General features: G+C 41.5%; 1 protein-coding gene across 1 annotated transcript; it reads left to right on the top strand.

The window, feature by feature from the left end:
• The first annotated feature begins 48917 nt into the window (after positions 1–48917).
• LOC147429496 (uncharacterized) lies at positions 48918–56222 on the top strand. Its single transcript, XM_086495027.1, has 2 exons — positions 48918–49116; positions 54253–56222. The coding sequence occupies exons 1-2, from the start codon at positions 48918–48920 to the stop codon at positions 55545–55547; spliced, it is 1494 nt and encodes a 497-aa protein (XP_086351153.1). The 3' UTR covers positions 55548–56222.
• The last annotated feature ends 15867 nt before the right edge of the window (positions 56223–72089 follow it).

Below are 72089 nucleotides of genomic sequence, written 5' to 3'. Positions count from 1 at the left end.
ATGGTCTATGAACTTTATGAATAGTGGAATTAAGAGAATTAGAGTGAGCACTTTTGTGAGATTACTTTGAGAACATATAGGGTGAACTTAATTGATGGTAAACATAGTAATTAATTAACTTGGCATGAACAATACCTTTACAAGAGAGAGTATTAGAGAACATGAAAATAGTTGAGGATTGGATTTACTTGGAGCCGGTCCTCCCCAAAGGCGTTTGTATTATAGATTCTCTTATCAAGAGGGACTTGGTACAATACAATCTTTGTGTTCCTTGTGACCTAGGTGATGCAATGAAGATGAAAAGCTTCATACATCACGAGCATAACATAAAATTTGCAAAAAGCACTAAGTATCCCAAGCCTCAGTCCCAAGGCCTCAAACACTTCGAAGATGGAGAGAGCTAGCGGGGAATGAGGGTAGGGAAGCGGAAGAAGAATCATTCATAGGAGGAAAAAATAGTTCCTCGCTTATCGTCACTCTTCTTGCTTAGCATAGCATAATAGAATAGTAATAATGAAGATAAAGCAGATGACAAGCTTAAGCATTGAAACATGGCTCTTGGTTGGATTTGCATTCCATAGCCAAGAGTGTTGGTGTAGGCTCTCCACTTCTCAACAAGCTTGGAGAAGGAGATGGAGCACTTGCACTTTGCACTTCACACAGTGAGAGTGTGTGTGTGAGAGTATACCCCCTCTCATGCTTGGTCCACACCCCCCCCCCCCCTCCTCTCTCTCTCTCTCTCTCTCTCTCTCTCTCTCTTGTATTATTTAATTATATCATTTGGACATGTGTCCTCTTTTCTCTCTTTGAGAGAAAGAATTTAATTATTTATTTTTATGGATCTAAATTCTCATTGGACCCCTTTAAAGCATATCCAATAGCATTTAAGCACATCATGAGGGGAAAATAGGGAGGATCTTGACATGTGTGTTTTATGCTTCTTAAGATATCATGTTTGAATTGAACACTTCAAGCACCTTAGTCATTTAAGCATGAAAATCGTTTATGCCTCTAGAGAGATCATGTTTGAATTGAACACTTCAAGAAACTTATTCATTTAAGCATGATAAGCACCTCAATCTTGGGCAAGGTTCCCACAAACACCTTAAGCATCTTAGTTAGCAAGCACGACAAGCACCTCGTGCTTGGGTAGGATTCCCACCTAAAGGTTAGCCCTAGCTTGCCTAAGGTCAAAAAAGACTTTCTAACACTGACCGTTGGAGGTCTGTAATGAAGCTAAACCTAAGGTCTTTAAGCTCCATTAGGTAGCATTGCTCTTTAACAGACCATCTCTCACTTGTATCCCTTTAACCTTGGCCCCGTGTTGAGACAAATCTTACCATGTCGTAGTACCTTGTCTTCATGCCAAAGGGTAGCTTTGGGTTGTAGCACCTCTTCTTGGTCTTTGATTTCTAGAGGGTCTTCAATAATTGGTTTTTTTGGTTATTGTTAGCCATGCTAATTATACTTATGTGTTTAATTAGTGTATTCTTTGGTAATTCAAAACCTTAGTTGCTACTCCTCTTAGCCTTTGAAAATCAGCACTTAAGTATCTACACCCATGGCTCAAGTTGGTTAATTATAGAGAGTAGTGGAGTGGGTCTAATATTACAATTTCCAAGGGCTAGCTCCTTTCAGACTTCTTATGGCTCAATAATGATAAAACCGTAGGCAAGTCTAAAAAGACCCCATTATTAAGACCAAAGCTCCTAACGTGTGCACCATATCCCACATAGTGGGCTCAAAAAAATTGATAATAGATCCCATTCCCACTTACCTTAATATAATTAACAAAATCAACCATTAATAGGCTACTTAAGGACCTCTCTTCTTAAGCAAGAAAAGAGAAACCAAATTCTCTAATACCAATGTAATGGAAATGGCCTATGAACTTTGAAAATAGCGAAACTAAGAGAATTAGAGTGAGCATTTTTGTGAGATTACTCTGAGAACATAGAGAGTAAACTGAATTGATGGTAGCAACATAAACATAGTACTTAATTAACTTGGCATGAACTATAGTTTTGGGAGAGAGAGTAGTAGAGAACATGACAATAGTTGAGGACGGGATTTACTTGGAACCGGCAGTCCCCCCTCCAAAAGGCATTTGTATTATAGACTCTCCCATCAAGAGAGACTTGGTACAATACAGTCTTTGTGCTCCTTGTGACCTAGGTGATGCAATGAAGATGGAAAGGTTCATGCATCACGATCATAACATAAAATTTGCAAAAAGCATTAACTATCCCATGCCTCAGTCCCAAGGCCTAAAACACCTTCAAAGGTGGAGAGAGCTAGTGGGGAATGATGGTAGGGAAGAGGAAGAAGAATAATTCATAGAGAAAGAAATAGTTCCTCACTTATCACCACTCTTCTTGCTAAGCATATCATAATAGCATAGTAATGAAGATGAAGAAGATGGCTAGATTAAGCATTGAAGCATGGCTCTTGGTTGGATTTGCATTCCATAACCAAGAGTGTTGGTGTGTGCTCTTAACTTCTCAACAAGCTTGGAGAAGGAGACGGAGCTCTTGCACTTTTCACTTCACACAATGAGAGAGAGAGTGTGTGTGTGTGGAAGAGTATACCCCACCTCATGCTTGGTCCCCCCCCCCCTCTCTCTCTCTCTCTCGTATTATTTAAGTGTATCAATTGGACATGTGTCCTCTTTTTCCTCTTTGAGAGAAAGAACTTAATTATTTATTTTTATGCATCTAAATTCTCATTGGACTCGTTTATATGATTCAAGCATATCATGAGGGCCAAATGGGGAGGATCTTGACATGTGTCTTTAATGCTTCTTAAGATATCATGTTTGAATTGAACACTTCAAGCACCTTAGTCAGTTAAGCATGAAAATCGTTTATGCCCCTTGAGAGATCATGTTTGAATTGAACACTTCAAGAACCTTAGTCATTTAAGCATGAAAAGCACCTCAAGCTTGGCCAAGGTTCCCACAAACACGTTAAGCACCTTGTTAGCAACCATGACAAGCACATCATGCTTGGGTAGGATTTCCACCTCAAGGTCAGCCCTAGCTTGCCTAGGGTCAAAGGACTTTTTAACACTAACTTTTGGAGGTCCTTAATGAAGCTAACCCTAAGGTCTTTAAGCTCCATCAAGTAGCATTTCTGTTTAACATACCATCTCTCATTTGTACCCCTTTAACCTTGGCCCCGTGTTGAGACAGATCCATAAGCACATATCTATATTCTAACCCTTGTTCCCGTTTATTCTCCCACATTAAATGATCAATTTAATATGAGAAAATCATTTGGATTGGTTAGATATTAGATTTTATGACATTACCTCTCTCTTGAAATCATAGTCATCCTCGACTATGAGGTAGAAGAGATAAAGTCTTAGTCATTAGTCTACCTCTCTTAGCGGGTAGAGGATCCCTTTTCACCCTACCACATCATTCCAGAATGGATGAAAAGTCCATTTTGTGCTTGGAAGATGTAGCTGCCGCAAGCATATCTGCTCTTTAGTCCATATCATACTCACAAAGTAGAGTGACAAATTCTACTTGGTATTTGAGTGACGTCGTCATCACAAACATGATTCTAAGTATGCATACTATTTAAATTTGTGCACAAAATAGCATTAGTATAATAAGACAAAACATTGTTCATTTAGAAAGCATTTATATTGGCTTAGTCTAGTGTAGCATTGTAAGCATTGACAAAGTTCATACTATCCTTAAGCTGTATTCCTTGTATCCGTCTAGCATCTTCAAAAGGATAATTTTTGAACTTAATAAGATGCCGTCAGATAATCTTACCATGTCGTAGTACCTTGTCTCCATGCCGAAGGATAGCTTCGGGTTGTAGCACCTCTTCTTGGTCTTCGATTTTTGGAGGGTCTTCAATAATTGGTTCTCTTGGTTATTGTCAACCATGCTAATTATACTTATGTGTTTACTTAATGTATTTTTGGTAATTCAAAACCTTAGTTGCTATTTCTTTTAGCCTTTGAAAATTAGCACTTAAGTATCTACACGCACCACTCAAATTGATTTATTATAGAGAGTAGTGGAGTGGGTCTAATATTGCAATTTCCAAGGGCTAGCTCATTTCGGATTTCTTATGGTGGTCAATAATGGTAAAGCCGTGGGAAAGTCTAAAAAGACCCCATTATTGAGACCAAAGCTCCCGAGGTGTGCACCATATCCCACATAGCGGGCTCAACAATATTCTTGTATACCTTTGATCAACTCGTCAAAAACAGGCTCCTCTAATTTTTGTTTCCCAAAGGCTGACTTTTCCTTAATATTCTCATCTGTTGTGAGCAGGCATTAGGAATCATAATCACTATACTACATGACAATTATGTACACTTTATTGATCATTGTGAAACCTCATTATCTGCATGGGAAGCACTAGAAAATAACTTTGGAGCTAGGAAAAAGAAAAGCGAAGTAAAGCTTAAAGAAAGATTTATACAAATTGCAAATGGAACATAACGAAGATATTGCAAGCTTGGGAAATCGCCTCAAAAGAATGACCACACAACTAGATTATGTAAAGAGTGCAGTACCAGAGGAGGACAACATTGTGGTTCTTCTAGTAGCTTTACTACCTAGCTTTGACCAGATCATGACCATCATTGAAGACAAGGATCCACCACCAGATTTTCAAGATGTCATCAACTCTTTAAAGTCCAAGGAGAAGAAGCAAGGGAGGAATGCTTCTTCAAGGGGAGGAGCTTTTGTAGTTGACACTAACAACAAAACTTGTTTCAAGTGTGGCAAAGAAGGGCACATAGCAAAGGACTATCTATCATCGAAGACTTGCAGCATTTGCGGGAAGAAGGGTCACCTTCCTTCCAAGTGTTTCAAAAGGAACAAAGGTAGCACCATAAGAAATCCAAGGCCCAAAGTGTATTTGGTAGAAGAAGACAAAGATGAAGATGAAGAAGAAGGCGACACTAGCCTTCTAGTCTACGACGACATTATCTAGATTTTTTGTTTTGCATTTCCCTATCAATTGTATTTGTTTTGGAGATAGCTTGCACTAGCTTAGTCTCAATTTTATATATCTGTTTGAGGGGAGGTGTTTGAGATCTCTTGGATTAGAGATGGTTTGTCTCCTAGATTGGGAATGGTCTCCTAGATTGGAGATGGTCTTTTGCTCCTGGATTGGAGTGTGCCAGAGATGTCAGTTTTTCTTCAGTTTCTTCCTAGTCCAAACCTCAAGGGGAGAATTGTAAAGTGTGAGATTTGTCCTAGAATGTGAGTCGAGTGAAGAGAAGGAATTATCCCACATGTAGTGGTGCAAGGTTGTAGAGCTACATAAAGCTCATTCCATGTATGAATAAACACAAGTATATTTTGCATTGCATCTCCCTTGTTTATGGTGATCTTGTGATGGCTTAGCAAATACTCAAGATTGTGTTTATGAGTCCAAGCTAATTGATCTTGGAACCTAATTTGCTTGAGTGATAATCTAGCCACACACACTCACTTGTGTGCATGATGTTTCTCTTTAATCCACCGTAGCTAGCACAATCCCATTCCCATCACATTTTGTATCTCCTCAATTAGAGCCCTAAGAGCTGGCACGACAATCAAGTGAAAACCTTCAATTGCTTCATGATCATCAATCCCATTATCCTCCATGGATTGCTCATAAACTTGGCAACATTTTGAAACATCTCGACCTTCAAACTGCTGTAATTTCTTTGTTAATGCTTGCTGAGATTTTTGTATACAAACTGCTACATCATTTGTTGCATGACCGCCTCTTGCTGTGTAGTCATATTTCTCTACAAAATTTTGCCACCCCGGCTCAGTTTTGCATCGGGTTCACCAAAGATGTCAGGGATAATGGTTTTACAAGGTGAGCCGTGGGCTACTGACTGTGGGAAATTAGAGAGATAAGATTCATGGCACAAAGAAAAAGACTCTGACGACATCTTAAATGCTTAAAATTGACAACTTGAATGCTTTAAGCTGCTAATGATTAGCTGAAGTGGAATTCAATTACAATGTTTGCCATTAATGACATTGATAGAGTTAAGAGAGTTTAATGCTCCCTAATTTGACCAAGACGAAAAATTTTCCACTTATGATTGCCATTAGAGCTTTTCGAAGCTAATTAGGAAGGAAGTATCTGGCAAAAATTCCTTGCCTGATGCCCTTGTATCTCACAAATACGGTACATAGAGGTTATCCTCTCTCCTTCTTGCCTTACTGCTCCTCATGCCATAAAACACCTCTTCCCTTTGCTATTTACCCTCATGTTGACATGCCCTTGTTCCTTCCTTATCTACCAAAGTCAAAAAGAGGGATCGTGCTTGTTTGAAACCGTCAAGGTAGAGAGAGATTTTTCCATGCCATGGTTCCTTGCTGAGCTTGTTGACCTTTTCTTGCTTCACTAAGTCGACAAAGAGAGATCTTCCTCGGCTTATTCTTTGCGTACTTGTCCATTCCCCTTATTTCTTATGTAAAAAAAACCACTGGATTTCCTTTTCCCTTGAATACGTAGTTGAGGTCAAGGTTGAGAGAGAGAGAGAGAGAGAGAGAGAGAGAGAGAGAGAGAGAGAGAGAGAGAGAGAGAGAGAGAGAGAGAGAGAGAGAGAGAGAGAGAGAGAGAGAGAGAGAGAGAGAGAGAGAGAGAGAGAGAGAGAGAGAGAGAGATGAGTTCCTTCTTTGACAACATCCTAAGCTGAGACAGTGGCTTCACCTTTTGATTCTTATTTTGAGCTCCAACTCCCCTCCCATTCCCCTTATGGATTGAATACCCTTCCTTTCGTTCATGCCCTACCCTCTTGCTCGGTGCCCTACCCTCTTGCTCACCGAGGTCTAGAGAGATATTGTGAGAGAGAGCTCTTTAGAGATTGCCCGTGCTCTCGAGCTCCTTCTTCTTCCAGAGCTCTGACTCCCCTATGTCCCCCCTTATCTTCCTCGCTACACCTTATCTCACTCCCCTTCTATTTCTTTTTTATTAACCACCCCTCTTCCCCCTAAGCAATGACGGCACCGTTGTTTCCAGGTGGGAAGGCTTACTTGGACATGGCAATCCATTTTTTGGACATCACAAAAACCAGCGGGAGCAATGCCAAAAAGGGGTGCCAAGCTATGCTTGTTAGCGTTTTCTTCATAGCCAACAACGTCCGAGCCCTGTATGGCACAACACAATGTTGGAATTAGGGTTGTAGGAAAACACACACAACTTGGAGAAGATGAAGGAAGCTAAAGGCACACAAGAGAGAGTGTATTACTTAGTGTGCAATGGAAAGATAGATAGACCTAGAATGATGGTCGTATATACAATGCGTGGGGGGAAAAACCTCCTAGTGAGGGAAAAAATGCCCCGGTGGTCCTAAGTGTGACATAACTACCATGTGTATATGGTAACAAATTCCCCCTAGATTGATGCAGTGAATGAGAGCTGGCACATGAGTAAAGGGAAGTGCCATGCCATGAGGACATGATCAATCCACAAAGGGGAGTAAGCCCAAAGCTTTGCTGAAAGCTTCGAGCTTCTCACACGAGACAATGCCTTTCTGAAAAATCTGCAAGGTTGTCCTATGTTGGCTCATAAGCCAAGTTGATCTCTCCTACTGAGGGCCTCTCCCTGACATAGTGGTAATGCACCTCAATGTGCTTTGTGCGAGCATGAAAAACTGGGTTCCTCATAACTGCCAATGTGCTTTGATCATTGTAGATAGTGTTGGCAGTGTCCTGTCCAACACCCAAATAAGCCATAAGGCGTCTGAGCCATACACATTCAATTGTAGGTGTGAAGACTGCCCTGTACTCAGCCTCACAACTAGAAGTGGCCACAGTAGGTTGCTTCTTGCTCAACCATGATATACATGAACTGCCAAGCATGAAACAAAAACCACTTGTGGACACTCATGTGTCAAAACAACCAGCCCAATTTGAGTCCCAAAAAGCATGTAAGTCTGGCGGCAATGATCCCCCCTTGGGATACAAAAATCCAAGATGTAAAGTGCCACTCAAGTAGCAAAAAATCCTCTTGACAGCGTGCCAATGCTTAGACCCTCGTCTATGCATAAATCTGCTGACCTGTGAGACTGTAAATTGAATATCTGGCCTCCTGTTGCATACGTAAATGAGGCATCTGTAGTTTGGTAAATGGTGACATTTGCAGGATCACCAACATCATGAAGACTCAATTTCAAACTTGTTTCCATCAATCCTCAAGTCCAAACTTACATAGCAATGTCTCTATGTAACTTTTTTGACATAAGGCAATACCACCATCATACTGCTTAAAAATTGTATACCCAAGTAATGATGCAACAGCCCCAAATCTTTCATCTTGAAAGTAGCATTCAAATAAGCCTTAAATTTAGCAATATGTCTCTCATTTGGTCCAATGATCAGAAAATCATCTACGTAAAGAACCACAATGAGAAGTATATCACCCTCACACTTTACATACAATGTGCTTTCTGTTGGATTGTTATACGAAAGCCTTGTTTCAGCAAATGAGTGTCAGCCTTCTCATACCGAGCACGAGGATATTGCTTGAACCCATACAAAGCTTTGCTACATTTTCACACCTTATCCTCTTGTCCTTTTGACAAAACCGCGAGGTTGCGTTACATAAACTTCCTCAAATATGTCACCATTCAAGAAAGCAATAACAATGTATGACTGATGTACATCCCAACCAAAATGAGTTGCGAATGCACCTAGAAAACACACAGTAGTCATACGACAAGTGGGAGCAAAAGTCTCTTTATAATCTATGCCTTTTTGATGTGCATAACCCTTTGCAACAAGTCGAGCCTTATAGAGATCAATCTCGCTATCTGGCTTGTGTTTCAACTTATAAACCCACTTCATACCAATGGCCTTTTTGCCAGGAGACAAATCACAAGTCCATTTGTCATTATCTATAAGTGCATCATATTTTGATTGCATGGCACCCATCCAATTTTTTGAATTCCGTGCTTCATCAAAAGACAGAGGTTCCTCAACATCATGTGAGCTAGATACAACCGAAGCATAACAATCCGATGCATAAGATGCATGGCCAGAACCTGAATGAGTACGACTAGACAAAGGTGCATCCAATTTACTGTCTCACAAAGTATGCACCAACCATTCAGGCATACCTCTAGCCTGCTCATTTTCAACCCTTTCCTCATCAAGTACATCCTGTACATCTACATTAGTAATAGGGTGATCTGTAACATTTTTAGAAACCCCCATAGGTCGTACATTTGCCTCATTGGAATTTACATTTGTACTTCCACCACAAAAAAGGCAACAAAGTGTCATAAATGTCCTGTGAGCTTACATTACCATCTCTAGTACATGACAACAAGGGCTGAATAGAATCTTCCACAAACAGAACATCCTGTGAAACCAGAATACATTGTCGCGCTGTGACACGTACATATTGGGAACGCATGCTACAAGATCTATCTTGTAACTTTTTAGATACATAATTATATTTTCTATAATGTACATATGCATATCTAAGTTTAATGATAAGCTTTCTATCACATTCTATTATTTATCTCAAGGGTAACATATTCTTACTTTACCATAAAAAAGTACTATGGGAAAAGCGTCAATAGCTCCGCCTCTTTAACTTGGGGCAAAAAACATTAATTCTTTCTTTCTACTATCTCATTATTATCTCACACCCTAGCTATATCCTATATTTAAGTTAGCTTCCAATATATATATATTCTATGTAATTTTTATATATTTTTTATATTTATTTTAAATAGCTACAAGGAAGGAATCAAATCCTACTGGGACACTAGGTGGCATGATTTTCAAAGATACACCTATTTAATGCATTATTTCAAAAATTTGTCAAGGAGCAATTTCATGCTTTCATATGGCATGAGGTGTCCATTGGAATCAAATAAAAGTCTAGGCTAAGGGGACCACAAGAAGACTTTTGCTGCTAAAACTCTACCCAATTTTGATGATTTTTTTACACAAGGTTCCAATCCGAATTGGAAAAAGTATGAAAATTGGGAGTCGTAGCTAATGAGCTGAATTTTCTGCCCATATTTTTACTTTTTTATTAGGAGCCACAATTGAGGAGATATGATCAAAATACTGGACCCCAATTTGCCCACATCATGCAGGGACAACTCATTTCAAACTTTGCTAGTTCCTGTTCACACTGGCTATTCTTCTTCTTGTGTAAACCCTTGGGGGGTTCCCTTCACCTATAAAATGGGACCTCTTCTTTCTTGAAAACCATTCAAAAAATTCATGAGATGATCCATGAGTGAGTGAGAGGATTGTTGCTTAATTGTACTTAGCCATTGACATAAGCCTAAGCCTACACTTGCTCCTAGAGAAAAACTAGCCATACTTGTAAGCTATCCTTGGAAGATCAGCTCTAATCAAAGAAGGTCTTGAACTTGGTGGATCAATCAAAGTTGAAGTCTCCCCTCTTCTTCTCTCTCCATCATAATGGTGAGCAACTCCCGAAGAGTTTGTCAAGTAAGATGTGTTTTACTTTGATATTTTGTTGCACTCTCTCACTAAAGGAATGAAAGGCTCTCCCTTTCGTAAGTAAAAGAAACCTTGAGCACAATTCGGAGCACTCATCTTGAGCAAAGTTCAACATTCACATCCACTGCACTTTACAAAATGAGGGTAGGGAAGAGAAAGAAGAATCATTCAAGGAGAAATAAATAGTTCCTTACTTATCATCACTCTTCTTGCTTAGCATAGCATAATAGCTTAGTAATGAAGATGAAGAAGATGGCAAGCTTAAACATTGAAGCATGGCTCTTGGTTGGATTTGCATTCCATAGCCTAGAGTGTTGGTGTAGGCTCTCAACTGCTCAACAAGCTTGGAGAGGAGATGGAGCTCTTGCGCTTTGCACTTCACACAATGAGTGTGTGTGTGTGTGTGTGGGAGAGTATACCCCCTCTCATGCTTGGTCCACCCTCTCTCTCTCTCTCTCTCTCTCTTGTATTATTTTATTATATAATTTATACATGTGTCCTCTTTTTCCTCTTTGACAGAAAGAACTTAATTATTTATTTTTATGCATCTAAATTCTCATTGAACCCCTTTAAAGCCTATCCAATAAGATTCAAGCACATCATGAGGGCCAAATGTGAAGAATCTTGACATGTGTCTTTCATGCTTCTTAAGATATCATGTTTGAATTGAACACTTCAAGAACCTTAGTTATTTAAGCATGAAAATTTTTTATGCCTCTTGGGAGACCATGTTTGAATTGAACACTTCAAGGAACTTAGCCATTTAGGCAAGAGAAGCACCTTAAGCTTGCACAAGACTCCCTACATTGTGGGAGTTTGAACGAAAACAAAGGTAATGAATGATGGTTCAACATATGCCAGGATACGCAACAAAGATTGTAAACGTGTTGTCCAATTTCTCACAGTTTGTGTAAACCATGAAAGAAATTGTGACAACCTCAGAGAACATCCTCTACCAAAGGTGAGCAAAGAGTTTCACGATCATAGGGAAATAATGGGTTTTGGCCAAGTATCATTGTAAAGCAGGATTGCAGTGGTACAGAAAGAAAAAGGGTCTCGCGTGATCCAAAAATAGGTAAAACTTTCTCAACGGGCTCCTTGGTAATAAGGAATGGATCAGTATGTTTTACAAAACTTGAAGATTTGAAGAGATGTGAGAGACAATATGTACATAATGTAAAAATATGCATGAAAGAGAGTGGGTTGCTAGAGCCTACTGAAAATGTTTTGGGTTTGTGTGAACAAGTTTCTTTTGTAGATACTATGGGTGAGCTTGATGCTATAATGGAGTCTAGTTTACATCTTGAGAATGAAGTTGTGGAAGTTTTCTCTATGGAAATGTATCAAGTAATAGAAGCCTTTAAAGAAAACCAAACAGTTGGCCCATAAGTTCATGTTGAAACTAAATACAAGAGTGTAGCGAAGAAGGTGAAACTAGTAGCTTCACCCTTACCGCCCAACAATAGGGAAAAGATTGAGCAAGCTTCTTTGCAAACAAGTTTAAGGAATCCTAAAAAGATCGGGCATACCTTCACAAAGGAGTCTTTTGAAGAGTTGCAGATTGGTTGCAACGAGGAGTTTCTAACACAGGAGGAGACAAAGTGCTTCAAAGAAATGCTTTCAAAGCATGGTAAGGCTTTTGCATTTGAGCCACATGCAATAGGATGTGTTGATCCTTCTATTGTAGCTCCTATGGTAATTTTCACAATACCTCATGTGCCTTGGAATCTGCGGCCTATTCCGGTTCGAAAGGCTCATTTTGCCAAAGTTAGTAGAGCTACTAAATGAGAAAATCAAAATGGGAATCTTGGAGCCTTCTTGTGCTCCATACTCAAACAGGTGGTTCACAGTTCCAAAGAAGAATGGTGCTCTGCGCTTCATCCAAGATATGAAACCAGTGAACAAGGTGACAATTAGAAATGTAGGTACAAGACTGATCGTGGATGAGTTTGCAGAGGTGTTTGGAGGGAGGGCAATCTACTCAATGGGGGATCTCTACTTAGGGTATGATCAATTTCAGCTTGCAATTGAAAGCAGAGACTTGACAACCATGAGGATACCTTTGGGTTTGTTAAGGATGTGTCCTTGCCACAGGGAGCAACCAACTCGGTTGCACATATGATGAATGGGATGAATAAGGTCTTACGTGACTTTATTCCTCAAATCACAATGCCTTTCATTGATGATTTGCCTATCAAAGGATGTGAAGAAAGTCACAAAGATGAAGCTTTGGATCTCAGGGGATGTCACATGTTTGTGGTAAATCACATAAATGATTGTCATAAAATTTTGTCTAGGTTGGAATAAGTGAATCTTACCTTGTCAGGGAAAAAGTCTATGTTTGGTGTCAATGAAGTGCTCATTGTGGGGCACATGTGCGGGCCATATGGTAGGAAACCTTGTCCAAAAAAGGTAGATGCCATTCAAAGAATGAAAGAAACATGCACTAGCATCACTGAGGTTAGAAGGTTTTTGGGAGTATGTGCCTTTTATGTTATTTGGATTCCACATTATGCACATATAGCTAATCCTCTTTATCAATTACTTAGAAAGAATCAAAAGTTTAAATGGACAGAAGCACATGTAAAAGCCATGAAAAAGCTAAAGGAATTTCTCTAATCAGCACCAACTTTGAAAAAGGTAGACTATGGGTGTCAAAGGCCAATAATTGTGACAATTGACACCAGTCCTACAGGGATTGGTTGGGCAATAGGAAAAGATGGAGAAGAAGGACACAGGTATGTGGTGAGATTTGGAGTAAAGGTACTAAGTGTTTGCCAAAGAAACTATCCACAGATAAAGAGAGAGTTATGGGGTATGGTTACAGCCTTGAAAAATGGGAAAGAATACCTAATTGGTGCATGTTGGTTGTCTACCACTTCTTGGGATGATTACAAGCTGTTCAACGACAGACATTGCTATGTTGCAGTGGATTGCTTACATTAAGTCATTAAATCCTGAGTTTAAGCGCATTGCAAGTAAAGACAATACAGTGGTAGATATTCTATCAAGGGCAAGGTATGAAGATGAGTCACAGATGGTTGACGAGGGAGGTGATGTAGGCACAAAGTTCTATTCTATCTCTCATGTCAAAGGTAACAATGTCTGCATGATTAATCCACTTGAATTGTTTTTGAAAGAGCTTTATGAAGGTGATTGGCTTCTTATTGGAAGCTACTTGAGTACTCTAACAAAACAAGATGATTGGCCTATACAAGAATTCAGGAGGATATGTAGGAAAGCGTATGGGTACTTTTGGAGGGATGGTTACTTGTGGAAGCATCCTAAACAAAAGGGTGCTACACCACAAAGGGTTATATGTAAAAAAGAGACTCAAGTAAAGCTCATGCAAGAGTTTCATGAGAGTCTATGGGCTCGACACAAGGGTGTGTGGGCAACCTTCTCCAAGTTGAAAGAAAAATACTAGTGGAAGGATATGTATAAAGATGTATCTCAATTTGTAGAGTCATGTGTAACTTGTCAAATGTATTCAAATGTCCGATATCGTGATGGATTGCACCCTACATATCCACTAGCCATGCACTATAAATGGGTTGTGGATCTAGTTATAATGCCTTTAGGACTTTGGCAGATGAGATACTTGTTTCTTGCACAAGAGGACCTAACTAACCAGGTTGAAGGAAGAGCATTAAGAGCTAAAACCACAGAAGCTATGTGCAAAATCCTTCTTGATAAGGTGATTTGCCTTCATGGTTGCGTGGGGAGGATCACTGCAGATAGAGGTAAGATGGATGCCGAGGAAGCAAGGGAGTTCTTTTCTAGATTAGGAATCAAGATTTCTCCCACTACAGCTTACAACCCTGAAGGCAATGGAAAGAGTGAAAGAGGCCAGGGCATCCTCCTATCATCAAAGCTTTGGCCAAGGCTTGCGAAGGAAGAGTTGGTGCGTGGCCAAAACTGTTACCATATGCTTTATGGGCTGATCGTACAGCACATAGCTCAGTAACTGGCTATATGCCTACGGAGCTAATGTATGGTCAAAAGCCAGTGATGCCGATTGAAGATACAATTCCCACATGGAATGTACTACCTTGGCAAGAGGGGCTTAGCAGGGAAGGTCTCCTTGCATTGTGCATAAGGCAACTAGAGAGAAGACCTAGAGACATTGAGGCTACAAAAGAACGACTCAAAAATACAAGGTTGAAAAACAAGGACTACTTTGATAAGCGACATCGGCGTAGGAGCAAAGCAATTGACAAAGGTGTCTGGGTTGTAGTGTATGATAGTAGCCTTGATAACCAGCACACAGTCATGCGTAAGTTCTCAAAAAGATTGTTTGGAATGTATGCTGTAAAGCATGTGCATGGAAATGCTACTTACAGCTTGTCTGAACTAGATGGTACAGAAGTAAAGATTCCAATTGCAGGAAAAAGGATCAAAATGTTTAAGAGAAGAGGAGACAATGATCTAGAAGATGTTGATGAGGAGGAAGAGCAAAACACAGATGAAGATCAAAGTGAAGATGAAGATTTAGAATCATCCAGTAAAGAAGAAATCAAGGAAAATATACAAGAGGGCTGATCTCACAAAGAGAGAATGTGGCAAATACCGGAGGATGTGCAGGTTTAGAGGGGGTGGATGTTGTGCTATGACACGTACATATTGGGAATGCATGCTACAAGATCTATCTTGTAACTTTTTAGATACATAATTATATTTCCTATAATATACATATGCATATCTAAGTATAATAATGAGCTTTCTATCTCATCCTATTATTTATCTCAAGGGTAACATATTCTTACTTTACCTTTAAAAAGTACTATGGAAAAAACGTCAATAGCTTCGCGTCTTTAACTTGGGGCAAAAAACATTAATTGTTTCTTTCTACTATCTCATTATTATCTCACACCGCAGTTAGATCCTATGTCTAAGTTAACTTCCAATACATATATATTCTATGTATTTTTCATATTTTTCTTATATTTCTTTTAAATAGCTATTAGGAAGGAATCAAATCCTATTGGGACCGTAGGTGGCATGATTTTCAAAGATACATATATTTTAATGCATTATTGTAAGCATGATTACAAAACTTTGTCAAGGAGCAATGTCATGCTTTCATATGGCATGAGGTGTCCATTGGAATCAATAAAAGTCTAGGCTAAGGGGACCACAAGAAGACTTTTGCTGCCAAAACTCTACCCAATTTTGATGATTTTTTAACACAAGGTTCCAATCCGAATTTGAAAAAGTATATAAAATGGGAGTCGTAGTTAATGAGCTGAATTTTTTTCCCATATTTTTAATTTTTTATTTGGAGCCACGGTTGAGGAGATATGATCAAAATACTGGACCCCAATTTGTCCACATCATGCAAAGATAACTCATTTCAAACTTTGCTAGTTCCTGTTCACACTGGCTCTTCTCCTTCTTGTGTAAACCCTTGGGGGGTTCCCTTTACCTATAAAATGGGACCTCTCCTTCCTTGAAAACCATTCAAGCAATTCATGAGATGATCCATGAGTGAGTGAGAGGATTGTTGCTTAATTGTACTTAACCATTAACATAAGCCTAAGCCTACACTTGATCCTAGAGGAAAACTAGCCATACTTGTAAGCTATCCTTGGAAGATCAACTCTAATCAAAGAAGGTCTTGAACTTGGTGCATCAATCAAAGTTTAAGTCTCCCCTCTTCTTCTCTCTCCATCATAATGGTGAACAACTCCCGAAGAGTTTCTGTAAGATGTGTTTTACTTTGATATTTTGTTGATTTTCTTGTTGTTTTCTTTTTCATCTCTAATCCAACTTATATCTCTAATCCAACATATATTTATAATTTTATCTCCCTCTCTAACCAAACCTATCTCTCTTAGTCTAGAAATTCATTCTCTCTACAAATTCTAGGTTTTCCTTGCTACAGGTACATCTCTCCCCGCAGTATCCTTATTGCCTACGGGCAAGAATAGGGCTGGGGAGGGAAACTTCTTATCTCTTCATTTCTCTCATATCTACATTTCTCACATACTATCCTAAATGAATAATCCAAATGATGTGAATTTCTATCACTTCATTCTGTGTGATCTATTAGAATTAACGTATGGATTAGCCGTAAAATACACTTTCAACAACGAATAGTGTTTTTCTTTGGCCCAGAAAGGCTCAATGAAATACTTCTTTCACTAGATCCCATCATACTACCTCTTATAGACTATAATTTTTCTTTTGACCTAAGTGTAGTTATCTTGCTATGAACCAAGAGGATTTGTACACACAATGAATCCCAATCACTAGACAAAACATATATATTATGGTAAGCACAAACTCACAATTCCAAAGAACAATTGGTAGCCTATTTGGTCGGCAAAGATTGAATTCCATTAACTCATCTATTAACCCTTTCATATTACCCATGATACGATACGACCATAGCCTTGATGTTTTCATCTTTGTGTTGTTTTGATATTCTTTTTTGTGTTCTTTCTTTGTGTGTGTGAGTGCAAGAGAGAAAGAGTGGGGCTTCTTTGATTTCTCTTCCTTCCAAACCCTAGACTTCATGGAATCTATGGTATAACTCCTTTATATACTTTTTGGAGTTCTCTCACAAACTCTCACAGCCAAAAGCTCGGCGCTTTCCTGGCAAGACCGCAAATTTCTTGACAGCGTTTTGTTGTGGATGATACAACCTGCAACCTATGCTTTGAGCACTATAGCAAAAAAAATAAATTTGAGAGCCATCCTCCAGCTTTTTGTGCTGTGTTTGTGGCACCAAAGCATATGCCAAACAACCAAAAACAGGCATGTGCTCAATAGAAGGCTTTCTATCATGCCATGCTTCATATGGAGTAATAGATTGCAAAGCTTTTGTAGGACACTTGTTTAGTATATAAGTGGCACACATAATGGCCTCAAGCCAAAAATAATGTGGCAAAGCTTGAATTTTGACCATATTGTGCCAATTTTGTAAGTGTCATGGTTTTTCTCTTAGTAACACCATTTTGCTGAGGCGTATAAGGCACTGTATGTTGGTGTGTTATCCCACGACTAGCTAGAAATGTATTAAATTCATGAAAAATATACTCCCCCTCTCGATCGGAATGGAGGGTGCCCATAGTACATTTCAAGACATTTTCAGCCATAACCAGAAATTGTTTGAAGCACATAAATACTTTGGACTTTGCTTTAAGAAAAAATACCCATGCATGCCTGGAGTAATCATCAATGAAAGTCACAAAGTAAAGGTAATTGCCGAAGGACGAAGTTTGCATGGGCCCACAAACATCTCTATGCATAAGCTGCAATCTGCATGTGGCCCTAACTGAACCATCCTTTGGAAAGTTCTAACGCTGCATCTTACCCAAAATACAGCCTTCACAAACATGTTTGACAAGTGCTTCAAGAGGCGGCAAAGAAGCAACCATATCAAATTTTTGCAAACACACCAAACTGGCAAAATTCAGATGACCAAAACGTGCATGCCAAAGTTTTACATCGGAAATAGCCTTTGAATCCAAAACTGCATTTGCAAAAGTCTACCCACACTTGTTATACAAAGTGAGCTTATACATCCCACGGCATAAAATGCCAGATGCAACAATTTGATCACCAAAATTGAGATCATGTATTGTACATCTGTTATCCACAAATTTAACTACAAGACCAAGTCTAACAAGTGCAGATATAGACAAAATATTCTTCTTGATCCGCGATACATAAAGTGCATCAACAAGTGTGAAAAAACTGCCATCTGCAACAGTAAGCACAATCTTTCTAACTCCCTGAACCGGATAAGAGACATTGTTGTCACAAGTAACTGAATTCCCATGAGGGATAGACTCAAGAGAGGTGAACAAATCATGATGTGAGGTAATGTGCTTTGTAGCACCACTATCAGAATACCACACATGTGAATTTGTAGCAACTAACATGCATGCATCATGGACTACAGGATTAGAGGTACACTCTGTACTAAAAGCCCATTCTGCATCATCATCAGCATCACAATCTCCTTTCAGAGAAGACTCAACAATAGTTGCATTTGTAGTGGAACCTGCATTTATAGTAGAACCACCCTCTTTGTTCATAGGCTAGCCATCTCGTTTCAATTCCTCATGTGTCAAGGTTCTCTTGATGACTACCCCTGCGCCATCATGCTCTCCTTTTCCATGCCCGGATGCTGAGAAGTTATGCATCATGTGCAAGCTTGTAATTTGATAGTACCTGGCCACAAAATAGTAAGGTCTACAGGCTTTGAATTGTGAAGCAACACCATCTGACCACACCCAATGGTGCTTCAAACAATTTCCATGCTATTTCAGCCACTTGTCTCATGAAGCATGAAACGATGTTGTACAAACAATGTATCATGCTACTTATCATCTAATATGTAAAAGTGTAGTGTCTCTTCATGCTGCCTATCATCTAATATGTAAAAGTGTAGCATCTCTTGAACACCACCTTCTGCATTTCTTACATAAGTTATGTGACAAGTCTTGTGACTTGAATAGACCACCAATGCATTGACTAAATCTCATTCTACATTTTAAATGAATAATTCTATTCTGCAAAGTCAATAATTGATACAGCAACATTGTTAGGAAACTTGAGCAAACAATCATTGAATTGTTGGGCTTGCCAGCAAAAGACAAAGTTGTGCTTGATAAACCTTGTGAGATGGGCTGAAAATAGGCTAAGAAAAGCTGCACTTTTCATTCATTGCACAATCAAGTCCTTTCTCTTCTTCTCTCTCCCACCTGCATCGCCCTGTCCTATTCTAACATCCATGAAAATATTCACAAACACCTCCCTGCTATCCTTTGCTATCTCACTGGGACAAAATGTCAACACATTGGGAGTAGTCCCCCATCAAGCATTTCTTGGCATGGTATTCACTATCTGGAGGCTTCGGGTACATGATGGATTCCCACATACTATCGTATGTGCTGACATACTACTTGGTTTGCAAAACACTGGCCTCTATCATCACTTCTACAACATATGGATCAAGTGCAAAGGTGACCTTTCCGGTGATGCCCAAACTTGTCTTGCCGCATATGATTAAAATACTCTTTAAAGCAAAACACTCGCCTCTATCATCACTTCTACAACATATGGATCAAGTGCAAAGGTGACCTTTCCCGTGATGCCCAAACTTGTCTTGCCGCATATGATTAAAATACTCTTTAAAATAGAGCATCTACACATGGGATACACAATAGCAAGTATATCTCTCTTTCAACTTCCAAACAAATTATGTCTTTAATGCCTCAAAGCATCTAAGAAACACGACCACTGTAGGGTGAGCCTTTTTGAATCTTTGATATAACTTAACCTATGCCATCAAAACAAAAAAGTTTAGAAAATTTCAACTTCATGCATATGGTAAAATGCAAAAACTAGTTGTAGACAGTACCAAATATGGTACTGTAGAGTACAAAGGTGTCCTATTGTGTAGCCAAAATGATTCATTTCTACCTTCTTTGGTACAATATAGAACCAGTACACATCAATACACAACGAAGTGGGTCTTTTGAGAGCCTTTGGTACTATACAACCATTGCCCCATGAAACAGAATAGCATTTAAGAGTTGGACAACACCAAAACCAGTCAAATTTGAGACTATTCAAAAAAACATTTGGTGCTATACAAATTTGAGACTATTCATAAAACATTTGGCACTATAAGGGACATTTCCATTTTTGGTATTGTCTTTAGGCTTTTGGTATTATGTACAACCAATGGCATCCAAGAGAGTACCAAATTGGGTAGTTTACAGGGATTGGGTACTATACAAAGACCTTTGGTACAATGAAGGACCATTGCCATATAACAACAAGTCAGATTTGGTATTTTCTTTTGCTTTTGACTCATGGTAGAACTCTATGTAGAAGAGTACCGATATGGGTACTTTGCAAATGCTTTGGTACTGTACATGGAGTAGTTTTGGTAGTGTACAAAAACTTTGGTACTACACAATTATGCTTTGGTAAAATAGAGTGAGTCTTTTCCATATTTGCTACTGTCGTTAGGATTTTGGTACTATGTACAACCAATGGCATGCTGGAGAGTACCAAATTGGGTAGTTTACAGAGGCTTGGGGACTATACAAAGACCTTTGGTACTATGAAGGACCATTGCCATAAAACAAAAAGTCAGATTTGGTAATGTTCGTCTGCTTTTGACTCATAGTAGAACTCCATGCAAAAGTACCCATATGGGTACTTTGCAAACTTTTTGGGGATAAATAAGAATGCTTTGGTACTATACATGAAGTAGGTTTGGTACTGCACAAAGACATTGGTACTACACAATTAGGCTTTGGTAAAATAGATGGAGGCTTTGGTACTCTATAGATATAATATTTCCATAGCTGGTACCATCATTAGGCTTTTGGTACTATGTACAACCATTGGCATGCAGGAGAGTACCAAATTGGGTAGTTCAAAGAGGCTTGGATACTACACAAAGACCACTAGTACTGTGGAGGACCATTGCCATATAACAAAAAGTCAAATTTGGTACTCTTTGGTACTTTTGACTCATAGTAGAACTCTATGCAAAAAAGTATTATATGGGTACTTTGCAAATTCTTTGTTAATAATCAAGAATGATTTGGTACTATACAGGGAGTAGGTTTGGTACTACACAAAGACATTGGTACTACACAATTGGGCTTTGGTAATCTATATATAAACTTTGGTGCCTCTAGGGAAGGAAAATGTATTATACAAAGGATTTGTAGTAGAACTCCATGCAAAAGTACCCATATGGGTACTTTGCAAACTTTTTGGGGATAAATAAGAATGCTTTGGTACTATACATGAAGTAGGTTTGGTACTGCACAAAGACATTGGTACTACACAGTTAGGCTTTGGTAAAATAGATGGAGGCTTTGGTACTCTATAGATATAATATTTCCATAGCTGGTACCATCATTAGGCTTTTGGTACTATGTACAACCATTGGCATGCAGGAGAGTACCAAATTGGGTAGTTCACAGAGGCTTGGATACTACACAAAGACCACTAGTACTGTGGAGGACCATTGCCATATAACAAAAAGTCAAATTTGGTACTCTTTGGTACTTTTGACTCATAGTAGAACTCTATGCAAAAAAGTATTATATGGGTACTTTGCAAATTCTTTGGTAATAATCAAGAATGATTTGGTACTATACAGGGAGTAGGTTTGGTACTACACAAAGACATTGGTACTACACAATTGGGCTTTGGTAATCTATATATAAACTTTGGTGCCTCTAGGGAAGGAAAATGTATTATACAAAGGATTTGGTACTCTATAGATAGGCTGTGGAATTACTAGTAAACAATTGAACAACAAATTCGGTATTGCAAAGGGGCTTTGGTTCTATGCAGGACAACTTTGGAACTACATAGGAATGCATTGGTACTATATATAACCTTTGTAAGGTACTACTATACACACCCACTGCCATATAGAACACTACCAAATTTGGTATTGTCTTGACCGAATTAGCCTTAAGGATTGTCAAACAAATATCAATTACTAAGAGTTGTTGGTACCTGAGAGTCATTGAGTAGATGCACATGATGTTTGACGATACTTTTCCTTCCAATTCTAACTTTGGTCTCTGATGTTCAAAAGACATGCACCAAACCTCTTGTTTCATTGGTGACAGTGGTTTCTCGAGGCAATTGTCTCTCACAAGCAATCAATGGAAACACTTCATCCTCATCTTTATTCTCCAGCCTTGAACTTGCAGCACCTATATTCGTTTGATGGATACCCAAGACACTAGCAATTTGAGATTCTTTTATTGAGGTCTTTCCTGTACTATTGTTCAAGATCATAGTCAAAGAGGTTCTCTTCACAAAAAGCTCACTTGCTAAGTGTGAGACCTTAATTTGAGTCAAAGTGTTGTGCACACCTCAATAGAATGGTGTCTTCGACATTGCTGAAATTTGTTTTTTGTAGCTCAAATTTTTTTGGTGGTACAAGAGTTGTTGGAATGTTTCCTTCTGTACATTCCTTGATAGACCTAGTGTTTGCTTGTGCCAACATCATGCCACTGCTACGCAAATGTTCTTCTTTGTCCTAGATTTTGGTAATCCAAGAGCAGAATAAGGATGTCTTTCTTTGCTTCTCTACTCTCGTTTCCTTATAGCCCAATATGTATGAAGAAATCTTGATGAGTCGGAATGGAATTTCTAATGGAATGGCTTTGTGTTTGCTCATCTGTGCTTGGACCACCTTCCAGATCGTCTAAAGAGAACAGCTGTGGATCACCCAAGCAGTAATCTCCTGCAGTACTGTCCATTAGCAAGGAGCAAGTGCGAGAGGGGGAGAGAGAGAGGGAACAAACTCTAAAACCAGGCTTCATTGTGTAGCTACAAGGCGGAAAGAGAGAGAGAGAGAGAGAGAGAGAGAGAGAGAGAGAGAGAGAGAGAGAGAGAGAGAGCAACGACTTCGGTGGCTATGGAGCCGGCAAGGTGCATGAACTGAAGTAGACGCAAGGATTGATACTGGCAAGATGGTTGTTCATAAGAAAAACTCTCAAGACCACCCTAAGGCAACATAAGGAGTACTTGATGAAAGCAAAAAGGCCACTCCTAATTTTCAATTCTCTTCCATTTCCTGTAAGAAAACACAAGCTCTACCTATTCAAAAAAATTTCATGCCTCTTTGCTCGCCACTCCCCCAAAAAAGGAAAAAAGTCTCTATTATCATGCAAGCAAAGTTAAATCCTTAGCATGAAGTAATTCCCACCATAAGAAGAATCCATCTAGCAGTCTAAAATCCCCTATTGACATGGGAAACTTCTTTTATGTACTTCGGGCTAATGAACCCTAACATGTCAAAGATGCCTTCTTCTCAATTGACTATTGCCAAAGAGGGTTGCAAAGAGGATGAAGGCTCTCAGTATAGGGATATGGAGGAAGACAATAGAGAGGAGAACACAAAGTAAGATTCTTCATGTTGAGCACTTTGTGTTACCATATACATGTGGTAGTGATGTGTGTGAACACACTAGGACCGCCGGGGCATTTTTTCCCTCTTTAAGAGGTTTTTTTCCCCGAGCATTATATATACGCCCATCACTCTAGGGATATCTATCTTTCCATTGCACACTGAGTAACACACTCTCTATTGTGTGCCTTGAGCTTCCTTCGTCTTCTCCAAGCTGTGTGTGTTTCTCTACAACCCTAATTCCAACAATTGGTATCAGAGCAGGTCACGTCCTCCCGGGCTTAGTCGCAGCTGCTCCAGCACACGCCTGCTTACTTTCTCTGATTTCAGTTAGCTTTGGCGAGCGTTCGCAGGTTGACAAAAATTTTGGGCTCAGTATTTTGATTTGGGCTCATTTCGGCCTCCGTTTCCACTACAGGCAGTACTGCATAGACTATTTCGTCATTTTGTGCAGAATTTCTGTCAGTGCCGTTTTTTGCATAACAGGTGCCTTATAGTCTTCTACGGTTTGTGCTATATAGCACAGGTTGTTCCCGCTCCATTTCTCCTATTTTTGGACAGTTTTCACATCAGGTGCAGCATTTACCATGGCTGACAACAACAACACATATGTGTTCAAGATGTTTGTTGCTGAGGACAGGTTGGATGGGGACAACTACCCTATGTGGGATTATACGATGCAACATGTTCTTGTGTCAAAGGGTGTCTGGAACATTGTGCAGGGCATTGATGTACGTTTTGGTTCTGAGGATGTAGGCGATATTGAGGATGTTGCAGGTCTTGCTGCAAGGATTTCAACTGTTAGAGTTGTTTTGCCTACGACAGAACAAGCTCATTGGGATGTTAAGGATGCGCAGGCTCATGCATTGATTGCGTTGTCTATGAAGCGCACCATTGTTTGTTATGGAATTGATATTTTATTATTTGTTGCAGCTGACAGGTGGAAAAGACTGGGACCGGGCTAGGCCTATGCGAATGAAAGTATATACATTGTACATTTTATTATTCAAGTGCTCTTTTATGAGCTTTGGCCATTTATGACCGGTCGGCCAGTTTGTAACCAATTTGACCATTCAAGAAATCTATATAACAAATACATGCAAGAGGGAAATGGTGACTCTCGCACGGGGGGAGATTGTACCCAGTGCTTGTGTCTTCTTCTTTCCTCTCCTCTCTTCTCTCTCGCCATGCCGGCGTAGCACTCCGCTCTAGGAGGTGCGCCTGCACGCTTTCTTTCTCTCTCTCCTGCTCTCTGTCTCTCTCTTATCGCGTACGGCTTGGAGTATGTGCAAAGATGGTTGCCAGGTATATAGTTTTGCTTGTTTATGGCTGGCACTGTACTATTTTTGGGTATTTTGTAGGGCTCTCCGCTCTTCCGTTTGTAGCAATGGTATCAGAGCTCATGGCTACGCTCTTGGTGATGCAAGCCATCATAGACATGCATAATTAAAATTGCACATTAGAGAACGGGTTTGATGGTCGAATCTGCGACTACATAGACAGATAAGTGTAGTTTTGTTGTCTTAGAATTGTTGTATTTTTATTTATTTACTTTTATTTCTCCTTATCTTGATTCTCTACCTTGATGTTGCCATTCATCACATTTCTAAGGGACGTGGATGAAGGGATTCATCCCTTAAGGCATTATTATCAAAGATTTCATAGTTGCGAGTGGATTAAATAGCATTTCTAAAGTGATTCGGAGGAATTATAGTTGTTATTATCATTAATGCTTGATAACATGCTTTGTCAGATGACTAATAATGAAGTAGGAATCGAAGTAAGAAGGGCGCTCATTAGTAAAAGATAAGAGTAGTGAATTTTGGCATCGTGAAAACGTGCCCTCATAGACCCCCTAGGATCGGCCACCCAAGGATTAGGAAAGTCCGCTTGTTCTAGCATTAACTCCAAGAGCGCATTTACGGTGGCAGTCAGCGAGAAAGAGGATCGTCGAGGATTCGCCACGCTTTAGTTTCTCATGAAAGGAACCTTGTAGGAGAAGAGGGGGCTTGAGAAGTTAGGTTTTCCACCACAATTGGTGAATTAGCAGAAGAAGCTAAGGCAGTTATTCGGCGTAACCAAGGTTACATATAATAAATAAATAAAAACTTCACAGTAGAGCAGCCATGCAGTATTTGTGATGGTCAACAATATAGTATCGTCGTCGAGCTCATGACAGTGCAAAGAGCAAGATGATAGGCACTGCTAGCGGTAGGATGCAGCCAGATTGTAGCAAGGCTCAGGTGCACTGGCCTGAGCCGTTCGGCTTCTACCCCTCGCATGCCAACCGTTCCACGCATAGCAAGTTGCCAACTGCACTCGATTTCATGGGTATTGTGGGCGCCGATTGTTTACACTCACTGTGGACGACTAATGACCACACACACCCAAAAACTACTTGAAAGTCGATTCTCTCTAGCTTATACTCTCCCTCTCCCTAGTTTGCTACAGACGGATCTGCATGCTCAACCCCTTCGAGTGGTAGTTACCAGCGCCATGTAGCTCGCACCTGGCAGGCCAACAACTTATCAGTGCCGTTCGATGTGCTGACCCCCCTACGGTTCTCTTTTATCTCTTTGTACAACTACCCCTATCTACAAGCCACCCTCCATGCAGGGTTGGCATCGCCTATTCACCAACATTGCATCTCTACCACCATGCATAGACCCACACACGCCACTCAAATGCAGTGAACCCTCTCTTTCTCTCTCTCAGCCTTTCATTGCCTCTTTCTACCAACCACGGGTGCACAGTGCAGACATCAAACTCTCTCTCTCTTGCCAACAGTCAGCCACCACTGCATGCCAGTTACCAACTACTCCTCTCACCCTTTTTTCCCCCCCCTCTCGTAAGGTGGAGAAAACTCTCCCTCCCTCTCTCTCCCTCTGCCACTAACTGGAGGCCCACCAACAATGGGAAACCTTTCTCTCTCTCCCTCTCTTGTCCCTTGCCCACACCATATTGTAGAAGGCGAAAATCTCTCCCTCTCTCTCATATTTGTGGTAGACCACCCACCCAGCAGCTCTACTGGTGCTTCTGACTCTCGAGGCATGCAGCTCCTCCAACTGCAGTTGCCGAGCTGGTGCCCACTAGATTTATCTCTCTTTGTCTTCAACCGTCACCCCATAGTCCCTACATCACTCCAGCCGCCATGCACATTTTTGAAGGAGCAGCCCTCGCCATTTTGAAATTAGCCTACTGGCCACCGTCGTTGCATGCAGCATCAAGGCTCGCCACTCTCCCTCAACCTACCTTATGGCCAAGCCGGATATCAGCGGCTATGGGGAACAGTGCAGTGACCACCCCTTGCCAATTCTCCAGCCACGATCATCTATTGAACTGCGCGCCTGGAGCATGCAGCCACAAGCTAGCACTCTCCCCCTCGTTTGCTGTATCTGCAGCCGTAATTTCATCCGCAATGTAGGTCGGACTCATACTAGTGTGCCGGGGCAGGAGAGGTGGAGATGCAAACCGGACGCTTGATGATCCTCTTGATATACCCTGCCAGGATAGTTGCACAATGCCTATGTTCAGAGAGAGAAGTATGCAGTAGCTATCTGCAAGCTAGGGTCTCTCACTGCAAAATTGTTTCATGAAAGGGCTTAGTGTTGTGCTGGACCATTTTGAAGCCAACTGAGCTCGTTTCTGTGTTTTTGAAGCTCTTTATATGTATTATGCTGGCATTGCATGCATTAATACTATGCCTTGAAAGATGCAGGCATATGGCCTGAGGTTTTGTGCCCGCTGCAAATCTGAGTTGATGTGATTGACTACTCCGGCTGCACATAATTAGTCCTGAGGCCTCTTTGATCATGCACCCACTCTACAATTGTTTCCATGCCATTGCCATAGCATATAATCCTTCGACATCTTCAAGAGAATGAGCCGAATGACTGGGCTCTCTTGAATGTACTGAGTTGACCAATGCATTATGTGAATTGAAAACATTCTGGCTAGGATTTAGAAGTCTCATGTCTGCAGTAGCATGTAATGCAGATTATGAGGAGATAGCCAACTGGAGACTTTTTCTACAGAGCTCACAATCCTTATTTAGTAGCGCCTTATGGAAAGAGAGATATATCAAGCCGTGCATGTACTCCATGTGCATGATTATGCATCGACTTGCGGGGATCATTTACGTTCTTCTTCCAAGCTAGATGCGTCTAAGCGGTTTTGGCAGAAGGAATGTGGCATTGATCTAATGAGTTCGATGAGATGACGACCTCCAAGTTAGAGAGTTATTGGATAGAAGATACAACTTGTTTTTTTTTCTTCTGGAAAAAAAATAATTAAATATAAATAAATATATAAAATGTTGTTGCTAACATATGTAGGCAATGATTAGCTAGGCTATATTGTTTATATTGATCCCCTTGAGTGTACTTTTCTAAGTTAGTAGCAAGCCCTTTGATGATTTTCACCTTTTTAGGTACTAACGATAGAATATCGATAACGCAGCTACTTGAATGGTTGACTAATTTAACGATGATAATCAAGGGGATACCATCATTTGCATCGTTAAGTTTGGCCCCCTCCTCTAGCTTCTCGGGGGCGATTAACTGGCGTGCAATAGAAGTGGATAAATGTTATGCTGCTATGTGCTAATGAGTTACATTTTACATAATCGCTTACTAATAGGGGGTATCTCAAAGGCGAAACAATATTTAAAAATTTAGTCATAATGCGATGGAACATCAAGGCCATAGCTTTCAGACTGATACAAGTCAACACAAAGCTCACTATCCTTGAAGAGAAACAAATAGATAGATAGTGTACGCCGCTAGTACCTACGCTATCAATTATTTTGATATTGCCTCCCCGGTGGTGATTACAAAGGCTAACATTTTAATAGATTAGGAAAGAGCTAGTGTCGCCCATGAGGATTTCTTTCACACCTAGTTCATGAGGCCCTTTTTTTCATCGTTAAGGGGAGTTAATGACATGCAATTGAGCTGGCGTGAACTCATCATGATCATTCCCATTTTGGTTGTTAAGATCATCCGAACAAGTTTGACAATGTTATATAAGGGAAAGTGTTTAGGAAGAGCCGATCGAAAGAATGTGTAACAATTTTAGTTGGAATGGTTAATATGGGGATGTGATCGTTTAAAGCCTAGAATACACTACAATAGTAACAATAAATCGGAAGCTCATTCATGCTTTTAATTATGACAAGTGGCGAATGCTATCTCTTGGTGTTCTTAAACATTATGAATGCAGAATTTTACGGCACATACAAATTTGTGGAGATCCACTTGCTTTTTTTTTTTTGCTCATTGTTATAAATCTTTTAGCTTTAAATTACCTCAAGACACATGGTTAAGCTCATTACGTTTTGTTATGTTTGTTCAAATTTTAGCGCAATATAATCGACAAAAACTACCCAAATAATTTTAATGATGATCTTCATCTTTCTTCTAATTTGTTCAAGGTGTAATGATTTGCAGAGAGTGGTCAGATAAGTTCTCTCCTCATTTTTATTTGTTTGGTTTTCAAAAAAATCTTTTAGAAAACACAGGTGACCATACACTAATAGCATTCTATCAAATTCTATGATAGCCAAACTCCTAGTCTTGTCTATTAATCCGATTCCAAAGAGAACAACACGGTTACATAAATTCAATGCACATGAGCTTAATTACTGGTTATTTTTAAAGGGAAGACATGACTCTGATTGCTATCTTTGTATTACATGAAATTGCTATTGAGATTGTTTCATACTGAGCTATGCAGCTGCTCACATGAGCGGAGGTGCCTTAAGTTAATGAACCACAATTTGTAAGTACTCTGCTACTTAACTAAACTCCAATGTGGTGTCACATAGGTAGTACATGTTTTGTCTTTTTATGTCTTGTCTAGTCCATTGGTCACATGCACACATATCCGCCGATTTAGGCAGTGTGTAAATGCTCATCTTGGTGTAGATTCGCCGATTTAGGCAACACCAGTTATGTGTGCAGATCCGCCGATTTAGGCAGCAAAAAAAAAAAACAAAAAACAGATTCACAATAGTACATTGCAGATTCATGATTTTTAAACAATATCAAATGCAGATTCGCGGATTTAGGCAGCATTAGTGCAGATTCGCCGATTTAGGCAGCACGTTTTATTGGTGTAGACTCGCCGGATGAGGCAACACCGATCACAAAATCATGCTGCAGTGGCTGGCCACCACTGCAACTGGTATGATTTTATTACCCGGGTACATAATGAAAGTGATTTGGATTTGGACTTGTGGAATTGATAGTGGATTGGGATTTGGTATCTGATGGTTATTTTATCACGACAGTGTGTATGTGATGAGACTTGACATTATGAGATTGATGATGAGTGTGACCAATGATATCCTGATTCATCAGGGTATGACATATATTGCTTATTCTAGTGGTATGGGACACTAGAATAGGTTGTATGTGGATGACAGTAGGCATAAGCAATATTGTCTCATTTTATGAATTTTGTTACTATTTGATACAGATTTATAATCATTGTTTTTGACAAGTATTGTTTGCAGATTTCTATCTTTGCAACTGAGGACAATTGCTTTCCAACGGAGAGATATGTTATGGAATTGATATTTTATTATTTGTTGCAGCTGACAGGTGGAAAAGACTGAGACCGAGCTAGGCCTATGTGAATGAAAGTATATACATTGTACATTTTATTATTCAAGTGCTCTTTTATGAGCTTTGGCCATTTATGACCGGTTGGCCAGTTTGTAACCAATTTGACCATTCAAGAAATCTATAACAAATACGTGCAAGAGGGAAATGGTGACTCTTGCACGGGGGGAGATTGTACCCAGTGCTTGTGTCTTCTTCTTTCCTCTCCTCTCTTCTCTCTCGCCATGCCGACGTAGCACTCCGCTCTAGGAGGTGCGCCTGCACGCTTTCTTTCTCTCTCTCCCGCTCTTTGTCTCTCTCTTATCGCGTACGGCTTGGAGTATGTGCAAAGATGGTTGCCAGGTAAATAGTTTTGCTTGTTTATGGCTTGCAGTGTACTATTTTTGGGTATTTTGTAGGGCTCTCTGCTCTTCCGTTTGTAGCATTGTTCCTCACATCCGTTCAGCAAAATCTGCAAAACAGGCTTGGGATATTCTAGCAGGTCTTTATGCAAGCCGCAATGAGGCTAAAATTGCTTTGCTGCGTAAAGAGCTGGAGTCAAAGATTATGCATGAGGAAGATGATATGGACACTTTCCTCACTAGTGTCAAGGATATCAATGAGCAGCTTATTTCTGTAGGTGAAGTCATTTCAGACATTTCCCTTGTGCAGACTGTTCTTGATGCCTTACCAGATTCCTATCAGACTTTTGCTAGTACTTGGAGACTATTGACCCAAGGAAATCCTAAAGTTGTCAAGTTTGATGCATTATGCACATTGCTGTTGCAAGAGTCACTTTCTAGAAAAAACAGGACTAGCGTGCAGTTGAACAGGCTTTTATTGCTTCTCAAAGAAAGGGTGGTAACAGTAATGCAGCCACTTCTTATGGTTCTGCTGCGAGTTGCAAAAATTATGTTCCTAATGCTTCTGCTGTCAGCACTTCGTCTGGCAATTCTGGTGATAAGGGAAAAAAGAAGATGCGTTTCCATTATTGTAAAGCCAATGATCACTTGATCAAGTCGTGTCCTAAGTTGAAGGCCAAAGAGGCTAAGAAGAAAGAGGGTGGTTCCACTGCAAATGCTGGTTCCACTACAAATGCAGCCATTGTTGAGTCTTCTGTGAAAGGAGACTGTAATGCTGATGTTGATGCAGAATGGGCTTTTAGCGCAGAGTGCACTTACAATCCTGCTGTCCATGATGCATGCTTGTCAGTCTGCAGATTCACATGTGTGGTATTTCGACAGTGGTGCTACAAAGCACATTACCTCACATCGTGAATTGTTTACCTCTCTCGAGTCTGTCCCTCATGGGAATTCAGTCACTTGTGCCAACAACGCCTCTTATCCAGTTCAGGGAGTTGGAAAGATTGTGCTTACTGCTGCTAATGGCAGTTCTTTCACACTTGTTGATGCACTTTATGTACCTAGGATCAAGAAGAATATCTTATCTGTATCCGCACTTGCTAGACTTGGACTTGTAGTCAAATTTGTGCATGACAAATGTACAGTTCATGATCTAAGTTTTGGTGATGAAATTGTTGCATCTGGCCTTTTGTGTCGTGGGTTGTATAAGATCACTTTGTATGACAAGTGTGGACAAAATTTTGCAAATGCTATTGCAGATTCAAGGGCTATTTCAAATGCAAAACTTTGGCATGCACGTTTTGGTCATCTGAATTTTGCCAGTTTGCTGCGTTTGTAGAAATGTGATATGGTTGCTTCTTTGCCACCTCTTAAAGCACCTATCAAACATGTTTGTGAAGGCTGTATTTTGGGTAAGATGCAGCGTTCTAAATTTCCAAAGGATGGTTCAGTTCGGGCCACATGCACATTGCAGCTTGTGCATAGTGATGTTTGTGGGCCCATGCAAACTCCGTCCTTGGGCAATTACCTGTACTTCGTGACTTTCATTGATGATTAGTCCAGGCATGCATTGGTATTTCCGCTTAAGGCGAAGTCCAAAGTTTTTATGTGCTTCAAACAATTTCTGGCTATGGCTGAAAATGTCTCGAAATGTACTATGGGCACCCTCTGTTCTGATTGAGGGGGGGAGTATATGTCTCATGAATTCAATGCATTTCTGGCTAGTCGTGGGATAAAACACCAATGTATAGTGCCTTATACACCTCAGCAAAATGGTGTTGCTGAGAGGAAAAACAGGTCACTGATGGAACTGGCACGATGTATGGTCAAAAGTCAAGCTTTGCCGCATTCTTTTTGGCTTGAGGCCATTATGTGTGCCACTCATGTACTTAACAGGTGTCCAACGAAAGCTTTGCAGTCTATTACTCCATATGAAGCATGGCATGATAGAAAGCATTCTATTGAGCACATGCGTGTTTTTGGCTGTTTGGCATATGCTTTGGTGCCACAAGTGCAGCACAGAAAATTGGATGATAAGGCTGTCAAATGTATTTCTGTTGGTTATAGTGCTGAAAGCAAAGGTTACAGGTTGTATCATCCGCAAACAAAACGTATTCTGGTTTCTCAGGATGTAGTGTTTGTGGAAGATTCTGTTTAGCCCTTGCTGTCATGTACTAGAGACAGTAATGTAAGCTCACAGGACATTTATGAAACTTTGTTGCCTCTTTTCAGTGGTGGAAATACGAATGTAAGTTCCAATGAGGAAAATGTACAGCCTATGGGGGTTTCTGAAAATGTTTTAGATCAGCCTATTACTGATGCAAATGTACATGATGTACTTGATGAGGAAAGGGTTGAAAATGAGTAGGCTAGAGGTATGCCAAAATGGCTGGTGCACACTTTGCGTGACAGTAAATTGGATGCACCTTTGTCTAGTCGTACTCGTTTAGGCTCTCGCCATGCATCTTATGCATCAGATTGTTATGCTTTGGCTGTGGCTAGTTTACATGATGTTGAGGAGCCTCTATCTTTTGATGAAGCACAAAATTTAGAAAATTGGATGGCTGCCATGCAATCAGAATATGATGCACTTATAGAGAATGACACATGGACTTTATGTGATTTGCCTCCTGGCAAAAAGGCCGTTGGTACGAAGTGGGTTTACAAGTTGAAACGCAAGCCGGATGGTGAGATCGATCGCCATAAGGCTCGACTTGTTGCAAAGGGTTATGCACATCAAAAAGGCATAGATTATGAAGAGACTTTTGCTCCCACTTGTCGTATGACTACTGTGCGTTTTCTATGTGCATTGGCAGCTCATTTTGGTTGGGATGTACATCAATCAGACATTGTTACTGCTTTCTTGAATGGTGACATATTTGAGGAAGTTTATGTAACGCAGCCTTGCAGTTTTGTCATAAAAGGACAAGAGGACAAGTGTGCAAATGTAACAAGGCTTTGTATGGGTTGAAGTAATCTCCTCGTGCTTGGTATGAGAAAGTTGACACTCATTTGGTCAAACAAGGCTTTCGTAACAGTCCAATAGAAAGCACTATTGTATGTAAAGCGTGAGGGTGATGTATTTCTCATCGTGGTTCTTTATGTTCATGATTTGTTGATCACTGGACCAAATGAGAGACATATTGCTGAATTTAAGGCTGATTTGAATGCTACTTTCAAGATGAAAGATTTGGGGCTATTGCATCATTATTTGGGTATACAGTTTAAGCAGTGTGATGGTGGTATTGCCTTGTGTTAGAAAAGTTACATAGAGACATTGCTATGTAAGTTTGGACTTGAGGATTGCAAACCTATTGCCACTCCCATGGAAATAGGTTTGAAGTTGAGTCTACATGATGCTGGCGATCCTGCTGATGTCACTCTTTACCAAACTGTTGTTGACTGCCTCATTTATGTATGCAACACGATTCCAGATATTCAGTTTGCAGTCTCACATGTCAGCAGATTTATGCATAGCTTAGGGTCTAAGCATTGGAAGGCTGTCAAGAGGATTTTCTGCTACCTTAGTGGCACTTTACATCTTGGCTTGTTTTATCCCAAGGGAGGATCATTGCCGCCAGACTTACATGCTTTTTCGGACTCAGATTGGGCTGGCTGTTTTGACACGCGAGTGTCCATAAGTGGTTTTTGTTTCATGCTTGGCAGTTCATGTATATCATGGTTGAGCAAGAAGCAACCTACTGTGGCCACTTCGAGTCGTGAGGCTGAGTACAGGGCATTCTTCATAGCTACGGTTGAGTGTGTATGGCTCAGAAGCCTTATGGCTGATTTGGGTGTTGGACAGGACACTGCCAACACTATCTACACTGACAGTCAGAGCGCATTGGCAGTTGTGAGGAACCCAGTTTTTCATGCTCGCACAAAGCACATTGAGGTGCATTACAACTATGTCAGGGAGAGGCTCTCAGCAGGAGAGATCAGCTTGGCTTATGTGCCAACACAGGACAACCTTACAGATCTTTTCACAAAGGCATTGTCTCGTGAGAAGCTTGAAGCTTTCCGCAAAGCTTTGGGCTTACTCCTCTTTGTGGACTAATCATGTCCTTAGGGCATGGCACTTCCCTTTACTCATGTGCCAGCTCTCGTTCACCGCATCACTCCAGGGGGGGATTTGTTACCATATACATGTGGTAGTGATGTGTGTGAACACACTAGGACTGTCGGGGCATTTTTTCCCTCTTTAGGAGGTTTTTTCCCCCAAGCATTATATATACGCCCATCACTCTAGGGCTATCTATCTTTCCATTGCACACTAAGTAACACACTCTCTATTGTGTGCCTTGAGCTTCCTTCGTCTTCTCCAAGCTGTGTGTGTTTCTCTACAACCCTAATTCCAACACTTTGTCTCACTCTCTCAATAATGGAGGATCTAAATATTTGATCTCTGAATGTGAAGGGCATCAAATCGGCATAAAGAGCTCTCTATTTTGGGAGGAGAAAAGGAGGCAAATACAAATTATTGGGTGATCCAAGAATATCCTTTGGATGCCAATAGCTGCAAAAAATAAGCAGTAGGGGAAAAATTGGTGCGCTACAAGGAGGGACCACTTGGTTTTAATGGGGTACTATTCATTGTAGATAGGGATCTAGAATTGCAAGAGGTGCTGAGGCGGTCCGGGGCGGGCAACAAGAAGAGCGGCCTCTAAACACCCTTCGAGGCTCCCGTGCTGCTCAATTGGGGCTGGGGCAAGCACAATCAGAGACAACAACATCCCATAGCCAAACACCAAAAAGAAAAGGGGCACCACCTAGTTGTAGATGCGAACTAGGATGCACGTGATATCCCCTTGTACTCAAACGCACAAAGAGAGGGGAATGCAAGATAGCCATACACACCAAACACAAACATTCACCACGCCACAGAGAGGTAAAGAGCACAAATCAACTTGAGCAACTTAGTCTTAGCCTTAAAGACTAGATGCACACAAAGCTTGATGAGAAATAGAGAGACAACAAAAAACTTGACCTTGTTGCCAATACGCAAATTGTCTTAGGGTCACGGGAGCCCTCTCACTGAGCACCCTCTTACAATTGACCTTTTAGGCAAACAATTCAACAAGCCCTCAAACCACCAAGCATGAAATGGCACAACAAACTTCAAGGACAATATACCTTCAACCACCTGATTAGCCAACTTATCAAGTCAATTTGGAGAGAAGAGTCGTAGTTGCAGCATACAATTGCACCCAAAACTATAAATCTTATTTATGCACAAGAGTAGGCTACAAGTGTGTTGAAGAGTATGGCATACACTCCACTCCTCTAGATGGAATAGCTAACTTCAAGCTTCTCCATGCACCTATGTGTAATGATGGAATAGAGCACTCACGATGCACACACTCTACACAACTAGGCTTGAAGAGTGGTGTGTTATGTGTTGAGAATGGTGTGGTGTAGTGTGATCATGGGATGATTTACAAGGGAGAGAAGGGCTCTATTTATAGGTTTTAGAAGCCTCGATTAAGATTAGGCCTAATCAAGTTTATTTGAAGGAATAAAAGATTATGCATATTTTTATTTATTTTTAATGAGGGTGGGTCTCTCTTGTCCTTTGAGTCACATGGATGTGGGCTCAAGGGAAGAGAATTATTGAGGATGAAAGGAGAGAGGATTGAGTGAATAATTTGGGAGTGCCTACTCTAGTAGAGGGTGCATTTTACAATAAGGTTAGTGGTTAGTAGTTAGTAATTATCACTACAAAATATTTACAAAATCATTCACCAAATGGTGAGATATATGATGAGAAAAGTTAGAGAAGGGATGGGCTTGTAAAGAGAGGTTGAAGCTTTGGAGAAGTTGACATTCACCTCTTTACAACACCGGAAGAAGAAGCGGTCAGCATGGTGAGGCAGCGCGTGTCGATGAAGCTATGTTATCTTCAAACCTTGGAAAATTCATGATAAAAGCCTTCGTTTGTAGAGGTTATCCTTGGATTTTTGCTGATTTTTTGAAGTTCTTTATAAAGCTTAAGAGAGTATGGTAATATGGACATATATGTAGAGAGAAAGGGGGACACATAGGGTGTAGAAATGGAGAATGAAGGCTATGGAGGTGTGGGAGATGTGGCAATGGTGAAGAGGGTGAATTAGGACATGGGAGTTGCAGGTTTGGGAGTGGGAAGGAGAAGGAGGAGTGTGTGTGAAAGAGAAAAATGATAAAGTGGAAGAGGGAATGTGGCTGCATAGCATGGGAAAACTGGGGTCCACCAATAAAATCGTAGCTCACAGCTCGTAGCTCAAAAAAATATGAAAACATTTGAGGTGAAAGTTCAGCTCACGAGCTACAACTTTTGTTTGTATCACCTTTTCAAATTCGGGGAGCATGTGATCTTTAAAAATTCAGCAAAATCGATTGTTTTTTCCACTGCACAAGGTCCTTGTGAGGTCCTTCTTTGGATGATTCTTTTGAATACCTCCAAAAGTGAGCTCCCCATGGTGCATGCATGCATGCCACATACCCTTGGCTTTATTTGGTAGGTCTATAATTGAAGATATTGTTCAGATCATGATATAAGTGAATAGTACAACTAAGAAAATCAAATATTGAGGGGTCTAAAAAAATATGTACATGTCAAATATAAATAATATAGGTGGAAAAAATATAAAGGGGTCAAAATAAATCTCTCTCATTATAAGTCTACCATAAAAAGATGAATATTTTTTGTGGTATAATTTATGAGAGTAATAGAGAATAGATGTAGGAAGGAAAAAATCACAATAGTGAAAAAATATACATATAAATAGAACTAGTTTTTTTGGATTTTTGTTGGGATGGAGTTACACGAAAAATAAGAGAAGCTTGCATAAAATTATTTTTATATTGAATAAAGAGTATGCAAAATGGTAAGAAAAAATATGATAATGGTGAGTCAATGTACATAGCATAAATAACACACACCTAAGTATAAATATTTAAATAAATATCAAAATGATTATGAAAAATCCTTATATTTAGGCCCTATATACAATGAAATATTTACACACAAATGGGCCATAATATACTTTTTTTTTTGGCTCAAATAGTCCAGTGAATAGCTAATTAAGGGTTTTTAAGAAGATATGGGAAAAGTCCCCTAACTCACACACACCTATATACAGTGAAATGGTAGGGATAGCCACAGTGTTTGGTTGATTTTGGTAGGGTGAGGTAGCTCACTATGACAATTTATAATAGCCAAAAAATGGTTATCATTAGCCCTCCCCCAGGATGATGGTATATTCATGTACCATCATAGAGCATCTTTTCCAAAGAGAGTGCTTCAGAGTCCTTGACAAGATCTTCATTGTTTGGCCCCTCAGAATTTTGGCTGGAGTTACACTGATGCTTCATGTAACAATACTTACATGAGACATCTGCCCCTTGACAGATCTTTGGTAGATCCTTTGGTAGAAGGCGACTCAAATAGGGCTTCAAGCGATAACCATTTACCTTCCTAGAGTGCTCTTTCCCATTCAAGTCCATAAGTTGATAGTAACTTGAATTGAAATCCTTGTTAACTATGTATGGCCCCTGCCATCTAGTTTCAAATTTGGCATCAAAACGATTATCGAGTCGATTGTCATACCTTAGCACAAGATCTCCTTCATTGATGCCTTTGTACTTCAGTTTCTTATCAAGATTTTCCTTCGTCTGTGTGGCTTTCCTCTTGTAGCACTCGTATGTTGCTTCTCTTTTTCACTCAAGCTCAGCTAAGGTAAGAAGTTGATCCATCCATGCTTCTTGATCATCTTGTGCTGCTTTGCCATGAAGTCGCATTGTTGGAATGTTGAGCTCAATTGATTGTAAAGCCTCTTGACCATAGACCAAGTGAAATGGTGTAAACTCCGTGGCTTCCCTATATGTGGTTCGATACGCCCACAAGGCACTATCCAAGAAGTCATCCCACAACTTTGTCTTGTTTCTCATCATCTTTCTAATGATGCTTGTAATGACACCATTAGCTTTTTCTACCAGACCATTGGATTGGGGATAGTAAGGTGTACTATGATGATGTAGAATGTGAAGTTCTTCACAGACTTCTGTAAGCAAGCCCTTTCTAAACCCTGGACCATTATCAGAAACAATCTCCAAAGGTGTGCCAAATCTACAACAAATGTGAGTGTAGACAAATTTGCTCACTGTCCTCTCATTTACCTTTGCTACACTTTGTGCTTCTATCCATCTCTTCATGTAGTCTATGGCCACCAAGATATACGATTTCCCATTTTTAGTCCTAGGCAATGGACCCATAGCATCAATGCCCCATTTTTCAAATGGACCATTTGCAAGGACTAATTGACGTGGACCATGTAACAGACGCTTGTTTCCATTAATCTGACAATTGTGACAGCTTTTACACCAATGTTGAACATCAATGTGCAAGCTTGGCCAAACATATCCGGCAAGAAAAATCTTTTTTGCAGTGAGTTCCTGTGCAAAATGACCACCATACGCTTCCTTATGCAAACCTTTTAGAATGAATGGGATTTCCTCAATAGTTGGTACTCTTCTGCACACTTGATCCTTCCCTCTTTGGTAGAGGGATCCTTCTAGGAAGAGATACGTGCTTGCCTTCTTCATGAGTCTCCTCTTCTGAGCCTTCGTGAAGTCTTGTGGAAACTCACCCTCCAAAATGTAGCTAATAATGGGAGTCATTGACTCCAATCCTTGGTATCTCGGTTGCCTGACAGTTGCTGCCACCATGATGACCTGCACTTCTTTCTCAACACATGTAACTGCTTGTTGTGTAAGTAAATCGGCATCTTTATTCTGTTTCCTAGGAATATGATATAGTTGCACTTCTTCAAATTGATTAAACAATCTACGAATGGCATGAACTTTTGTCCTTAGGCTTTCATTCTTGCATGCCCAAATGCCTAAAATTTGCTTCACAATGAGAAGTGCATCCCCTTTTACCATGAGACGTTGTATACCTTGGCCAATGCATATATTTAAACCATGAAGTAGTGTGTCGTATTCTGCTTCATTGTTGCTAGTTGAACCTGGTAGATTGACCTTCTCTTTCATGACCACCTCCCCACTTGGGTTGAGCAACACTAGCCCTCCCCCTGCTTTTCCTGTGACTCGTCGAAAATCTCCATCAAAGAACAAGGTAAAAGCATTAGGAATACTTTTAGGTGGTGGCAATGGTAGGGTCTTTACTTCAGGCACCTTAATCTCCTTCTCATGTACCCTATAAGTAAGGATCCCTGCCAATTGTGCACGCACACTATCTTATACTTTGAAAGAGTATTGAAACTCTTGCAACTCCATAATCCACTTTGAGATCCTAGTACTAAGATTCATTTGAGATGACACCCAAGGGAACAAATTTTCTGTAGTTAGAATTACAAAAGGTTTTGGTAGCAGGTAGGATCTAAACTTTCTCACCATAAACATGAGAGAAAGCATCATGAGTTTTGCCTGTGTGTAGCCTCTCTCTAAAGCATTCATGACCCTACTAGCAAAGTAGATGGGTTGCATTGTGGAACTGTGGGGATCTTGTTGTAGAAAAACCGCACCAATTGTTTCTTTCCCAACACTAGAGCTAACAAAGAATGTGTACTCCCAACAAGGAGGCATGAGTGTTGGTAGCTCTGACAAAATGACTTTAATGTTACAAAAGTACTCTTCAAGATCATCAGACCATGCAAATTCTACTTGTTGTGTCAACTTTTGCAAAGGATGAAGCAACTCCGAAGCTAAGTGAATAAAGCGTGACATATACTTCACCTTTTGAATGAATGAGATTACCTCTTTGAGATTCTTGGGTGATGGTAGCTCAATAAGAGCCTTTGCCTTTGAAGAATCCACCTCAATGCCTTTATAGGAAACCTTGTGACCAAGCAAGATCACTTCATCCTCACCTATGTGACATTTGTCGGGGTTGAGTTGACCTCCCATGTCATAGGCTTCTTTAAACCTTCTTCTACCCTTTGTAGATGCAATGATTTTGAGCTCTAAATGCAGAAATCATCAATGAACACCCTAATTGACTTTCCAAAGAATGCTTGAAACACCATGTTCATGAAACGTTGGAATGTTGCAGGAGCATTTGTCAGACCAAATGGCATGACTCTAAAAGCATAACAACCCCAAGGAGTGATGAAGGTTGTTTTTAACTGATCTTCCAATGTGATACCTATTTGAAAGTAACCCGAGTAACCATCACACATAGTGTACTTCTCATGACCAGCTACCTCATTTAGTATCTCATCTTGAAATGGGAGGGGAAAGTGATCTCTTTTTGTTGCCTCATTGAGTGGACGGTAATCCACACACACCCTCCACTTGCCATTTTTTCTTAGGAGTGACAACAACGGGAGAGACCCACTCTGAAACCTACTGCTAGAATCTTTCTTACCTCCTTGAGTAAAGCCTGCTCCTTGATGACTCCTAGCCTTCGTAGCTTTTGAGCCTTAGGTGTGGCCTCTGGCTTCAACTCAATTTTGTGTTGAACAGCATCTACTCCACGCACATCGGTGTAGTCTTTAGCAAAAAGCCTAGGAAATTTCCTTAGCACACATTTGAACTCCTCTCTTTCGTCCTTTGTAAGTGTTGTAGACAACATACCTTCTAACATTCCTTCATCTTGGACATTTTGGTTCTCTTGGGAACCTACCTCTTCCAAACCTGGGCAAGAGGTCTCTTGGTTGTTTGGATTAAACCTTACCCCCATGACTTTGATGGAAGACTCCTCTTCAGTAATGCTGCTGCTACTTTCTCCTTCTGAAGTGCTATCGGTCCAGCCATCTCACTTTGAGATGATTCTTCATGGAGCTCCTCTTGGCGTTGCTCCTTCATGTCAAAGACAACCTTCTTATGATTGTCATTCCTGCAAATTATCTTTCCACTCTCCCAATCTTGCAAAGCTCGCATTTTCATTAGCCATGGTCTCCCTAGGATAAATGGGTACCATTTCCCTTGGTCGACATAACATAAAAATCCACCGCCTTCTTAATGCCAAAGGCCTCTACAAAAACATTTTTACAAATTCCTACATACCTAGCTTTGCTATTGTTTGCCATCTTGACTTTAATTTCAGGTGTCTCATGGATGTGCATGCGTAGTTTTTGCATGAGTCCCTCTGTCATGATGCAAATTTGTGCACCCCCATCCACTAGACCTTTCCTAACCAATCTTCCTTTGATGTAACAATCTAGCACAGGTGTAATATCCTCATTCATTTCAGCATGTGCAATTTTTACAACAGGCACACTCTCTTTTACCTTTCTCCTAGTGCTAACTACATTTGTTAAATCCCTCCTAACTTGTGGGCATAATGCAAGAAACTGAGGCCATGAGATATCAGGACCCTTACCTCTCATATCTTCCAATAGGTTGTATGGAGCCATACCATGTCCAAGAGAGAAGTCTTGGAGATTGATACAACGTCGAGTCCTCTTAGCTTCCTTGGTCTCCTTTGCCTTCTTGCCTCGCCCATGGTCACTCTGTGATGTGACACCTTCTTTTTCTTTACCTTTTCCTCGGCCACGCTTCATGCCATTTGCTTCCATGTCAACCTCACTTGATTTTGTCACCTCTACCACATGCACAATTGGGTCTGGCAAAGGTGGAACTCCTTCCACTCCTTGTGGAGGTGGTCTTGCTCCATTTCGCCTTTGTAGAAGCCTTGGTTGTTGACTAGTTCCTTCACCTGCATTCATCACTGGGTAATTCAAGTTAGGTCTCCCTGGCTCCCCACGGGGCCAAGGACAATTATACATCCCATGTCCAGAATCTCCGCAATTCCAACATTGCAAGACTCTCCTAGGTCGTGGATCTCGCTCTTCAGACTTCTTTGCTTGTCCTTTTGGACCTACAGCTTGTGCAAGGTGAATTGACAAGCTGCTTAAAGATTCATTTAACTTCTCAATCACTTCCGCCGTTACCTCCGGAAGCTCCCTAGATGTTGATTCTTGTGACTTACCTTTGGGTCTAAGACCTTCTATTGGAACCTCTCCCCTTAGGCACTTGAGTTTTCTATATTTCTCAGCAGCCCTAGTTTTAGCTGCTTCAAAGGTAGCAGGTGCACCAGCCTCAACTTTTATCTTAAGGTCAGGAAAGAGTCTGGCTATGAACCTCTCCTTCTTTAGGAACTCTGCACCATCACCAGGGTTAGCAACATTTCTCACCCATACAGTCCAAAGACGTAGAAACTCTTGCTTGTACAAGTAGTAGTCATCTAAGTCTTTTTGCTTATGAGAAACAATGTCTTTCCATAGCTTTTGAGTGTTTTGGGGATCAAATAAGTATCTCTTGAAATGATTCACAACCTCCGTGTAATTCCCTTTAACTTCCTCAGGCAAAGAGTCAAACCAAATGCTAGCATATTTCCTAAGGACCACTTCAAACATCTCTACTCGTTCTTGATCAGTTACTATCCTCTTGATACGACAAGACATCTTGAAATTTGCTAAAAATAATTCTGCATCCTCTCCAGGCTCTCCAAAGAAAAGAGGATATCCGGACATTTGGCATTGGGCCTCTATTGAATCGGTTTCAAAGTGACAACACGTTTTTGTTTTTCTTTCTTAAAAAAATTTACACAATAATGTTTTCTAAATTGCAATCTATTCTACAACAAAATAAAAGTATTCACATCAAATGACCTATGATAATCAATAAGAGGCAGGATGACAGGGTTTGGTGATGCGAGAATTTCTCCTACTCTTTGGGCACCAAACATGAACACCATACGTTGTTGAAAATGGTTTTTTCTACTAATTGCAATGTTTATTCTAATGTGTAGAGTGAAATGAAAGGGGAAAACCTCTATTCTTGGGCCATTATCCATTGTCTATGCATGACCTAATGCTTAAAACAAAACAAAAATATAGACGTCCAAACTAAGGTTGTACCTAATGAGAGGCAAAATAAAAGGATTTACTGATGCGTTTATCTCTGCCAACCTAAGAGGACCTAAAATTCTACGAATTACACGTTGAAATTGCAACTTAGTACTAACAATTATGTGTACCTTTTGCCTTGCAATGGGAATAAAGGGATCATACAAATTCTCGTGATTCATGCAAGCTACTTGATTATGCTAAAGGTTGAGCCTACACAAAACATACACAAGCCGTTCTCCGTGGGGGCACCAATTTGAGGCGGTCCGGGGCGGGCAAGAAGAAGTGCGGCCTCTAAACACCCTTCGAGGCTCCCGTGCTGCTCAATTGGGACTGGGGCAAGCACAATCAGAGACAACAACAACCCACAACCAGAAACCAAACAAGAAAAGGGGCACCACCTAGTTGTAGATGCGAACTAGGACGCACGTGATATCTCCTTGTACTCAAACGCACAAAGAGAGGGGAATGCAAGATAGCCACACACACCAAACACAAACATTCACCACGCCACAGAGAGGTAAAGAGAACAAATCAACTTGAGCAACTCAGTCTTAGCTTTAAAGACTAGATGCACACAAAGCTTGATGAGAAATAGAGAGACAACACAAAACTTGACCTTGTTGCCAATACACAAATTGTCTTAGGGTCACGGCAGCCGTCTCACTGAGCACCCTCTTACAATTGACCTTTTAGGCAAACAATTCAACAAGCCCTCAAACCACCAAGCATGAAATGCCACAACAAACTTCAAGGACAATATACCTTCAACCACCTGATTAGACAACTTATCAAGTCAATTTGGAGAGAAGAGTCGTAGTTGCAGCATACAATTGCACCCAAAACTATAAATCTTATTTATGCACAAGAGCAGGCTACAAGTGTGGTGAAGAGTATGGCATACACTCCACTCCTCTAGATGGAATAACTAACTTCAAGATTCTCCATGCACCTATGTGTAATGATGGAATAGAGCACTCACGATGCACACACTCTACACAACTAGGCTTGAAGAGTGGTGTGTTATGTGTTGAGAATGGTGTGGTGTAGTGTGATCATGGGATGATTTACAAGGGAGAGAAGGGCTCTATTTATAGGTTTTAGAAGCCTCAATTAGGATTAGGCCTAATCAAGTTTATTTGAAGGAATAAAAGATTATGCATATTTTTATTTATTTTTAATGAGGGTGGGTCTCTCTTGTCCTTTGAGTCACATGGATGTGGGCTCAAGGGAAGAGAATTATTGAGGATGAAAGGAGAGAGGATTGAGTGAATAATTTGGGAGTGCCTACTCTAGTAGAGGGTGCATTTTACAATAAGGTTAGTGGTTAGTAGTTCGTAATTATCACTAAAAAGTATTTACAAAATCATTCACCAAATGGTGAGATATATGATGAGAAAAGTTAGAGAAGGGATGAGCTTGTAAAGAGAGGTTGAAGCTTTGGAGAAGTTGACATTCACCTCTTTACAACACCGGAAGAAGAAGCGGTCAGCATGGTGAGGCAGCGCGTGTCGATGAAGCTATGTTATCTTCAAACCTTGGAAAATTCATGATAAGAGCGTTCGTTTGTAGAGGTTATCCTTGGATTTTTGCTGATTTTTTGAAGTTCTTTACAAAGCTTAAGAGAGTATGGTAATATGGACATATATGTAGAGAGAAAGGGGGACACATAGGGTGTAGAAATGGAGGATGAAGGCTATGGAGGTGTGAGAGATGTGGCAATGGTGAAGAGGGTGAATTAGGACATGTGAGTTGCAGGTTTGGGAGTGGGAAGGAGAAGGAGGAGTGTGTGTGAAAGAGGAAAATGATAAAGTGGAAGAGGGAGTGTGGCTGCATAGCACGGGCAAAATGGGGTCCACCAATAAAATCATAGCTCACAGCTCGTAGCTCAAAAAAATATGAAAACATTTGAGGTGAAAGTTCAGCTCACGAGCTACAACTTTTGTTTGTATCACCTTTTCAAATTCGGGGAGCATGTGATCTTTAAAAATTCAGCAAAACCGATTGTTTTTTCCACTGCACAAGGTCCTTGTGAGGTCCTTCTTTGGATGATTCTTTTGAATACCTCCAAAAGTGAGCTCCCCATGGTGCATGCATGCATGCCACATACCCTTGACCTTATTTGGTAGGTCTATAATTGAAGATATTGTTCAGATCATGATATAAGTGAATAGTACAACTAAGAAAATCAAATATTGAGGGGTCTAAAAAAATATGTACATGTCAAATATAAATAATATAGGTGGAAAAAATATAAAGGGGTCAAAATAAATCTCTCTCATTATAAGTCTACCATAAAAAGATGAATATTTTTTGTGGTCTAATTTATGAGAGTAATAGAGAATAGATGTAGGAAGGAAAAAATCACAATAGTGAAAAAATATACATATAAATAGAACTAGTTTTTTTGGATTTTTGTTGGGATGGAGTTACACCAAAAATAAGAGAAGCTTGCATGAAATTATTTTTATATGGAATAAAGAGTATGAAAAATGGTAAGAAAAAATATGGTAATGGTGAGTCAATGTACATAGCATAAATAACACACACCTAAGTATAAATATTTAAATAAATATCAAAATGATTATGAAAAATCCTTATATTTAGGCCCTATATACAATGAAATATTTACACACAAATGGGCCATAATATACCTTTTTTTTTTGGCTCAACTAGCCCAGTGACTAGCTAATTAAGGGTTTTTAAGAAGATATGGAAAAAGTCCCCTAACTCACACACACCTATATACAGTGAAATGGTAGGGATAGCCACAGTGTTTGGGTGATTTTGGTAGCGTGAGGTAGCTCACTATGACAATTTATAATAGTTAAAAAAAGGCTATCAATGCTTACCTATGCATAAAATATAGTCTTTGGTATGAGTAACAATGGGTAGATGAATGTCTAACCATTATTAATATATATGGCATGTGCAATGCAAAAGTAAGAGCCAAATTGTGAGTGGTTCTGAGGGATATGCCTTTGGAAGCAGATTGGTGCACACTGAAAGATTTTAGTATGGTGGAGGTTAGAATGGATAAGATGGCCTCATCTAACTATTGGTAGTTTTAGAGACAAAAGAAGGAAAGCTCTTTGCATAAGGTGGATTGAAGCCAAGGTTGTTCTTGCTAATCTGCAAGTTGAGGAGATAAAAAAGACCAAGCTATTTTCTTGAGTGCTTGCCCTCAAGCCTAGGACTATCAACCAAGCTCATTTTTTAGAGCTTTGAAGGTAAAAATAAGAAGGGAATCAATAATTGCTAGTGCAGACAAGACAAGGAATGCAATCCAAGGCCATAATGTTATGGCTATAATAATGTAGACTAATGCTTTACCACCTTAGCTGGAGTGTTGGTCAACCTGAAGTCTGCTTTTAAGAAGTAAAAAATGTAGAACATTGCTTCTTAGTAGTGTGAAGAGAATTATCTTACCAAGAGAAGTAGAAGCCTTGAAAAGACCCACCTCAAATGATGAATGTTGGGCTAGCTTGAAGATAATGGGCAAGGAAAAGTCCCTTGAGTGAAATGGAATGATGAAAAAACTTTTAAAAGATTTTTGAGAGGATATTAAAATTCTAATAACCCAGATAGCAAACAAGGGATGCCAGTGTGAAAAAAGGAATGATCAAGCCCATTTCCACATTAGTCTAATGCTCTCTCAAACACTAGTGACCTATCTCAATGTTGACTGTTGCTTACAAGATTATTGCCAAGGTTAATAAGGATTCTAGTAGTGGAGTTGGAGGGTGTCTGGATCAAGGGGTGATGGCGGGTCCTCCACACAATAGTCTGCACCCTTGTGACCTTTTCTCACTTTTTGAAAACCTAGAGTGTAAATCATAACCCTAAAATTAAACTTAAGCCTTAAACCTAAATTCAAACATGCAGCCTAAACTTACAACTAACTTTTCAATTTGAACATAAAATTTGATTTAAATCAAATCTTAAATCTTACATTTATGTTTAAAATAGATTTAAAGACTAAAATAAATCAACAAAAATAATGCCATACTTCCATGTAATAAGAAAGAGAATGCAAAAGAATTGAGAGCATTTAAATAGCGGCCTAACCAAAAGCCATGAACCCTAACTAGCTAGCCCTAAGTGGCTATCCCTAAGTGGATTAAAATGGCCAAACGCCACCCTATAAAACCCGATTTAAAGTGGCCATCCTTAAACGGCTTTACAAGGCAACCCTAAGTGATCAAACACGGATCACTAACTATTAGCAACCAAACCAAAAGTTGTTAACCCTAAACCGCTAGCCCTTAGTGGATTAAAACATCCAAACTAATGTGGCCAAATGCTAATTTAGAGCAGCTAGCTTCAATCAACTTTACATGGCCAACTCCTAAAACAACCAAACTAGTACTACAAGATGGCCAAACCCTAACAATGTAACCTAAACAAAAAGTTCTAAATGGATAAAGACAACCACACCATAATAATGTAACATAAACGACAAGTTCTAAATAGACGAAGATAGTCAAATTAAACCCTAACACTATAACCTAAAACTATAATGATCTCTAACCTAAAGCATCTAAACACTAACATTTACAACCACTTTGCATTTAGTAACCATAAGTTGCTAACATAATTAACAATTTGACCTACGATAGGTCACAACTTAAAAGTATCGTATAAACTTAAAATAAAATTGCATGAATATAAAGTAATTAATTATAAATAAACTTAAACCAAAACAACTCAATTTTAAAATATTTATGATAAATAAATTTCAATATACTAGTTTATTTATGATAGCATTTAGTCAAAATTTTAAAATGAACAATTTAATTTATTTTTTATTGATTATGCTATTTCATTTACAATATATGTGCGTGGATGTAGTGTATTTTATTATGTATAAATATATGTTTGTGTGTATTTATTCATGTGTTTATGTGCATATGTGTGTGATTATGTGTGACTGTCTGTGTGCAAAAAAATAAAAAGATAGAGCGCTCACATTCGGCCTATGTAAGCACAAAGAGCTTGGGAGATTGAAGCAAAACCTGCAAGAAAACACACACACACACACACACACACACACACACACACACACACACACACACACGCATACGCACATGAACACACTATGTTATGCACACAAATACACAATCAATCTAACATAAACCTTAAAAAAAAGCCTGCCTTCTAGTTGCACGAGGGTGTGAGTGGAATGCAAAGCCGTGTAAGCCCAAACGTGGTAGATCTGTAGGTATGGAGGAGATTGGCAGTAGAGGAGCAAGGAGAAGAAGCAAAAAATGGGACAAAAACACAAAAATGAATCCCCGTGTACACGTTGGCATTGATATAGGCATCAGAATGCAAATATGAATAAACATTGGTATTTTAAATTTTTTTAATAAAAAAATTGGTCTCCCTCTAGTTTTAGCAATGCATATACTGGTCTCCCTCTAAGTAGCGGATTCAACGACAAAGGACCATATTTTGAGCAACCAAGCAAAGGTACATAATGAATTTACTGCTGAAACACAAATGTATGAATGTTTTTCGAAGATTGCTTGCATGGAAGTTACTTCGAATAATGGTTCTAGCGAAGAGCTAGACTGTACAAAAAAAAAATTTCAAGCTACTGACCTTGGCATGGGATGCTCTCAACAAGTTTATCAAGAAGATGAGCCAATATAGGCTTCTAATGGTTCTATCGACACTATAGCTGAGCAGGGCAGCAGAGTTATTACAGATGATTGCAGAAGAAAATCTATTATGCATGCAATAGATGATGAAGTGGCCGAGACTGTGAACCTAACACAGGATGTACCTGATAATGCCAGTGAGATTATGGTTGTTTCTGGCAATATGTTTGCCGATTCTATTATCACGGAAGCAGATTCTATAATTGATGGGTTTTTGGCCCAATCTGAAGGAGAAGCTTATAGCAGTTTGGGAGAGATTTGTGATGCATGTACCCCTTCAGAGGGGGTGCCTGATGAACCTTTTCAAAGTAATAATGGCTTGTTAAGTAGCATGGATGCAGATGAGGAAGCATAGGATGATATCGAAGATTGCCTACATCATGCTGATTGTGGGAAGGATATTGACATAGATTTTACATCCATGATTATATACGGGCTGCAAGAGGAGCCAACTCCTATAGCTTTGAAGAATGTTGACACTTCCAAGGGTGATTTTCCCGAGGATGTTATGGATGAAGACCTTTAGGATAAAGCTATTATTCATTATCAACCTCAAAAGTCAGGTAAAAATCTCTCTAATGATACAAGTCTAGAGAGTCCTAAGATTTTTTGTGATGGCTATGAAGCTAGAAGGGGTGATGATGCTAAATCATCCCTAATACTGCATAAAGTGCACAGGATTTTTCATTTCTTGGACAATGTGCCAAATGTGGCTCGATTTGGATATTATTCCTAATTCTTATGTCAGTGATGTCCTGACTACCAGTTAAAGGGAGACAAAATTCTTTGATTCTTGTTGGTAACGACCTTAAGTTACCAAAAGTTTATGAGATGTGGCTGTTGCACTATGCTTCAGGTGAAGCTCTAGTGTATTGCGGAGGCCATCAATGCTATGTGATTTTAATGGTATTTGATCTAGGTGATTCGAAAGATCTTCAAAACAAGGTTCACTATGGATGGGTTTTTTTGGGTCTACATAGTGGTTTCTTTCTACTAGATCCAAGAATAGCATATTTGGAGCAGAAGTGCTTGAAGTTGTTTGATTCATAACATGTATGCTCATGTGGATATTATGCTGCTCTGCTATTGGGGCAATTCCTTATTATTCCATTTGATCCTGGGAGCTATTGAAGAGCAACTTGCAGATTTAAGGTTATTTATTTTCCTGTATAGCAGGTTACTTGGTAGTAGTTTTGTTTTTGGATGTATGCTAAGACAGAAGTGTTTTTGGTTATATGATCAATAAGCTTACATGGTTGGCTTCCAACTAACTTCTTTGGACAATTGATATAGTATCTTCACATCTTTTGAGATGGTTCTGCTGCCAGAACTTGAAGTAAAGCACTTGACGACCATTCCGTGTGTAGACAGAGTAAGACATACTTGAGCTTGACAGGGTTCCCTAAAGAGAGCTGATGGTCAAGCCGTGTGCATAAGTAACTGGAGCACTTGAGTCTGGCGGGGTTCATTATCTAGGTTTTCATAATTGCATGCTTTGGAGATACGACCACTACGGTTCAAAGATTTGTGATGGGACAGCTACCAGATAATTGAGCTAGACTATTGATGTTATGATTTACAACTTCTTTTTGTTTAACATAGCTTTATTAACTACGTGAGCTTGATGACAAGTAGCTTAAGGTATTTATAGAAGATGCAGCTTGAAGACCGGTTGGCACAGACCGGAGGCTCTACAGGTTCAGAGGGGGTGAATGTCGTGCCACTCCGCTCCCATGACAAGACTATGAGCAAAGGAATGTTGATCAAGAGTATTTGAATCCTGCATGGTTAATCGACAGTTATAAGGGCTTGCTAACAAGCCAATTTATAAGCTGAAAGTGTGCCAGATGCGGCTCTAAAGGGTCAGATGTCTTGGTAATGCTAAACAGTGAGTATTCTTGAAGTGGTCATAGCTGGGATTTTATTAATGCAAGTTGAAGTACTCAAAAAGCTCTACATGCCTGTCTTTATGGCTCGTCAACCGGAGCTACGGATAAGAAGTTATGACAATTTTAAGTTGAGTCAATAGTAGATCTGTACCGGATTGGGCAACTGCGCCTGAAGGGACAAAATTGGAATGAATGCATCAGGCTGAAGTGCTCAATTTCTGGAGCGAGTCGGTCGTTTCAGATCGGTGATCGAGATTTCGGTTGGCAAGACATGGCCGGTTTAAGTATCGCCGGGGGCCGGGTTCGAACTGCCCTGGTCGCCCTGATCAGTCACATCCATCTGGCTTAATGAAGTGCGATGCCCGATGTATATGCCAAATGTGGGCCGATGCGGAAGCAATTTTTATCATAAGCCTAGCTTTGATGGACATAGATACTTGCATCTTGGAAGCCTTGGTGCCATTCAACACACTAGAGTGGGCAATAGAATTCACGGTGATATTGCTAATCAGGAGATGTGGAAAATGATGTCAAGGAGGCAAAGCCTTAACCGATATATATGCCAAATGTGATTCCTTTACAATGATTATGGCCGCCAATGAAGAAGCCCGGCAAAGCCTTGGCCGGTATGCATACCAAATGAGAGCCTTCTTATGGAGAATGGCATTGCTCGGCCAATAGGTATGCCAAAAGAGATGTTTTACAATATGGAGCCCTTTAAGGGCATTGCAATATGGAGCCCTTTAAGGGCCAATGCCGCCCAACTCAACCGGCCGCCCAGGGAGCTAAGCCAAAAGCCGTGTGGCCGCCCATTAAGTTTAAAAAAAAGGGTTTTTATTTAACCTAAATGTGAAGGGGAAAGGAAGAGAGGACGGGCGGCAGCGAACAGAGAAGGAAGCGGGAGAAAAAACCGCTCGCGCATGCTTCGGGAGGCAGCGGCTGACGCCGAGCAAGAACGAGTTGGGATGAGCATACCATGGCGTCGCTATTCGGCACCGCTCTCGCCAAATTCCGAGCTGGTCGCGATTCAACCCTGCCACGTCATCAAGCGGCGAATCCCATTAGCTATATCGCTAATGGGATACCGAGAATAGAAATTCTTTTTCACCATGCGATATAAAAAGAGGAAGGTCGTGTGATGTGGAGCTCTCTTCATCAGGTAGCTCTCTCCTCCTGATATAATCAAGCTAATTAAGCTCTTAAGCCGCCTCGTGATATCTTCAATCTCTTAAGCTCGGAAGCCTCCTCCTAATCTCCTCTTCATAAGCTCCATATTCTTAAGCTCCTTATGATTTCCATATTCGGAATCTCCCCATAATCTCCTAAGCTCTAAAGCTTGCATAATCAAGTTCCTAATCTCGCTAATCCCCAATTTCGACCATAAGCCATCCTTAACCTCTGTTAACCTTCATAGGCGAAAGCTCTTAAGCTATCAAGAGCGGAGTTAATCCTCATCTGTCGGAGCCATAAGCCAAGCTCTCTAAATCGAGCCTAATCTCAAACCATTAGCAGAGCCTAACCTAAGCCGAGCTTCTAAGCATCATTAACCATTTGAATTGGGAAGAAGAAGCCAAATCGGACGGCCATTGGAAGGAAAAACTCATGAGCCTTACCGGGAAGAAGCAGAAGGCGATACAAAGCAGGTCATTATAATTTTCTTGTTAGCACCTGGATTAAGCCAGGTTTCATCTTGTAAGGAGCACTAAGCCTCCATTAACTACTGTGGATTAAATGGAATTAAGAGTACCTTTTGTTTTGAGCTCTGTATTGTTAATTGTGCCCGCTGCATCTCTTTTCCCCACACCTCTCACAGCCAGGGGCCCGGTGCCTTTCCGGCTCACCTTTCGCACAGTTATCCCCCGACAACGATACGGAAGCGTAGAGAAACAGGGGAGAGAGAGAGAGAGAGAGAGAGAGAGAGAGAGAGAGAGAGAGAGAGAGTCTCCTAAACCTATAAACCTTGGCAATGAATAACTGTATAATGATGCAATAGAGGCAAGGGATCACATATATATACCCACTCGTAAATTGCCCTACCCAGACTTTGACAAATAAGTAAAATAAATACCTAAAAGCCAAAATAAATAATGGGACCACATTGGGCAGCTCACTTCACTTGGGATCGTATAACTCTATCAAAGATTTGCGCAAGCGTGTCCGCACCATCAATCTCTTGACTCCCATCCCGTATCACATATGGATGAGGCCTACCATGTGGCATCAAAATTCGGCAAAGAGGTGACCGCTTCAGGATTGTCTCCTTTGATGTGGCCTCTTGGCGAGGGGTCGAGTGAAGGGATCAACGGCCCCCGTTTAATGCAACGTTGATTGATCTTCAACGAGCATAAAAAATTAGGGTTCTCAAATAATCGTCGCGCCTTGAACCCCAGACTTCCTCGCCCGCACTCCACAGCCTTATCCAACCCACCTATCGTGTGCCACTGCAAGGAATGCGACTCCATGACTACAAAAAGCCTGCTCCCCCTGTTGTGGTGATCCAACAGCCTAAAAGCCAAGTGACGCCAATCATGCGCCCCTGCCGTCTATCCCTCCACTCCCCTCTTGTGTCACTTATAGACGAGCTCCCCCCCCCCGGTCACTAATTGACACCCTCGTTTTTTTAGAGGGGATCTACATCTGAAAATTGGCATCGCTTTTTGGTGAAGATCACAACCGTTCATAAACTAGCTGTAAACTCGAACAAATGTGAACTCGTTGTAAACTTGCATGTAAACTAGATGTAAACTCAAAGCAAACTTAGTGAAAATTAAGATCGTGATGGACAGCTAACACTACACAATACAATGCTATCACTCACCTTTCAAAACGCGCACAATAGTGTAGTGGTAAAGGAGTGGCAATGGAAGCGGGAGGTTGCGAGGTTGAATCACTACACCCTTCTTTTTCCTCCAGATGAGTTGAACGACCCAATCATATGGGACCGAGGGTGTCAAATAGAGACGTGGCCCCTCCGGCCCCTCAGGTGTCTCTTCACGTTCCGCCGGAGTCTCTTTCCCAAGACAAGATCGTTTTGTAATTAAAGAGCGCATCAAATTTTGGCATGGAGACCTTGTCTCTCTCCCTCTCAGGTGCCTCGTCCGGAATCCGGAGTCTTCTCCTTCCAAGCCGGCCTCCCAACTCCGAGTCCCGAGTCCCACGGTCTCCCATCCACCAACCTGGCGCCATCTTCCACGTGGAGTGCCTGGATCCGCTTTTGCATAATATAGGGTAGAACCAGATAAGCTCTTGCTCAAGAGTCAACTGACCTTGACCCTGTAAAGCTCACAATTGGTTGATAGCCTGAGAGACTGTGTTGAGACGAAATGGGCAACCCAACGCATGATAACAGAACTCTGATATTAGTAGTGGTTCTCATGTTAGGCCTACTACATGTGCTGCAAGCTTGGAGTGCCCCTGCCGAAGTGCCTGCTGATGAGGCAGATGAATCTTCTGTAGCGGGGGCACTGCTCATCTTCCGCTACCATATCACCGCCGATATCCGTTGGGCTCTTTGAGGTCATGGAACACCTCCCTCTCAGGCCACAACGTCTGCAGCGGGCTCTGGATGGGTGTGCAATGTGCCGACTCTGGCACCACCATTTCCATCAGCCTGTCCAATCTCAACATACATTTCCTCCCAAGCCATCACAGCTCTCTGCAATGTCGGCGCCGCCTCGCTCGCCTTGCTGGACATTTCCCGAAACAATTTCTCCGGCTCTATCCCAGATTCCTTGTCGCTCTGCACCTCCCTCTCCCTCTTCAACGTGTCCCGAAACTCTCTCACTGGGCCACTGCCCCAAGCGCTGGGCACTCTCCGCAGCCTCTCCAGCCTGGACGTCTCCTTCAACCAGCTCAGTGGCAGCATTCCCGAGTCCGTAGGGAATTGCTCCCAGCTCACCTTTTTGCGCCTGAGCCTCAACCGCTTCACGGGCAGCCTGCCTGCATCCTTGGGCAGGCTATCAAGCCTGCTCTGGCTACTCGCCCCTTCCAACAACCTCACGGGCAACATCCCAGTCTTATTGGGTAACTGCTCTTCGCTCATCGGAATAAGTCTGTCCAACAACCAGCTGAGTGGTGAGTTGCCAGCCAGCTTGGCCTCCTTGCAGGTGCTGGAGACCCTGGATCTGGATCAAAACAGCCTCGTTGGTGGCATCCCTATAGGGCTTGCGGCTCTTCCTCGCCTGTGGCGTCTATCGCTGTGGCAGAACAATCTGAGCGGGCAAATACCGGCTCAGCTGGGAAACATGTCGCAGCTGGTGGCTCTGAATTTGCAAGTCAATCGGCTGAATGGCAGCATTCCAGAGGCGCTGGGGAGGCTGCAGGGGCTAGGATGGCTGGCGCTCAACGAGAATCAGCTCACAGGCAGCATTCCTTCGCAGCTGGGAAACTGCTCCTCCCTAAGCTTCTTGGAGCTCGACAGAAACCTGCTGTCCGGGGCAATTCCAGAGTCCCTGGGCAAGCTGGCGCTTCTGTCAGAGCTCCACGTGGGTGCCAACATTTTGCTTAACGGATCCATCCCTCCTACGCTCACAAACTGCACACTGCTTTTTCATGTCGACTTGTCAGAGAACTCTCTGTCTGGGCCCTTGAATCTACTAGAGCTGCCCAGCCTTCGTTTCGTATTTCTCTTTTCCAACCATTTCACTGGCACGATCCCTGCCTCTATTGGCAGCTGCACAGCGTTGGAAATTCTCCAGGTTGACGACAATCGTTTGGAGGGCTCGGTGCCAGATACCCTCGGCCAGCTTGGGAAGCTTTGGAATCTCCGCGCCTTTAACAACGTGATTCCCCCATCTCTATGTGAGTTCTAATTAAGTATTATAATCCGCACTTTCCTTATTTCTCTGGAAAACCCATCAAAGTCCTTCCCCAATTCCTGTAGAGAGAAACCATCTATACTAATAGATAATGGGGGAGGGGATTTCGGCTCCCCCCCCCTTGACACGTGTCGTAAGGTCAGTCATCCGGCCACAGCTACGGCAGTGTCGCCTGCACCTGAGTGCGCTCAGTGAGAGAGAAACAGTGTCTGGGCCCTGCGCGGAAAGAGAGAGAGAGAGAGAGAGAGAGAGAGAGAGAGAGAGAGAGGCGGCGAAGCCACCGGCTGCACTAGTGGAAACAATATGTAGAGCTCTTTTCTTACATGGGTAATGGTTAAATGTAACTTGATAGGCTTTCTTTATGTTCTTTGTTTGGCGCAGTTTTACTTTTTTAACAGAGCCTGAGAGACCTAGACCTTTCCCAAAACCGCTTTGTGGGTGATCTCTCAACCTTCAGATACCTTTCTAAATCAGAGAACTCATCTTGTGTACTAGTCGACGTTGTTTTCTCGTCAAACCAGCTAAACGGTTCAATTCCGGAGGAGCTTGAACGTTGCCCGAAGCTCTTGAGGCTGAAGCTGGACCAGAACAAATTCAAAGGAAGCGTCCCTTTCGGTATAAGCAAGCTGAAGAAGCTCCAAACCTTGTCTCTGAAAGGGAACCAATTGAGTGGATCTCTTCCAAAGTGCGTGTCACAATGCACGGAGCTAGTAGTATTGGATTTAAGTGATAACAAGTTGGAGGGCACTCTTGACAATTGCTGGTTCCAGCCACTCTCAAAGCTAAGGGTGTTAGTTTTGAGCTTCAACAACCTCCATAGCCGCATGCTTGCTTGTTTTTGCACCTTCTCAGCTTCTCTTCAAGTCTTAGAGATTTCCCATTGCAACCTTTGGGGCGTCATTCCTAACGACCTAATTCACTTGAAGGCTTTCATGGCAGAGGCGGAGGACGGGGCTAGTAAAAGCAACGTCACCTCCTCTAACTTCAGATATAATGAGGAGCTGGAGGTGCATGCGAAGGGCCAAATTCTCACATTCCAATACTTGCTACGGCTCACCACTTCCATTGACCTCTCTCAAAACAAGCTAGTAGGCCAAATTCCTCCTTCTCTAGGATCCCAACTTGTAGGCATGGTGTTCTTGAATCTATCCGACAACCAACTGAGTGGGCCTATTCCCGAAACCATTGCTAGTCTCCGCAACCTAGAGTCCCTAGACCTTTCCCTCAACAACCTGAGTGGCGTCATTCCTTCGAAACTTTCTTAGGGCCTTACCTCCCTATCAACTTTGAACCTTTCCTACACCCCCTCCTCTCCGGCCCCATTCCTCAAGGCAAGCAATTCTCAACATTCACTGTTGCGAGCTACATGGGCGCTGATGAGCTTTGTGCCCCCCCCCTTTCACGCTCATGCTCCCTGCAATCAAGTCCAGCCTCTTCTTCCGTTGTTGGAAACGATGGTTGTTAACCCTCATGGCTCACGTACACCCTATCACCTACGACGAACGTTATAACCTACGGCGGACATTGTATTATTTATTTGGTAGAGTCAAGTATCGAGCTTGTCGGTCCAATAGGAAAAGGATAAGAGTGATCGTCGGTGAGAGGCGCACTCTAACTGGAACATTCAAGGGATTAGTTGGCTAAGCATGGGCGCTCAAGTGTGAATGGGGCGAGCTCATATAAAAGTCAACTAATCCTAAAATTCATTGATTCTCTCATTTGTGCAATAGAAGAGCGCTCTTGCTCCATCTCCATCTCCATCTTCTTCTTCTTCACCTCCTTGTGTGTGTGTGTGTGTGTGTGTATGAGAGAGAGAGAGAGAGAGAGAGAGAGAGAGAGAGTGCAATCGAGCATTACGGCAGCACGGCGGCGGTGAGGCGGTTGAGCGCAGCGTAGCAGTGTCTCCTTCTTCTTCGCGGCGAGGAATCCTCCACGAAGCAAGCGTAGAGCGGTGAGTGACACACCATCGCCTTCTTTGAGCTTACTAGTTTAGGCTTTGTTGTGTGCTTGGAGCCATTTGTGGCTCGCACACGGTGTATTGGCAAGTTCCTTGCATTGACACGTGCGACATAAGCGCATATTTTTGGCGCCGTTGTCGGGAAATGCCGTGCATTAAGCTCGAGTGACACTGTGTGCTTCTCCGTGGTGCAATTTCAATTATAGGAAAGGTAGGGAAGGAGTGTGTGTGTGTTGAGAAGAGGGATTTGGTGTTATACTGTGTGTTTTTTTTGTTGATGGAGTTTTCAAAGGTACTGTGTTTATTCTCTGTGTATTAAGGTTGTTAGTTTTCTTTGTTAATGGAGATTTCAAAGGTACTGTGTTTATTCTCTGTGTATTAAGGTAGTTAGTTTTCTGTGTGTACAGTAACTAGGAAGTAGATTAGTGAGAGTTAATAGAGTGTGTTAGTGTGTAAGAGTAGGTGTATTAGTTAGAAGTAGGTAGATAGAGTGTGTGTGTGCTCTCGCGCAGGCCGCGGCGACCTTATCCTTTAAAAAAATTAAAAAATTTAAATTATTAAAAAAAAAAAAAGGTAGGACCGGGATCGGGAATATCTCCCAGACCTAAGACCAAGCTCACGCTCAGGCCTAGGCCTCAGTCGCCTTTTAAAAAAACGAATTTTAGCTTACACGTAGCTAAAAATCGATTTTTGAGGACCAACGGAACGTTAGATGCTCAAAAATTGTGTTGTAAAGCACACAACGACCCTCTAAGTGATACGCTCGTTTCGAGCTATCACACACTTTAATCAAAAAAATCAAACATTAAAAACGTAAAAAACACGAGTGAAAACGGACGCTTAAAAAAGGTAAGCGTTAACCTTCGAGGTTATTCGTCGATGTTTGTAGGGTGCCAAAGGCACGTGCATCTGCGCTCTGGTCGTGTGCTAGAGACGGAGCAACTAGAGAGAATTTCGACTTACACGAGTTCTCAATATCCACCTACTTTAGGTTCTGGACCCTCGACGGGGACCCAAGGTAGTACAAACCAAGACCCGAACATAGCGGCTAGTGACTCTTCCTCTGACTATGACGTCATGGAGGGTTTCCCAATGCCTAATCCCAATAGCTTGAGCCAAGACATGCATGCCATGGGTCCTCGGTCCGGGCCGAGTGTGCTTAGCCGCCTGAAGGAACCTTTAGTAGAGCCACTCACTCCGAACATGGAGCTAATGAGTTAACTGAGGGGGGTGGGGAAGTAAATTCTCCATTTGTGACAAACGTAGACACTATACCGTTAGAGAATGTGCACGTGAATACTTCATTCGCTGCACCTCTTGACTCTTCAGAGTTATTTCCCTCCGAGGTTATATTACCCGATGGTAGAAGCCTTGCCGAAGTGCAAGAGGTTTAGCGATATATCCTTGCAGCGAGGGAAAAGGAAGTCAAGAGCTTACGCAAGGCGGAGCAACGAAGAGAGTTAAAAGAGAAAGCTCCTATGTCAATATCCTTGCTAAGAGAGCAATTAAGTGCTCCTGATTTAGCAACCGCTAAGGGTCAACCCCTAGAAAGCAACATTGCATCTAGCTCAAAGGACACCCCTAGCACCTCAATCCTAGATGGAGTGTTCTTAAATGAGAACTGGGAGTACGAATTACAAACAGAGACTCTGACCGACCTATACATAGGTCACACTTATCATGTGGGTTGGTTAGATGTCCTACAATCCACAATGGGTGCTACTAGTGTGGAGGATCAACGACAACGAGTTTGTGAGGTCATCCATAGGGTCATTGAGTTAGAGAGACAAAACAAGGGGATCAACATGCCTTCAACGGGTCTCATGAGATTCTTGGATACAGGGAAGGCTAAACAACCGACCTTATCGCAAATGGAGACTCCCTCGGTAAGTCCGATGGATCCCCCATATGTTGTTTCTCCAGGGTTCTCAGTGCAATCTGAGCCCACAAGTGATAGCTTCACCTTTCCAAGTCTAGCTCATCTTTCCCTTGATGACACCACGGCTACCATGCCTACCCCAATGATGGGCATACCGAGAAACACGCCATGGACCTCACTTGTTAGTAAAGCACCACTACATGGTAGCTCAATGCCTGCAACAGTACCTACAAGTGTGTACCAATTGTGCAACTATGGGTCATCACACTCATGTAGTCCCTATCCCTCCCATTGTTTCAACTACCTATGCTCCACAACCACAATACACAAGTTCTTATTTCCATGGGACTATACCGGCTAGCACTAGCATGTCACATCCGACGTCTGTTATGCCTAGGGCCACCCATATGAACTATGGACCACCACATGGCACAACATCGTACCCAACGTGGAACCCAAGGGCTTCCTATGCGCCAAGCCCAATACCAATACCTACTCCACATGTAGTCTCTGGAGCACCTTCACCCACGGTACCTACTCACTTAGGTGACTTGGCAACATTTGCTCAAGCTATTGGTCGATCTATTGCTGAGAATATGCGTAACGCTCCTGATAGAGAGCCTAGAAGTAAGGTAGTACAAATAGCCAAGCTCACACAAAAATTTAGTGGAGACGGGGATGTGAGAAAGCATATCGAAGTGTTTGAACAAATATGCGATTCTCTAGGAGAACACAATGACCTACATAAGAGCAATGCTTTAAGACTAACCTTAAGTGGAAAGGCTGGGGATTGGTATAGAACCCTAAGGGTGGAAGAAAAAACGAGTTACCCTACTCTTAGGAGACTGTTCTTAAAAGAATACATATGAGAGGGAGTGCTTTGGGGTGTAGCCTCTCAGCTCCAGAAAGCCCAACGAGAGGAAGGAGAGTCGGTGAGAGACTTTATAAGTCACTTGAAGCATTTGAATTCTCGTTGTAATCCAAATGAGCGCTTCAACAAGAACCAATTGCTTGATAGATTCATTAGGGGATTACGACATGAGGATATCTACAATGGCCTAGTCATTAGAGGTATCACCACTTGGGAAGCAGTCACCACCAATGCGATCCAATTGGAGGATAATTTAATGATTCAAGGAGAAAGAGTGTCTGTTGAGACTAAATCTATTAGCTCGCAAGCATCAGGGCATCAACCAATGACCCTAAAGCCTATTGCTAAGGAGCCAAAGATATCCGAGATGACTTTAGCAGATCTCACCAAGTCTATTCAAGAGAGTCTTAGAGACAATAGTGCTCCGCAACAATGGTGCTCAGTATGCTATGGACCGCATAGTACCAGTGAATGCCCTACTTTTAGAGTAAAATTCAATGGGAACTGCAATGCCTGTGGGAGGTATGGTCATCAAGCTAAGGATTGCATAGTATTTAAGCGCGCGATGGCCAATAGACCAAACTTAGCATGGACAGACACACCTCGAGTACCTGCATTGATGCCGGCCCCACCTCTTGAACAAACAACACAACACATGGTCCCTAGGGCCCAAAATGTTGTTCAAACAACACCCTTACCACCTCCAGTGCTAGGACCACAACCACAACATCCGAGAATCACTTCTGTGAATCAAGTGGGTTGTGAGTCATCTATTTCTTGTTTGGAAGGCTGTGAGGAAGATATAGATCCTAATATTGCCTATGGGATGGATGTGCTTGAAGAAAGTCCACAATACTACATGGAGGACTATTGGGGACAAGTCAAACCTGTATATCAAGTAGTTGCTCTTGCGGCAAGAGGCCAAAATATCAATTACAGTGCTAAGAGACCACCTCTTCAATGCTATGAGTGTGGAGGTCCACATCGTGTAGCCGAGTGTCCTATTAGGCTACAAAAGAACGCCACACTAATGCATACCAATCAAGCGAGAAAGTCTACAATGCCGATACGCATGTGTAATTGATGTGGCATAGATCATTTGATTGCTCAATGTCCAAATAATCCAAATGCACGGAAGATCACGCCATTAAACTTGATTGAAGTTATCGAGGAGCCATCACCAAGTACACCCGTGGTAACAGTAAACGTACTCACATGATCGATGCTCCAAAAACAAAATTATATTCTTGAGGAAAGAGACACGGCATCAATTGCCCAATCTCAGAAAAAGAAGAAAACACGAAGAAAGAGATTGCAAAAAGCAGCGAAGTCAGACCCTAGTTCAAAGACCAACATAGGGACTAGTAATGACCGCGTATATATGAACGACGCTGAAGAAGATTCTGATTCAGGTGAAACCATGGAGACCAAAACGACCACTAACATAGAAACCAACAAGGAAGATCTTTATGAGCCACAATAGCCAGGATCCAAAAAGAAGATAGGAACTTACCCAAACCCTACAGAGGAGATTGAGCGAGTCAAGCAATTAAGGATTTTGGTAGAAGATACCCAAAGGGATCTAGAACCAGCACCTAGGAAGATCCAGATTACAGACACCGTGTTCCGTGTAAAGAATGAGGATGCAAGAGAGCTACACAAGACAAGCACAAAGCACATAGAGATGGAAAGCTTCTTCTTCTTCTTCACAGAAAAGAGAGTACAAAAATGACTAAGTGCTAAAGCTGAAAAGTAGCACATATGTACATGCGGTCACTAAGTGTGAACTCGCTAGAAGCGTACTAGGCTCGCACTATAAGTGTAGTCCAGTTGTAGAATCACTCGCAGAGATCCTCCGTGTCGGTCACCTAACGTGCCAGTGAGTAAATGCCGTAAGCGGCCAAGACTCGTAGTGGATGCCAGCTCAAGGTGTAGAGCTCGACATCTCAACACTCCCCCTCGAGCTCTGCATGTCGCAGAGTCCAAGCATAGTCCGGAAACGTTGAAGCTTCTCAGCTCCGAGGGCCTTGGTAAAGATATCCGCTATCTGCTCCTCTGTGCTGACGTAAACCAAGTCGATGTTGCCCGCCAACACTCGCTCTCGAACGTAGTGGTAATGGACCTCTATGTGTTTGGTCCTGGCATGGAACACTGGGTTCCTAGCCAACTGCATGCTGCTGAGGTTGTCACAATGGATGAAAATCTACTGGTCCACCTGCACTCCCAAGTCCTCAAGTAATGTACGTAGCCAAGCTACCTCGCATGCCGCAACTGCTGCACCTCTGTACTCGGCCTCTGTGCTCGATAAAGCAACCGTAGGCTGCTTTTTGCTGCTCCAAGTAACAACAGCACTCCCAAAAGAGAACATGAAGCCACTCGTAGATCTCCTATCAACAATGCTACCTGCCCAATCTGCATCTGTATACCCATACAATGATAATGGTGCATCTGCTGCATAGAACAATGCGTAGTCAAGAGTACCTTGCACATACCTAAGTGTGCGTCGTACTCCATCGAAATGTGGCTTCCTCGGAAGCTGCATGAACTGACTCTCCAAGCCTCCTGTGTAGCTCAAGTCTGGCCTCGTGATAGTCAAGTAGATTAGACTACCCACAATCTTCCTGTACATGTTGACATCCTCAACAACATCACCCTTCTCTGCACTCAGCTTTGCATTCACATCCAAGGGAATAGAAATTGGCTTACAATCAGTCATACCATACTTTGACAACATCTCCAAAGCATACTGTCTCTGTGATAGCCATACACCCCCTGGAGTCCTGATCACCTCAATGCCAAGAAAGTAGCGCAATTCTCCTAAATCTTTCATTTCAAACTCCTGTTTGAGAAGACCCTTCACATGGTCAATCTCCATAGCATTGTCACCAACAATAATAAGGTCATCTACATATATGGTAATGACCACAATCCCCACATCACTCTCACGTACATAGAGTGAATGATCAGCATGAGCTCTCCTAAAACCAATACTAACAAGATACTTGGCAATCTTGTCATACCATGCTCTAGAGCCCTGCTTCAAACCATATAAAGCTTTGAGAAGTCTGCATACATAATCTGGGTAACCTGGATCGACATAACCAGGTGGCTGATCCATATACACTTCCTCTTGCAACTCACCATTCAAGAAGGCATTCTTTACATCCATTTGATGCATAATCCATCCTCTAGATGCAGCCACTGCTATGACAGCTCTCACAGTCGTCATCTTTGCCACTGGAGCAAAGGTCTCCTCATAGTCTATGCCATACGTCTGTGCATAACCCTTTGCGACCAGCCTTGCCTTGTGACGCTCAATGTTACCATCAGCCTTATGCTTGGTTTTATACACCCATTTACAGCCAATAGCTGTCTTGCCACTTGGCAATGGCACGAACTCCCATGTGTCGTTTGCTTCCAATGCAGCCATCTCTTCATTCATTGCATCATCCCAATGCACATTTCCACCTGCATCCTCAAAACATGTGGGCTCCACATCCTGTATCACCTTAGCCATGTAGGCTTGGTGATGCGCTAGATACCCGTCATAAGTCAATTTCTGAAGTGGATTTCTGACTCTATTAGATCTGCACGGTCCTGGGTCACTCCTTTGCCCTCTAGCATCTTCTTGTACTTTCCTTACACCAGGTGTCCTGACAGTTGGAATTCCAAATTCCTCATCAAGACTTTGTTCAGAACCATCTGAATCCATTTCTACATGTGAAAAACCTGATGATGCATCAGCCATAAAGGGAGGTTCATCAACCTTTTCCTTTCCTTTTCGTGATACATTCCCTGTACCTGTTGGTGGAGTAACCTGTATACGTGGTCTACCATTCCATGGTTTCTCAACAGAGCCACGAGAAGAGGACTCTTGTGGTCCACTCAAAACCTGTGACCGTGGCCTCTCATTTTGTACAACCACATCATCTTTTACATCAGCCCCAATAGTGCCATGTGCATTACTGTACCAGCTGCTCATCTCATCAAAGACTACATCTCTGCTCACTCGTAATTCTCATGTAGTAGGATTGTAGCACCTGTACCCCTTTTGTTGAAGGGAATATCCCACAAGAATACATTTCTCTGCTTTAGGATCCAATTTCCTACGCAACTCATCTGGTACATGCACGTAAGCTATGCAGCAAAACACTTTCAAGTGTGCCAAATCAGGCTTTGTACCTGTAAACTTTTCCTCAGGTGTTACATCATGCACCGCAGCTGTAGGTGTCCTGTTCATAATGTACACAGCTGTATTTACGGCTTCAGCCCAGAAATGATGAGGCATGTTCTTCTCATTCATCAATGCACGTGCAACCTCTGCAATGTGCCTGTTTTTCCTTTCTGCAACCCCATTCTGTTGTGGAGTATATCTGCATGTAAACTGCCTGCGTATACCATGCATTCGCAGAAAATCTGAAAAATCATTGGAGAAGTACTCTCCCCCTCCATCTGTCTTGAAAGTGACCAAACACTTCACTGTTGTTACGCATGAAGTAGACCCATAATTTCCTTGTATGGTCATCAATGAAAGAGACATAATACCTGCAACCATGTATACTTGTAGTATCGGTTGGACCCCAAACATCTGTGTGCACCACCTCAAGTGGATTTTTACATACATTGCGCTCATGTGGAAATGAGCCCTTTGACTGTTTTCCGAACTGGCATGCTGCACACACTTTATGCATACCATCCACCTTGAATTTGGGCAAACCTTTTACAATCTTTTTTGATTGCATGCTGCTCAATCTCTGCTCATTGACATGGCCAATGCGTTTGTGCCAAATGTCAACATCAGCCACAACACCTGTGCCCTGTGCAAATAATGTAGCTTTTACCTCAAGCATGTCTACATTCAGCGTAAACATTCTGCCCACACATTTGCCCTCTGTGATCAGCTTACAGCCATTCTGGAAATCTTCTACATAACAACCATTTGGATTGAAGCGAACCTGCAAACCCTACTCAACCATTTGTCCAACAGAAACAAGATTCTTTGTAATGTTTGGGACATGAAGTACATCTGCTAAGTACTTTGATTTCCCACTCTTCGTATTTAGAGGTATGTCCCCTACATGAGCAATGGGGTGAGCTGTGTCATCTCCTGTCTGCACATAGCCAGACACATCTGGTTTGCGCATATCTCTAAACCACTCTCCACGAGACGTCATGTGATTAGAGGCACCTGAATCCACATACGAAACATCATCTTGGGTGGAATTCTCTGCAGTCATTGTATTCATTACATGCTGCATAACAAACATATGCTCGTTTTTGCTGTCATCTGCATCTCTCCTAGTAGATGCATAGTTGCCCTGTTCTCTCTTTCCACTTGCTTTTCCCTTTGGACAGTCACGTGACATGTGACCTCTTTCACCACAAGTCCAACATTCTCTGCTATCTGGAGTATGTTGCTGCCTGCTTGATCCTGCACCACGACCTCTTTGACTCCCCCTACCTTGAGACTGGTTTCCCCTGCCACCTGTATTGTTTTGATTTGATTGACCTTCCAGAAATTGGCCCCTGCAACCCCTTGGGCCTCGACCACGACCTCTACCTCTACCTCTGTTGGAGTTAGAATAGAAGGCCTGTTCAGAATTATTTCTGCCATGAGAAGAAGATGTGTCAAGGTTCTTCTCCTCAAGAATAAGCATAGAAATCAAATCTTGGAACACGGGGATGTCGTCTCTTGTATTCATGGAAGACCTAAAATGTACATACTCATCTCCTAGACCATCCAAGCATGCACGGACAATGTCATCGTCTTCCACTGAGACTTTAATAGATCCAAGAGCCTCAATGATACTCTTGATCTTCAAGGCATAATCATTGATTGAGAGGTTGTTCCTCTTAACCTGATTTAGCTCCGACTTTAGTTGAAGCTTCCTAGCCTTGGTGTTCACCTCGAACACTCTGCCTAAGTTTCTCCATGCAATGGCGGGGGTTTCAGCATCCTGTAGATAGCCCATCATGCCATCTGTGATGCTCATAGAAAGCCAATACATCACTTTGCTCTGGCCTTGTTGCCAGTCCCTCAAAGCTTTCCTTTGTTCTGCTGTAGCATTTGCCTCGGGAATCTCTGGTTCCTTTTCATTGTCTCCTTCTACATAGTCCCAATAACCTTTTCCTTTTAGGAAATTTGTTATTCTGAACTTCCATGCAGGGTAGTTATTTTTCTCAAGCTTCTCAGTAACAATCTGACTGAAACCGTCAGACATCTTGAAGCACTAAGACAAAATAGCTGCAATCTGCAAAAACCTGCAAATCTGTTGAACCTGCTATCGTGGTACCTGTAACGCTTTCTACACTCAACGTACATACAACCACTGTACTTGTACATTAAATCTCTGTATACTGCACTTTGGAGACCTGTTCAGAAACTGGTCGTGGATTGCGAACGAAGGGATTGTGATGCTCTTGCTCTCTTAGCCTCTCTTGCCTGCACCAGGCTCTGATACCATGTAAAGAATGAGGATGCAAGAGAGCTACACAAGACAAGCACAAAGCACACAGAGATGGAAAGCTTCTTCTTCTTCTTCACAGAAAAGAGAGTACAAAAATGACTAAGTGCTAAAGCTGAAAAGTAGCACATATGTACATGCGGTCACTAAGTGTGAACTCGCTAGAAGCGTACTAGGCTGGTACTATAAGTGTAGTCCAGCTATAGAATCACTCGCAGAGATCCTCCGTGTAGGTCACCTAACGTGCCAGTGAGTAAATGCCGTAAGCGGCCAAGACCCGTAGTGGATGCGAGCTCAAGGTGTAGAGCTCGACATCTCAACATTCCGTACGCAACAACAACCTCACCAAGTCCATAGACCCTTGGACATACCTAGTGTCATCCAAGAAGAAAGTGACTTAAAGTCATGGGAAAGTGGGCGTACTCACTTCTTGATGGAAAGAATGTTTACAGAGGGACTACTTGATCCTATCGAAGAAGTGGAGATCCCATCTTCCCCATGTCAAGGGACTCAAGGCCAAAAGGTGCCGTTAAACATTGCCAAATTGATGGATTTCATGTCTTCAGAAGTTAGAACCACCATCATGTCCAAACTATATAAAGACACTGAGCTAGTCTCAACTCTTTGAGCCTTCCTCAATGGAGAACTGAAGTTTGGGCTACCACACCAATAGAGGAGGAATACATAGATCCACAACCCAATCTAGATGAGAACCTTGTTATAGAAATACATGTTAACAAGTTGGGACAATACTTTGAGGGTGATGAATCCAATGCGACCATACCAATCACTTACTAAGGGATTAACTGTGAAGGGAATCCTTGATGGTGGCACTGGGGTTAGCATTGTGACTAAAAATTGCTGGGAAACTATGGGAAGACCTCACCTTGCGACCACAACCATAGTAGTGAAGATGGACAATGGGTCTATTGTTAAACCTATTGGGATGCTAGAAGATCTCAAGATCAAGGTCTTTGGACATAAAATAAGGATTTCCTTTATTTTTATGGATTTCTCTAAACACACTATGGCATCGGAGATGATCTTAGGACTTCCTTTCATGAGGGAAGCAAAAATGGTGCATGACTGGTCTAAAAACCATGTCTACTTGCAGTTCCAAGATTCTGTCATTCGAGTGGATCTTGTGACTGGTCCAGCACATCCCCTAGGAAACATGTTTATAATTGATCATAGATCTGACACCACAGTTCACTCGGACCCATTGCAGTATTGTTACACGTGTAAAGCGGACACTGATGTTGGGGAAGATTCTCCTTATATGGATGTACTACCTGGGATGACTGAGTCAGACAATGTGGATTGGGTCCACCTAGCAGCAACCATAGACACTTGGGGAAACAGGGGGACGACTTGGGTAACACCTGAGGGGGATGAAATGCCACCACTCGTACCCTTAAATATGTTACAAGCAATGCATATAACTTCTTACAAGAATCATCCTAATATAACGAAGAAAACATACAAGTGGGTCCCTAAAGCTTCTTTAGCGACCATAGCTAGTGCTAAAAAACAGAAGCCTTGTAAGAAACGTCCCACTTGATCCAAGAAAAGTAAGAAAACATGGCGTTGGATTCCTAAACGACTATTGGAAGCCCAAGGCTACTATCAAGGAAATGATCAAATCTGGGTGCCAAAACGTAGATTGTGGTCTTATCACCGGACACATGTGAGCCCAATCCCGTAGCTCCAAAACGAATTGACGATCATGGAAAGAAAAAAATCACCGAACGCTACACACCCGCTCCAGAGCTAGTTTGGGTACCGAAGAAAGAACGATTTGTTCCACCTAGCTCAGGAAGGGGGGAGTCCCATGAAGCTTCTAGCTCCTCATGTAATGCATCCATAGAGGTAAAAGATTCTCCACACCCTCCACCTACAATAGTGGACCTCCATAAAGCTACAAAGGAATCCACACCTCCTAGTGTTCAAGAATCACCTGATGACCCACTTCAAGTTCGATCCTGGGAAAGTACCTTACCACCCTTGCAACTCGATGAGGCACCTAAGGTAATAGAAAACTACTGGCAGAAATCCTCACCTGTTACCGACTGGAGCAATTGGTTTCAAACGGTGACGAGCACATTTCAAACAATATGATCTACCCAAGGAAGGGGGGAGTGTTTGCTCACAGTCATCATTCACTTGCTTCCCTCCCAACCTTCCTCCTGACCTCTATATCTCCCAATCTTAGGGAATGTACATATGAAGCCTTATACTCACAAAAAACAAAAATAATAAAGAGCAAGAGTAATTAGCAAACGAGTGTGCACAACAAAAGTCAAAACGTTGACCCATACCTACACATTCGCATCCGATACACTGAAACAGAAAACTATGCCATAAAACACCTTTGATCCTCATCACTCGAGTGATGGAGGGTAGGTAGAATTAGTACGATATGAGTGTTTCTGTTTTAGAGTTGAGTGATTAGCAAAGTACCTTTTCCCACTGATGTGCCTCCTGGAGGTATTCCTTTTGCTTCCTCGTGTGTACAGGAATGTGTTGCTATGGTTAGGATTTGGACCTTGATGGAATCTTTCTCTCATCCACTTTTCAAATCAAGCGCGACCATCAACACAAACAGGTGTTTCTTGTCCATTAGCATTGCCCCTTATCTTTTTTGCATCCATGTTTGCCTACCTTGATTGTGATTGGTAGCATAATATTCAACACATTTGCTTAGTACCAAACATTAAATTCAATGCAATTTTTTGTCATAAGCACTTGTCTAGGTTTAAAAATCAAACATTCCGACTAAGCTAGTTTGACCAAGCTAGGTGTTATAGATCTTCTCTTAATACCATGGGGAATGCCTTCCTAATAATCAATGGTTACTTAGGTTCTTAATCCGATTTAGGCAGCATTGTGTGAAATGTACTAGGGCTTTCTAGTGGGCTTGACCCTATTGACCTTTAGCTTAAGTATTATAAAGGGAGTTTACTTGTGTGATGAGACTGGGGAGGTGTATCAGTGTTATATGACCCCCCAAAGTTACAAAATTAAAATGCTGAAAATGAACAAACAAAAAATCAAAGTGCCACAATGTAAAATCTTAAGCTGGAAGAGAAATCTCAACTTGATTGGGTACTTCACTCACATGTATCGCCTATGGTACTAGAGCCCTAGAGTTCCCAGTGTGGGCGCTTTTTCTTGAAAAGCAAAAAACCCAAGGAATACAAAATAAGCACACACATCAAAATTGAATCACTATGAAAAGACTTTGGGGGGTCAAAGAAAAGGTAATCAGTCAGGCGATGATTTCATGAGAAATTCCTTTTATCATAGCTTAACTACAAGGTCTTCTAGGTATAGCCTCTAGTTAGCCCTCGAACATGAAATACTTGGCTCTCGCGATTAAACAACTTAATTGACCAGAGAAAATTAAGAAGCTTACCCATGGTATTAATAATCGATCTCTAGTGACTTTCAACCATTAAATTAGTGACCCCAGACTTGTTTAATTTTTTACCTTTACATCTGTTTATGCATTTGATTATATTGCAATTTAATTTTTATTGCTGACAAATTGTTTAAAATTCTGTCACCAATCAATTTGTCTGCCTAAAACTGCATATGCTTTTTAATCGCTTATGAGAATGCAATTACTGTGCCAATGTTGTTTGATTTTGCAGTGACTGAGAGGCTCACGTACACCCTATCACCTACGACGGACGTTGTAACCTACTGCGGACATTGTATTATTTATTTGGTAGAGTCAGGTACCGGGCTTGTCGGTCCAATAGGAAAAGGGTAAGAGTGATCGCCGATGAGAGGCGCACTCTAACTGGAACATTCAAGGGATTAGTTGGCTAAGCATGGGTGCCCAAGTGTGAATGGGGCGAGCTCATATAAAAGTCAACTAGACCTAAAATTCATTGATTCTCTCATTTGTGCAATAGAAGAGTGCTCTTGCTCCATCTCCATCTCCATCTTCTTCTTCTTCGCCTCCTTGTGTGTGTGTGTGTGTGTGTGTGTGTGTGTGTGTGTGTGTGTGTGTGTGTGTGAGAGAGAGAGAGAGAGAGAGAGAAAGAGCAATCGAGCATTGCAACGGCACGGCGGCGGCGAGGCGGTTGTGCGGGCGTAGCGGCGTCTCCTTCTTCTTCGCGGCGAGGAATCCTCCATGAAGCAAGCGTAGAGCGGTGAGTGACACACCATCGCCTTCTTTGAGCTTACTAGTTTAGGCTTGTTGTGTGCTTGGAGCCATTTGTGTCTCGCACACGGTGTATCAGCAAGTTCCTTGCATTGACACGTGCAACATACGCGCACAACGACCACCAAGAGACTTCAATTCACCATTTCTTTGGAGTGTTGAGTGACCACGTGCCGTGGCAGGCTGTCGTGCTTGGGTACGGACTAGGAATTTTCATCACCTTGATTCTACTTTCAACATGGAAAAACAGCTTCGCTACAAAACATATTGGTCAAATTTGCTAGAACACGCACAAAATCCTATACGTCTTCTATGTTAGAAGATAATACTAGTTCATGCAGAATCCTAGATTTAAACACTTAGCAATACTGGTCTGATAATTTGTCATTTCAATGTTTGCTTAGCACTATTTGTGACTCACATTGTTAGGATTTGAAAGGCTCCTTATTCTTTCTAAAGATGGGTACGGTGAAGTAGTACCTTTCTCTATGGAAGGGCATAATTTCATTTTCCCCTTCTGACAATGGAATATCACAGAAGTTACTAGTCAATTTTTGTAATTAAGCAACCACTACAACACATCGCATGAAAAATGACATTTGTATTGACGTAAATAAATGCGATCTAAAGTTTTTAGACGTCAAAATAGTGTCCGTATGAACGTTGGATTTGTATCTTCGGTATATGCGTCGATATATTGGTTCTCTATACCAACACGTATACTGACGCTGATATAGATGTGTATACCAACATCTGTACAGATGCCAATACAGATGTCCATACCGACGTCTACACCTAAATTTTTTGTGAGCAGAGAGTAGTGCCATTTGTTGCTACATGTGCTGGAGTAACAAAGGCACAAGCTCTCTGCTCAAAAGAAGAAGGCGAATATAATCGCACTTTGCGTTGAGATAGATTGATAGTGCATCATAAAACAATAAAGAAGTGTTAAGCAAACAACCATAAATATAAAACACTCAATATTGAAATTTCAATAATCAAAACCATGATAATCATAAATATTACCATTGCGATAAATAAACCCAAAACTATAAGTATAACCATAATGATAACCATAAGAAAAATCATAACCTTAAATTTAAACGTAATCATTGTCTTAACCGTAAACAACACAATAACCTTAACCAATGCCAATGACATAATCATAAACAAAATCATAACCATTGTCACTAT

This window comes from Adiantum capillus-veneris, chromosome 22 (genome assembly GCF_014529385.1).
Source record: "Adiantum capillus-veneris isolate H3 chromosome 22, ASM1452938v2, whole genome shotgun sequence".
NCBI lineage: Eukaryota > Viridiplantae > Streptophyta > Polypodiopsida > Polypodiales > Pteridaceae > Adiantum > Adiantum capillus-veneris.
The sequence above is the reverse complement of the archived record's forward strand: the minus strand, read 5'-3'. Positions and strand labels throughout refer to the sequence as shown.

Excerpts from the sequence above, each read along its gene's own strand:
- LOC147429496 (XM_086495027.1), top strand. The coding sequence starts at position 48,918 with ATGCATGCAATAGATGATGAAGTGGCCGAGACTGTGAACCTAACACAG. Across the intron at positions 49,117-54,252 it reads GGGAGAGATTTGTGATGCAT|GTCATGGAACACCTCCCTCT; the intron begins GTACCCCTTCAG and ends GGGCTCTTTGAG.